Source organism: Eurosta solidaginis, chromosome 1 (assembly GCF_040869045.1).
Source record: "Eurosta solidaginis isolate ZX-2024a chromosome 1, ASM4086904v1, whole genome shotgun sequence".
Classification (NCBI taxonomy): Eukaryota; Metazoa; Arthropoda; class Insecta; order Diptera; family Tephritidae; genus Eurosta; species Eurosta solidaginis.
The window spans coordinates 355,490,925-355,563,013 of NC_090319.1; positions in this window are offsets into that span (position 1 = coordinate 355,490,925).

The following is a 72,089-nucleotide window of genomic DNA, read 5'->3' on the forward strand; positions in this document are numbered from 1 at the left end:
CAGCATATGTATATGTATTGTTGCGCAACCTTTTAACACTATTAAGCACACATAACAAACAACAACAGCATCTCAAGTGTACAGCTGGGTATGTAATGTTCGGTTTCACCCGAACTTAATCTTCCTTACTTGTTATTTATTAATTTGGGTAGGCGGCAGCTACTTCAGTTATAGCTTGTAACTCTCTACAAAGCCTTTTTTCCCAAGAGTGGAATTTGAACTCACACTCTTGCGATGCTTGAAGTACTGTTACAAATATATTCAGACGAGGCTATGCCTTTATTGTTGTGCAACTTTTCCCAATTGCTTACTTTGCATAGTTTTTTCTTTGGACAGTACATACTTTTTTGCTAGCGTGTGTCAAAGCTACGCTTTTTGTACTGAAAGAAAAATACTTGTAAAATCAACCGAAATACGGGGCAATTCAACCGAAGTTGCTGTCAAATTTTATCCATCGCAACAAATCGTTGGTTCGTAATTGACCGTTTTAGTAGTCAAATGAACAAAAAAAGTTGTTGCGACAGTTTTGTACGAAAGTACATATGTTGTGTCATTTGCAAGGCAGATGACTTTTCACTGAGATCTTTTCATGGCAGAAACACACTGGGAGTGCTTGCCGAACAGTGCCGAGGGGCGACCCCGCTTAGGAAAATTTTTTTCTAATTGAAAAACTTTATTTCTAAAATTTTTATGTTGTTTTGCGCGGGGTGTGAACCTAGGGTCTTCGGTATGGTAGGCGGAGCACGCTCCATCACACCACGGCGGCCGCCATATACATACGCAAATATGTGCATACATATAGTGCACAGCATGCATAAGTACAAAGTAGAGAGCGCAGTGAGCGTAAAATTCTCTTTGAAATTTGCTCATGTATTGACTGTTGATCACTGTTGAAATGACCAGTGAGATCAGTTGTGTTAACAAAAAAATCCGTTACATTGAATCTGTCAATTTTACAGAATTATGTTAACTTAAGAGCGGCAATTTCTCTTCTGCTGAAATGACTAAACTAATTTGTTTGCTTGAAAAAGAACTCGGCCAAATTAACCATAATTCGATCAATTTCACCGAATCTGCGTTAAGTCAAGAACAACAGTTGATTTTACTAGCACCATTTCTTTAAGTGTGTTGTTGTCGGTTTAATGATATCTATTTGTTTTATTAAGCGGTTTGGAAATTAAAGGTTCCCGCTTCAATGAAATCCACGTCGCATATGCCACTTTCACCTTATTTACCAGCTACTTCCTTTACACAGCTTGTAACCGATGTAGAAGTTCACTATGCCACGAATTTGGAAAGGATGATAAGTAATTTAGTGCTAGCTTTACACCCTGTTTGACGAAAGCAGCTTGTCGCTTGTCGCCTCCAATGTGCTAAGGGCATTATACTTTAAAATGGAATATGGAGAATAGCTTACAATATCCAACAATTATACCATCGTATGCACATACGCTAGTGCAACGCGTTTGACATTTGGTGTAAATTCTCGAGCATTAATCAAAAAAGCCTATTGATTTGTGTGTCTATGATAGGAGTACCAGTAGGAAATTTGAATCTTTGGGCGATGTAAAAGATGTGATGCAATAATGATACCACTGACCAGCATTTTTCGTACCTTCTTTGTTGACAGCGAAAAAACGGTTGTCCCTTAAACAATATACTTTAAGGACATACAAAACAAAAGGATATTTATATGGTTTTTAAACCAAAGGCACGAAAGCATACACTATACATACATCAAACAAATTATAACAGAAAGTCATATTCCAAACTGGACAAATCAGTACAAGCTCAAAATAAGGTTCAACTCCAATTACCGGTATTAGTTAGTTAAATCGTATCTTTCGCTTTAACGGCCGTTTGGACACCATAAAGCTCTTTCATACTGATTCCGTAATATGGTTGTACCAGATAAGTCTGCTTGCACACGTACTAATTTTGCCAGTACTGACGTACTTCAAAAGGAAATGCTCTGATTTTGAAGTACTGATTTTTAAGAATAGATACACTGAAAGAAAAAGACTGGTAAAATCAACCAAAGTACGGGTCAATTCAACCGAAATTTCTGTCAATTTTTATCCATCGCAACAAGATGTTGAATCAACTGCGCACAAATCGTTGATTCGTAATTGACCGTTTTAGTAGTCAAATGAACAAAAAAAAGTTGTTGCGACAGCTTTGTACGAAAGTACATATGTTGTGTCATTTGCAAGGCAGATGACTTTTCACTGAGATCTTTTCATGGCAGAAACACACTGGGAGTACTTGCCGAACAGTGCCGAGGGGCGACCCCGCTTAGGAAATTTTTTTCTAATTGAAAAACTTTATTTCTAAAATTTTTATGTTGCTTTGCGCGGGGTGTGAACCCAGAGTCTTCGGTATGGTAGGCGGAGCACACTACCATGACACCACGGCGGCCGCCATATACATACGCAAATATGTGCATACATATAGTAAACAGCATACATAAGTACAAAGTAGAGAGCGCAGTGAGCGTAAAATTCTCTTTGAAATTTGCTCATGTATTGACTGTTGATCACTGTTGAAATGACCAGTGAGATCAGTTGTGTTAACAAAAAAATCCGTTACATTGAATCTGTCAATTTTACAGAATTATGTTAACTTAAGAGCGGCAATTTCTCTTCTGCTGAAATGACTAAACTAATTTGTTTGCTTGAAAAAGAACTCGGCCAAATTAACCATAATTCGATCAATTTCACCGAATCTGCGTTAAGTCAAGAACAACAGTTGATTTTACTAGCACCATTTCTTTCAGTGTGTTGTTGTCGGTTTAATGATATCTATTTGTATTATTAAGCGGTTTGGAAATTAAAGGTTCCCGCTTCAATGAAATCCACGTCGCATATGCCACTTTCACCTTATTTACCAGCTACTTCCTTTACACAGCTTGTAACCGATGTAGAAGTTCACTATGCCACGAAATCGGAAAGGATGATAAGTAATTTAGTGCTAGCTTTACACCCTGTTTGACGAAAGCAGCCTGTCGCTTGTCGCCTCCAATGTGCTAAGGGCATTATACTTTAAAATGGAATATGGAGAATAGCTTACAATATCCAACAATTATACCATCGTATGCACATACGCTAGTGCAACGCGTTTGACATTTGGTGTAAATTCTCGAGCATTAGTCAAAAAAGCCTATTGATTTGTGTGTCTATGATAGGAGTACCTGTAGGAAATTTGAATCTTTGGGCGATGTAAAAGATGTGATGCAATAATGATACCACTGACCAATATTTTTCGTACCTTCTTTGTGGACAGCGAAAAAACGGTTGTCCCTTAAACAATATACTTTAAGGACATACAAAACAAAAGGATATTTATATGGTTTTTAAACCAAAGGCACGAAAGCATACACTATACATACATCAAACAAATTATAACAAAAAGTCATATTCCAAACTGAACAAATCAGTACAAGCTCAAAATAAGGTTCAACTCCAATTACCGGTATTATTTAGTTTAATCGTATCTTTCGCTTTAACGGCCGTTTGGACACCATAAAGCTCTTTCATACTGATTCCGTAATATGGTTGTACCAGATAAGTCTGCTTGCACACGTACTAATTTTGCCAGTACTGACGTACTTCAAAAGGAAATGCTCTGATTTTGAAGTACTGATTTTTAAGAATAGATACACTGAAAGAAAAAGACTGGTAAAATCAACCAAAGTACGGGTCAATTCAACCGAAATTTCTGTCAATTTTTATCCATCGCAACAAGATGTTGAATCAACTGCGCACAAATCGTTGATTCGTAATTGACCGTTTTAGTAGTCAAATGAACAAAAAAAGTTGTTGCGACAGCTTTGTACGAAAGTACCTATGTTGCGGCATTTGCAAGGCCGATGAGTTTTCACTGAGACCTTTTCATGGCAGAAATACACACAGGGTGCTTGCCGAACAGTGCTGAGGGGCGACCCCGCTTAGGAAAATTTTCTTCTAATTAAAAAACCGTATTTCTAAAATTTTTGTGTTGCTTTGCCCGGGGTGTGAACCCAGGGTCTTCGGTGTGGTACGCGGAGCACACTACCATGACACCACGGCGGCCGCCATATACATACGCAAATATGTGCATACATATAGTAAACAGCATACATAAGTACAAAGTAGAGAGCGCAGTGAGCGTAAAATTTTCTTTGAAATTTGTTCATGTATTGACTGTTGATCGCTGTTGAAATGACCAGTGCGATCAGTTGTGTTAACAAAAAAAATCAGTGAAATTGGTTAGGAATCTGTCAATTTTACAGAATTTTGTTAACTTATGAGCGACAATTTCCCTTCTGTTGAAATGACTAAACTAATTTGTTCGCTTGGCAAAGAACTCGGTCGAATTAACCATAATTCGATCAATTTCACCGAATCTCCGTTAAGTCAAGAACAACAGAACCGATTTGTTGATTTTACTAGCACCATTTCTTTCAGTGTATGTATATGAAGTTTCTTTAGTCAAGACATTCACTTTTTCTGTAGATAGTATTTAATTTGTGCACGAAGTAGCCCGAGATCAGTTAAAATGTTGTTTTATAAAACGTATACGAATAATAATTTACTTTACTTTGAAAATAAATTAAATAAAAGTTTTGTTTTCTTATTTGGTGTAAGATCCTATAACATGATTAAAGCTAACTCCAGGACTTTTAAAAATGTATTGAATTCATAGCGAGATATGACGTTTTTTGAACCCTTTCGAAAACACCATTTGTAATGTTTTTGAATGATATCACTCTCTGAACATCTGGTAACCCTAGATGAATCCACTATTGAGAGAAAGACAATAAAGGAAGACAACCTAGCTCAAATTTACGGCGGCAGCCGTGATGTATTGGAAGCGTGCTCCGCATACCTTACGGAAGATCCTTGATTCAAGACCCGGGAAAAGTAACATCAAATATTTAGAAACGAATTTTTCAATTATTATTATATTATTATTATTTCTGCCATGAAAAGCTTTTCAGTGAAAACTCATTTGCCTTACAGATACCGTTCGAAGTTGGCATAAAACATGTATGTTGGTCCGTCCCCCCAATGTGTAGGGAAAATTTAAAGCAGCACGACGCCAACTGGAGCAGAAGCTCGGCATAAAATATCTTCGGAGGCTATCGCGCCTTGCATCAAACAAACAAACAAAAAAACCTACAATTAAAGTGTTAATCTATAGAAGTTTTCTTTTATTAATAATCCATTCTTGGCTAAGAATGCTCAACTTAAAAAGAAATTCTGAAAATGACCTTATACCTTTAATATGGCGACCTATTAATACTTAAGTGCTCAAAAAATTACTGAAAATACATTTTTATACTCAGCTGAGCAGAGCTCATCGACTATATTAATTTTGTTCGCATAACGGTAGCCCGTAATTGCATAAACTAATCGAGATAGATATAGACTTCTATATATCATCAAATCGCCAATCAAAATGAACGAAATCGGACTATAACACGCCAACTTTTTCGATATCGGAAATTTTGAAAAACCGAAAAAGACCGATAATTCCAAATACGAATAAAGCGATGAAACTTGGTAGGTGGGTTGGCCTTATGGCGCAGAACGGAAAATTAGTAAAATTTTGGACAATGGGCGTGGCACCACGCACTTTTAAAAGAAGGTAATTTAAAAGTTTTGCAAGCTGTAATTTGGCAGCTGAGTATGTAATCGGTTCCACTCAAACTTAGCCTTCCTTACTTGTTTTTTATTTCTTTTTTTTCTTATTTTAAATTTTACTTACAAATTGAAATAAACTTTTTTATGAACAATTTCAAGTTAACACATTGATTTCCACCAGGGAGTGCTTACTCCTTTACCAATACTTGTCTTCAGGTTTACCTGTTAATGTTACATCGAATTCGTTTGTAATTGTGAAATGACACATTGCGCGAGCTACACAGAAATAATTGTCAATATTATAGGATTTTCAATTTTTTTGTCTGACTACGTCTCAATACATGCCTACACGCTTTTAGTAAATATTTCCCTTTGACTACATTGAACGTGGAAAGGGTTTTATTTAATCTTTGTTGTTGTTGTTATTGTTGTAATGACACGTTTGTTCTGTTAACGCAATTCATTTACTGCCACCTACAAAATTTTAATTAATCCATTCGCTACTGTCAAAGTGATGTCTGTCTGCATAAACACTTTGAGGTGCTCAATATAGACTGTACATTTGATTCTCAGAATATTTTAATATACAACTTATGGTCATTTATGACGATAAATACAATAAAAATCATCACGATTATGACTGCATTAAAATGTTACATATGTATATGTGTCTAAAGTACGGTTTTCAGTGAAAATTCAAACTCCATTCAATGTTGACTAGAGTTTAACCCTGCCAACTCAGCCGCTAAAGCTGCGATGAGCAACAAAATTTTATGTTATCGACAGGGCCGGCTCAAGAGAATTTGGGGCCCTAGGCGAGTTATAATTTGCGGCCTCTTTCTCCCGTATTTATAGAAAGAAATTGGAGATCAGAAATATTAAATTCAAACTTAGTCTCAATAAAACAAAAAAATATTTCTATTGCATATTAAATATATATATATATTTTTTTTTCAACAACAGAACGAAAATATAACCCCCAAAAGAATGATTCAATCACAAGAGGTTTGCTCGACAGACACATTTTTAGACAATTGTAGCCATTTTGCTCCCAAATCGAATTGACATCCGTTAACTGTGTTGTTTCTTTGCGAATTTTCGAAAAATATTGGTAGTAGAAATAGGAAGCAATCAGTTTACAAATACCCGATAAGTACTGAACTGCATAATTCCTTAGAACGTTTATTTAAATTTTATGATGAATTTATTAACTATGCCATAATCGATTAATGTGGCTGAACATAGGTTTTATGAAAAGTTCGGACACCAAGGAATCGTGCACTTTCGTAAACCTATGAACATACGAAACCTAAACCAATTCAAAATTCATCATTCAACGTCAAAACCTCGACTGTTAAATCGATTCCCGTAAAAATGTCATTAGTAAATAATGGAGATGCCATAACGAAATGTACTCATTGGGCATGTTAACTTATTCAGGTAAAAGTCTAGAACAGGAGTCTACTGCTAATAAGCGTCCAAAAATATCGAGAGAGGTGACCTCGACAACATTTATCCGAAGGCGGAAAAGAAAAATTGTATCTCTGTCCGGAGATATTTGCAGTTGAAGTTGGCGATTTTTATGTGGTTGTTGTAATGTTTTTGTGCACTGAAAAGATTTTGTGTACAAAGGGATTTTGCGCGCATTTAATTTTGATCCCACTTCATTGGTCGACCGGCCAGGGTAATTCTTTATAAGCTCGGCTGAAGGCCGCCAACACAATCCGGCGTAATTTTTCGGGTTTTTGTCAATATCTTTTGAACGAGCTAAAATTTTTATTTCCGCCTTCGAATTATTGTTATCGAGGTCAATACGCGTCTTTTGACACTTCTCTCGATATTATTGGACGCGCATTAAAAGTCGACCTTCTGTTCTATTAATTCCGTATGTTCGGAACATTCGTCTCCATTTAAGAAGTTGAAGAATCGGTTTATATTTGGAATATTATGCATACTCGGTCCTCGTGAGGTAGTATCAAATGAACGTATTCCGAATATTCTAAATTAACGGTTTATACGGAATGCTTCCATGAATACTTAACGGAAAAGAGCTTTCTGAAATTTCAGAAAAAATAGGTGAATACTCCCTGTGTAGCAGGACCGCACAAAAGCTTAACTCTTCTGTCAAAGTAGGAATATAAAGTTCTAAGACAATAAGCCATTTTCGCTTATTTTTGTTTTTGTCAGTTCACTGCGGCTGCTGAGTAGCGTATCACCCCATGTTGGCTGCCTGTTCAAAATGCTTCCCAAAATATTTTTCAAAAATTTCCCAATTCAGGATTTGTCACAAAACCGCCCTATATAAGAGTTAGATTGAAGAACGCTTCATCTCAGAATGAGAATTTTCATTAACTCCCTCTTATGACAAAATTCATTGAACTTATGCTTATGTATGGAGTTTTGGAAACCAATTTTGAAATAGTGCATTTTTGAATAAAATTATAACGTACGGCATTGTTCCAACAATTTCTGAAAGAATGACAAAACGATCATAACTTTATCAATATTTAGTAGAAAATGAATTATTCCCCCAAAAAAAAGAATTTACAAATTTATTATCACTACTAAATATACTACCAAAGACAATTTTCTACTACAATTTCACTGAAGGGGATTGAATTATTCCCCGTTTTCCTTACTTCGTAAACGCAACCCGTCCAGATTTTTCAATTTGGGAGTGTCAGAGATCTGTCATCATTGAAGAACAAACCTCTAGTAATTGAATCATGACACAAAAGTATTTTTAATTATCTTAGAGTGTACTAAAACTTCATTTTCCGCGCCGAGAAAGTTGATATAATTTTACTTAAATCTAGTTTTTGCGCAATTTCCTGCTCTATTGATAGCAATGCTAAACCTACAAGCCTTTCTTGAGTCATGGTCGAACGCAAGTACATTTTGATTAATTCCAGTTTCGAAAAGCTACGCTCGCCACTCGCAACCGACATTGGTATCGTCAACAAAATACATATAGCTACAACTAAATTGGGCATGAGACCAGACAAGTTGTGCTGTAAAATATAATTAAGAACATCAAGAGGGTTGAATGACTCTGGGCCTCTTCGAGCGATAGCTTGTAATTCATCACATAAATCTGCAGCACTATATCTTTCGATTCATTGAAGGTTAAAGCTTTTTCTAGATTCTGGCAACTTTTCAAAATTGTTTCTTTACTCTCATTCAACAAATTGTGGACATCGTTCAAAAATCCAAAAACAGAGTTCATATTTTTCAGTTGCAGAAATCGCTCACCGATGGAATTGATAGCAGTATCCAAAATAGAAAAATAAAAATTTATTTTGAATTTTTGCTTTTCATATACAATTTGTTCGTCATCTCCTTCATACGAAAATTGTTTTGTCCTTCTCCGTGGTCTTTTCGATTATTCAAAATTAGTAATCACACCACGATCCTCAGCGATTGTTTTCACATCAACCACGATTTTTTCGAAACCTGAATGTGATCGCATGTCCTCCAAAAATTTCTTAGTTACAGAACGCTGCTCAGTAAACGTTTGTAAATTCATTTCTTCAGACTAAAGAAGTTTACTGCTAATATTTATTTCGAACAAAATATCGTACCATACAATCAATGACACAACAAAATTGTAATTTGAAAATTTGCTGGCGAGAGATGCACTTTCTATTCGCGTTGCATTTCCGGTTGAATCTTTCAAATTACAGTCAACGGCTATATCTATGAGAGCGTTGTATACATTGCCGAGTTGATTCCGAAGAGCTGTTAGGGCGTCAATACGACCTTCTTCCCATTGCGTAGAACTTAGCGGTTTCAAAGTTAAATTAAGTACGTGGCGTAGTAAAACTGACCAACGATGGGTGGACGCAGAAAAAAAATTGTATATAGCTTGTACAAGCATGAAAAATGATTTTTCTTCCAAACAATAATCAGCAGCATCATTGACGACGAGATTTAATGAATGAGAATTGCATGGCACGAAAAATGCTCGAGGGTTGACGTCTAATATTTGACGTTGAACGTTATTATTTTTGCCCTTCATATTACTACCATTATCATAGCATTGTCCTCGTAAATCTTCTATTGGTAATTTCAGTTCATTTAACTTTTCAAGAATAATATTTTTTTTAGTGGCACCAATAGTTCCGCTCAAAGATATGAAGCCCAAAAAATGCTCTTTCACTTGATATTCATCACCTTGCAATGTTACAAATCTTATGACAATAATCATTTGTTCTTCGTGACTTACATCAGGCGTACAGTCAAGAATAATTGAAAAATATTTAGCAGTACGAGCAGATTTAACAATTTCATCTTGTATTGCAGAATTGAACAAATTTATTATTTCATTCTGTATGCATTTTCCCAAATAATGAACATGAAAGTCTTTATTTTGAACCTTTTGAAGATGCTCATGCATAATCGGATTGAACAAAGCTAGAAATTCCAGAAATTTGAGAAAATTACCGTTGCTTGGCGTGAAAAAAGTCTCTGTTGTTCCTCTCAATGCGAGATTTTGAGCTCCAAGTACTTGAACTAAAGCAAAAAGTCTTCTTAAAATTTTACGCCAATACATTGACTCTTTCCGTATCAAATTTAGATTTTCTTGATCAATAGTTGAAGATTTGTGTAATCTTAATTCAAGTTCCTTCCACTTTTTTGCAAAAAGAATTTTTAGTACAGAAGTGTTTATCGAATTTGGTGCCCCCTAGAACTTGATGCCCTAGGCGGGTCGCGTAGTTCGCATTATGGTAGAGCCGGCCCTGGTTAACGAACAAAGTGGCAAGGTTGAACTCTAGTCAACTTTGAATGAAGTTTAAACAAAAGTGTTGGCGCCGAATTCTGGACTTACTAACATTATAGTTATAAGTATTAAGTTATAAGTTTTGGAGAAGCTTTTCGGTGTCAACGTAAAACTGTGAGTCCCTATAGCTTTTGTGTACGACAAGGGTTTGTATGGTCATTGGAATGCCTTACTATCAATACCAAACATAACCTTTAGATTCTAGTCGAATGTAAAACAGTGTGCGATAAATTTGTTTTTCTAAAGCACGTGATGTAGTGGTTCAAGTCATAGCGCTCTTCAAGTTCTCATTTACGATTTGGCGTTTGGACATCTGGAATTGTTTCAGGAAGCAAGAGCATATCCCGCCTCCATTCTATCAATTACTTTCAGTAATGAATAATCGAAATATTGAACTACCATCGTTTTAATTAAAGAAAAAAGTGTATCGATGAAACCCATGCGGTGTAACAAGAAAAAAAAACTTAAGTTTAAGGATGGCTTGTTATGATTTTAAATTTTCTACGAATTCCTTAAATTATGTATATGTGTTGTTGCAGTTTTATGACGGCCTATTGTCAGCGCTCGCTTGCTACTATTGCATACACTGAAAGAAAAAGACTGGTAAAATCAACCGAAATATGGTTCAATTAAACCGAAATTTTTATTTTAGTTTTTATCCACCGCAACAAGATGTTGAATCAACTGCGCACAAATCGTTGATTCGTAATTGACCGTTTTAGGATTCAAATGAACAAGAAAGATTAATGCGACAGCTTTGTACGAAAGTATCTATGTACTCATATACATCAATAAATAAATAAATGTAAGACGCGATAACCTCCGAAGAGATCTAAGGCCGAGCTTCTCTTCCAATTTGCGTCGTGCTCCTCTTGATTTTCCCTACAAACTGGCCGAAAGGGATCTACATGTTTTATGCCGACTACGAACTGCATCCGCAAGGCAGATGAGTTTTCACTGAGAGCTTTTCATGGCAGAAATACTCTCGGAGCGCTTGCCAAACACTGCCGCGAGGCGACTCCGCTTAGAAAAATTGTTTTCTAACTTGAAAAACCTTATTTCTAAAATTTTGATGTTGCTTTGCCCGAGGGTGTGAACCCAGGACATTCGGTGTAATAGGTGGAGCACGCTGCCATCACACCACGGTGGCACTTACTAACCGAACTTCAATTGGGCGCACATCAAATATGCTGGCACACATTAAACATTATACACACTTTATTATTTTGTTTTATTAAACGCACTTTCACAAAATTTTATATTTTATAATTTATGTAATTTATAGTTTTGAACTTCAAATAGAAATGAAAGTAGTAGTCACAAAACTGATTCTCTATTCTTTCAGTTGCAGCTCAGCTCATTCTCAATTTCTTCTCTCGCATGTAGTTGCAACGCTTGATTGTTTCGAACAAAACTTGTATAAATGTTTGACGTAATATATTAAAAAGAGAACTTGTAAGTTATAGAAAAGTAAAGAATCAAATCGCAGGAACGTAATTCACCACTGGAGTAATTTTGCATGTAATTCGGCAAGTTTAATTTTCGTAACACTTTAAGTTGAAACGATTCCAAAACAACTCAAACTTCTATGTTGTCGGAAACATCAACATGAAAAAAGGATGTTTTTTATTATCTTATTAGATTCGTTAGCGTGAGTGAAAATTCGTAAACACTTGAACAAAATGTTACTAACTTTGGAAAAATCCTGTTCGTTCAAACAAAACTTTTGCAACAAGAGGGCGCAATTTTGCATTTCACTTGGATGAGAAGTTGCAAAATGATACCCGATAAATAGGTGTCCCGGTATCTCATAATTTTTGGCACACTAAATTCAAAAAAGGGTTTTTCGTTTTGTACTGATAACTGAAAAACTAGTTTTTGTTGTTTTCCCACTTTGGGTGTTTTTTCGATTTGGTGGTTTTCTTATTTTGGTATTTTTTTTTAACAAGTGGCACCATCGTCATAAGTACAAAGTAGTGAGCGCAGTGAGCGTAAAATTCTCTTTGAAATTTGCTCATGTATTGACTGTTGATCGCTGTTGAAATGACCAGTGAGATCAGTTGTGTTAACAGAAAAGTCAGTTAGATTGACCAGGAATCTGTCAATTTTACAGAATTTTGTTAATTTAAGAGCGACAATTTCTCTCCTGTTGAAATTACTAAACTAATTTGTTCGTTTGACAAAGAACTCGGTTGAATTAACCATAATTCGATCAATCTCACCGAATCTCCGTTAAGTCAAGAACAACAGAACCGATTTGTTGATTTTACTAGCACCATTTCTTTCAGTGTAACGATACGCGAAATAAGCCTAAGAATATTTTAAATGAATTATGCATCCTTAATAAAAATACAAAATAAAACTCGTGCTGTTTATAATTCCATTATGCATTCACACGTCCATTATTGCTTCCCAATTAAAATCTTGTATCTAGTAAGCAGAAACATTCTTTTTTCGTAAACGTAATTTTAAATTATTATTAAAAACGTTGTCTCTTTTTAAAGTAACTTTGAATTTGTCACAATTTTTTTATGATTTCAACGACATTTTTCGACAATTTGATTTACGATGTGCAATTAAAAGTGCATTTGTGCATTGAGAATATGGAATTATTTATGATGAAGTGCTATGAAGTGATGGTGGTTGCGGCTTTAGTTACCACCTCAAAGAGGTGTCACTTAAGTGAGTTGGCAATACAGTGCAATGTCGCCCATTAGATGGTGCTACTATTTTTGGGCGTGGACAATGACAACTTATTCTTGCATAACCAAATTTGTACAAGTTAAAGAACATTTTTTACGAATATTTTTACGTTTTTAATTGTTGATTGGGTTCTAAACTTTTATGGATGTAAAAAGATTGCATATAAATATGTTCGTATATGTTCAATTATAGTTATTTTCATACATATATGCGGGGAGGTTGCAATGAACTTTATTGATGTCACGCGTACCTCAATATAAACATGAAAATGGGTAATAAAAAATTATAAAAAAATATAAATGTGAACAGAAATAATTTTTTTTTAAATTAAATTATTAACGTTGCGTTTGCCATTTGGCTATATTACTCAAACCATTTTCTTGGTAAACAATAAAAATGCATATAAAATATAATATAAATGCACTATTTAAATCGTGAGCCAGTCTCTTTGAGTTTCATACCTTTAGCTTCCTATTCTATCACTCCATAATCATATAGCCCTTTAAGAGTTAGCTTAGTTAATTACTTTGTATATTTTTTTCGAAAAAAAATCCGATCTTTTCGGTAGCCACCGTCGTTTTAATCGGTGGTAGCGCCTAGCGATTTGTTTTATATCCTACTTATATAAGTCAACCGGAAAAATCGGTAGTCTCAGCCATAAAAAGCACGCAGCGACACCTACTAACATTGCTCGAATCTTTTGAAAATCTTTGTATCGACTTCAAAACGGTCGAAGATGTTTTGATATTATTTATTATATTTTATTTAGAAAAGATGGTTTCTTTTCTTTTCAAAATAAAATTGCTGCAGACAAGAAAAATACACAAATAGAACACACATACAAATTCGAGATCTGTATTCACTATTGTTTCTTTCCATGTATTTGGTGATGAAAAAATGTATATTATTCATAAAAATACATTTGCACAGCAATGTTAGATAATAATAAATGGAATAACGACGATCGTCTTCGCTACTTCCCGAAATATTTTCAATATCTAGCCCAAAGTTCAAACATTTAAAGATCCGTAAAGTCTCATAGCTGTCATCCTTATCGAAAAATACGGCACAAAGTGAAAAATTTTAAATATTACCGAACAAATTGAAAATATTTCCGAAAATTCGACCAAAGACGGAAGGTTTCAAACCCGGGTCAAATTTCTGCCAGAACGAAGGGGGTCATCTGAGACCAGGGAGTGCTAAGATTATAGAGGAAAATCGTCTACGTCATCTTAAATGGAGGCAGCGTGTAAGAGGCGCCCAGCGATGTTGATAATGTTTCACCCGCTCTTCACAATAATTGCTGCTGGATCATTCCACGGTTGGTACGGGACAAATCGTACACATGTGTTTCTTTTTAAGGACATAACTAAAGAAAAACTATATATTTTACAGGCAAAGTTTTTAGTGCATTAAGACTGTGCAAATAAAAATGGAAACCTTCTCTTGAAATATTTGTATATGTGTAAGAAAAGATGCAAAAAAGCATCCGTTAATACGGGACACCAATCAGTCAGGCGAAACTATTAATATTAAAAAACAATAAACAAATACATTGGTAGTAACTGAATCAAGGTTTGTTAAAATAATAAACAAAATTTAAATTATTTAAATACGTTCATTAGAAAAAAATACGTTTATTCGAAAATAAATTGCTTTTACGGGTCACATGTGCAACTCACTTTTCACATTTTAATTTCCCCTACTCTCCACCTCCTCAAAAAGTCCAGGGTTCAAGGCCCGGGTAAAGCAACTTGTAAAATTTAGATACAAATAAGTTTTTTCAGTAAGAAAACTTTTTCTCTCGGCAGTGATTTCGAGTGTATTTCTGTCATGGAAAATTTCTCAGTTAAAACTCATCTGCCGACATTTGCAGTTCGGAGTCGGCCTACAACATGAAAATTGGCTCTTCTGGAGATTTCGCATACATATTCCACGTACAGCCTTAATCTACATACACATGTACAGAAATAATTATGAAGGAATAAAAAAATGGTTGCTAAGGAAGTTTTGACAATTATTTAATTTTTCAATTTAATTTTTCTATACCAATTTTTATACTCAGTTGAGCAGAGCTCACAGAGTATATTAAGTTTGATTGGATAACGGTTGGTTGTACATATATAAAGGAATCGAGATAGATATAGACTTCCATATATCAAAATAATCAGGATCGAAAAAAAATTTGATTAAGCCATGTCCGTCCGTCCGTCCGTCTGCCCGTTAACACGATAACTTGCGTAAATTTTGAGGTATCTTGATGAAATTTGGTATGTCGGTTCCTGAGCACTCATATCAGATCGCTATTTAAAATGAACGATATCGGACTATAACCACGCCCACTTTTTCGATATCGAAAATTTCGAAAAACCGAAAAAGTGCGATAATTCATTACAAAAGACAGCTAAAGCGACGAAACTTGGTAGATGAGTTGAACTTATGACGCAGAATAGAAAATTAGTAAAATTATGGACAATGGGCGTGGCACCGCCCACTTTTAAAAAAAATTTTTTTTTGAAAGTCAAATTTTAACAAAAAATTTAATATCTTTACAGTATATAAGTAAATTATGTCAACATTCAACTCCAGTAATGATATGGTGCAACAAAATACAGAAATAAAAGAAAGTTTCAAAATGGGCGTGGATCCGCCCTTTTTCATTTAATTTGTCTAGGATAATTTTAACGCCATAAGTCGAACAAAAATTAACCAATTCTTTTGAAATTTGGTAGGGGCATAGATTTTATGACGTTAACTGTTTTCTGTGAAAATGGGCGAAACCGCTTGATGCCACGCCCAGTTTTTATACACAGTCGTCCGTCTGTCCTTCCGCATGGCCGTTAACACGATAACTTGAGCAAAAATCGACATATCTTTAATGAACTTAGTTCACGTACTTATCTCAACTCACTTTATCTTGGTATAAAATGACCGAAATCCGACTATGACCACGCCCACTTTGTCGATATCGAAAATTACGAAAAATTAGAAAAATGCCATAATTCTATACCAAATACGAAAAAAGGGATGAAATATGGTAAGGTAATTGGATTGTTTTATTGACGCGAAATATAACTTTAGAAAAAACTTTGCAAAATGGTTGTGACACCTACCATATTAAGTAGAAGAAAATGAAAAAGTTCTGCAGGGCGAAATAAAAAAAATCCTTAAAATCTTGGCAGTTATTACATATATAAATAAATTAGCGGTATCCAACAGATGATGTTCTGGGTCAACCTGGTCCACATTTTGGTCGATTTCTGGAAAACGCCTTCACACCACTCCCTTTTAAAACTCTCATTAATAACCTTAATTTGATACCCATATCGTACAAACATATTCTAAAATCACCCCTGGTCCACCTTTATGGCGATATCTCGAAAAGGCGTCCACCTATAGAACGAAGGCCCACTCCCTTTTAAAAATACTTATTAGCACCTTTCACTTGATACCCATATCGTACAAATAAAGTCTAGAGTCACCCCTGGTCCACCTTTATTGCGATACCTCGAAAAGGCGTCCACCTATAGAACTAAGGCCCACTCCCTTTTAAAATACTCATTAACTCCTTTCGTTTGATACCCATATTGCACAAACGAATTCTAGAGTCACCCCTGGCCCACCTTTATGACGATATCTCGAAACGGCGTCCACCTATGGAACTATGGATTACTCCCGTTTAAAATACTCATTAACACCTTTATTTTGATACTCATATTGTACAAACAAATTCTAGGGCCACCCCTGCTCCACCTTTATGGCGATATCTCGAAACGGCGTCCACCTATGGAACTAAGGATTACTCCCTTTTAAAATACTCATTAACACCTTTCATTTGATACACATGTCATACAAACACATTCCAGGGTTTCCCTCGGTTCATTTTCCTACATGGTTATTTTCACTTATGCTGTCACCATAGCTCTCAACTGAGTATGTAATGTTCGGTTGCACCCGAACTTAACCTTCCTTACTTGTTTTAACTTGATTTTACGCAAGCTGATACTAATTTTAAACTCTTCCTCCTTGATACATTGAGGTGTCATATTTTAAAATATTTTAGCACTGAAAATCAATATGGAGAGCAATTTGAAAATCGGCGAAAATTAACGATTTTCCATGGAATGCTCGTACTGGAGACTTTGTCATTTTTTTGGAAACGCGCGAAAGCACGTTTTGGACACGAAAGTTTTGAAAAGTGTCGAGCCGGTTACTTTTATGATGTAAGATACGAATACAAAGAAAAGCCTGTGTTTAATGTCCAAAATCTCTAAATAATACTAAAAATAAAACTTGCTAACGCTAACAAACTTATGAAAAAAGTGCAGTCCCCAATATGAAGTAAACATAGGAAGTGCATTTTAGCTTTCATATTATGTAATATTCTTAGAATACTAAACTCTTCGAGTATTACCAGAATGCTAGTGTAAGTAAAACGCTTTGCGCTAGTTGGTATCAGCGGCGCTCTTAGAACAACACCTACTTCGCCATGGATATATGGCATTCCCAACCTTGGGGAAAGGAATTTATACGGGACAGTGGATTGGTCAAGGTTGGGTTGACGGGACGTTTAGACGTTTGTCACAAGCCCGATGAAAACCGCAAGTTCAAGTTCCTTTGATCACTGCAACATCTTCCAAGCGGAGGTTGCCACATTTAAAGATGCGATGGATAGGATGCTGTCCTATGCTCTTACAGCAAAGCGGCTATACAACGGTAATGTAAATATAATCTGGTCCCAGGACAAAGGATATGCCAGGCAACTGTTACGCCGATCTCCTAGCCTGCTTGAGTACAACTAAAACAGAGAGAGAAAAACTGAAGCGATTTGTTTGGTCGGAAGTGGATATCAAGCGATCTTCTTCTCATTGGGGTTTTGGCGGGCTAATGGGAGTCAAAGCAGTCCGTCTCAGCATGCTAGAAACCCTGTTCGGATCTCCGATAATTATCCAGAACTTATCCAGAGTCGCGATCGATCTTATATGAAGCTACATCGTTGCCACGCAACGGTTCTCTTAATGGCTCTTAAAGCTTACGTCACTGATATCTTATGTAGTATCACAACGGACCTTCATGTTATCCAGGAGAGCTGGGTGGCTACGACTCAACCTAACATAACCTGGTCTTTAGTGGTTTTGATATTGTGCATTTATGTAATTCTAAGTTTTGAACAATACATGTATTATACATAGAATCTATTTCATCTATAAGGATTAATGTTTTGGAGTGCATCTGAAAATACATAAAAAAAATTATTTTATTGCCAGACACAATTTCCAATTTAAAAGCAAAATCAGCAAACTTCATCTCCTTCGACATAGTCGTCTTCTTTCCTTCATAAAAATTCTTTAACCGTCAATAGATCATGTCATAAAATAATGATAGACGATGTGTGATCGTATTAATGCAACAACAATCAGTGCAACACTCATTCGTTTGCAAGAAAAGCTGACACATAAATAAATGAGCATCTTAAAAGGTTGCATTTAGCTATCAGCACTTAACAAGCGTACATGCACATAAATATAAATAAATGAAATACAATTTGTTGCAATCACACGTGTTTGCCACAAATGCCAATGTGCCGCTAAATGCATTCGCACAATTTATAGGCAATTAATAGGCACCGATTATAGGAAATGGTTTCATATTTTTTATTATTTTTGAATTACTGCATAATTCGCACCTAATTCTTTTGTTCGAAAGGATGACTAAATGTATTTATACATATGGACATAATAACGTATGTATGGGGGCAGTGGCGTAGCGGGGGGGGGGGGGGGGGGGGGGGGGGGGGGTGCGGTCTGCACCGGGTGTCACCTTTTTTGGGGTGACACCCACCCGGTCTCTCAACTTTAAGAACAATGTACAAACAAAATAAAATCGCTAGCACAAAAATTTATTTTTCTAGGATTCCCCCACTAGCACTAGCTCAGCTCTATGTATAATTCGGGGATTCCCACAAAAAAATCTGATGTTGTCGTGGGAGATTCCCCGTTCCATACACGCGATCATTGACGTCTCAGTTGCAACATTTCTCATTTGTTTCGTGAAGTGTGTTGTGTTTGGTTTGCGTGAATTGTTAAATGTGTATTATTTTGTAGTGATAGATAATAAAAAGAAAAAGATACATTTTAGAAACCTAAATGCTGTTTTGTGAAGATTAAAAATATTGATTGATTCATTTCGAATATTTTACAGTTAATGCCAATTTCACGCTTAATGAAGTAATTAGTCAAGTCAAGCCCTAATTGAACTCAATTTTCCATACAAAATACAAATTCTTAATTATCTCATTATTGCTTTATTGAATGCCTAATCGAGTGACTAAACCAGTGGGCTTTGCTGGGTGCTTAGAATTTTATTGTCAATGTAACAAATGACAATCAAAAATAAATTATTTTCAATAATTTACGAAAAATAGAAAAACGCGACTAAAATCAAAATTAAATTTTCGCTGCATTTGCTGCAAAAGATAATACGGCTTTTTCGAAAATAGGCACATATTTGGTTAGGTGCAATATCTATGGGTAGATGCGCTTGCATTTTATTTTGATTGTATTTATAGTTAAGAAGGAAACGGCTGCTTTCCATTTTAACTATTTTTTGTAAAAACGAAATATTTTTTTGGGGCTGCTGAAACAAAAGGCACTGTGAAAAGGGAAACTTAATTATTTCATGAAATAAAACTGTGATTCGATTAAGTTTCTGTGTGAAAACGGTATAATACTATGTTCAAACAGAAAAATAAATTGAGGCCATATCGATTTAAATTGAGTGGTGTTCATACAACTCGATTTAGCTTACACAATAGTAATTTGATAGCTGGTTGGCTCATCTCTACAGCAACAACATACCTTTGTTCAGACTGTCAAAATGTGCGTGTTAGTATTAAGTGAATGCAAGTGAATGAAAACATAAAACTTTGAAATTTTTGTGTGTTGTAGAAAATGTGTTCAATGTTTTGGTTTCATTTTGAGTTTGCCGTCTTCTTTTGACAATCTCTACTGCAGTGAAATGAAAAAAATTAAATCAGCTGAGGAGATGAGCCAACCATATAGTTGAGCCATGCGTAACTGACGTTTAAATCTACTCAATAAACACACTTTACAAGGTTGCATTTGCAGTTTGAAACAATTTATTACTTAATTTTTTTTAAATTGGCAATTTATTATTACAATTTATTATATGATAGATTGCGTAATAAATTGCCCAAATGGTATAAATTGCCAATTTGGTGTGTGTTTGTACATAGTATAAGATAATTTTATAATTGAATTTCATATTGCTTAACTAGTTTATGAGAAAATACTCTGACATTATATACCATAACAACTGGTTTTTGTTTTAGTATAAGAAACAAACATCAAGTGAAAAATACCCCGGGGAGTGCATGCATCCAAAATAAAAAGTGGATTTCAGCAAAGGAAAACCAAACAGGCTAGATTGGATGTAGCTCAGAGTATGTCTGGATTGATTTTTACAAATGCAAGAGATGATTTATAATCAGCTCATCTTCAGGAAGCAACATTGACAGTATAGAATTAATTAACACAAACGAAGAAGATGCTGAAAATAATAGTAGAAGTACTGTTATTGTTACCAATGAACCATTTCCTCAATTAAATTATGTGTCAGAATGGAGTATTCCTGTTCCTTACAATGTTCGACCATTTGCTACTGTTTCTAGATACGGAACCAAAGTAAAAGGTGACGCTCGTCATCTCTCAGAAGATTGGTTTTATAAAATTGTGCCTAAAGGTGAAAAAATCCTACGGTTAGTAAGGTTTATTCCAACAGCTCTAATAAACTGTACTGTTTCTGCTGTCGTTTATTTGCTGTGGCCAATAATACCAATGAGGGAACATTTACGACTGGATTTCAAAAGTGGTGAAAATTAAATCCGAGAGTAGCTGACCACGAATGTTCAAATGAACATCTAGAAAATCTTGAGAAATGGAAAACTTTAGAAATGAAACTAAAATTGAATAAAACAGTAGATGATGCAGCTTTGCAATTGATGGATATAGAAGAACAGAAGTGGATGCATCTTTTGCCTAAATTACTGAATATAACTTTATTTCTGGCTAAACAAAACTTGGCGTTTCGTGGACATGATGAAAGACAAGAATCTAAAAATAACGGCAATTTTTTGGAATTAGTAAAACTATTGTCAAAGTATGATGTAGTGTTGAAAGAACACATAATAAAATTGGAGGAAGATAAAACTTCAAAATTATCATATTTGCCAACAGATATACAGAATGAATTCATTAATGTTCTATCAAGAATAAGAGTGGGATTTTACAGAATTTCTTCCTAATTCTATGATTGCACTGAAATTGTTCATGACGGTTTACGTGTCCGTAGCTTCATGTGAGAGAAGTTGCCGTAAATTAAAATTAATAAAACACTACAACAATCTTGGTATATTAGCCATCGAAAACGAGGCAATACAAAATATAAATTTCGATGAAGTAATTGCTGAGTTTGCAGCTACCTTCTAGCTTTTAATTGTATAACATTTCCTTTTCTGTCTTAGTTATTATTGTACTTTCTTTCTTCAATATTATAAATAATAAATGGTCCATGACCTTTATCATATACAATGCTACAATTGATTTTTACTTTCGATGGGGTGACACCACCAACTTCCGCACCGGGTGGCACCCAAGGTAGCTACGCCACTGTATGGGGGGTGTGGGAGTTCACATATATATATGTATATGCACATTGTCGTCGGTGAAACACGTGTCAGTGCTCTCGAATATATTGCAATCATTTGACTAAGTGCAACTTTCAACACTTAACACAATTATAGCTGCCAATTGCATTTCGATGCCATAAAGAATTTGAGAAAGTGGTATTAAAGGGAAAGTGGTAAATAAAGTAAAAAAAAAAAAAACTTGCACAAAAAAAAACATGAAAAATATTAATTGACTTACAAAGTCAAAACATTTAACATGCAACAATGCCACGTACATACCGCACCCGTGCTCTCATTATAACAATGGATTAAGTGGCATGTAAAATATGAGGATTGCAAATGTGTGCATGACTTTGTGCCGGCAAAGTGGGGGTGTTGACAAATGTTTAGTTAGTTTTGTTGTTTGTTGGCTTATGCCTTGCAGTTGCACTACTTTTATGGTAAAAAAAACAACATAAGAAAATTCTTCAAACATATGTGTAGCAGGAATTTTCATATGTTTGACAAATTGAAAAACTAAATACATAGAATTAACACAATGATTAAGCGTAAAAAATTAAAATATGGAAAAGTGATTTTCTTACATGCCACCCGTCTAAGGCTAAGCCATTTTGGCGCCACCAAAATGTATACGTTTGTGGCTGCAGCTGCTTTTAATTCCTCTGCTTGCCTTTTGCCACATAATAGTGAACCATACCATGGCACCCATAACTCCCTTGCTTCATATTAGGTGAATACACTACAATAGGGTGGGTCAAATTGAATTAAAAGGTTCCCTGTCCCATATAACAATATCCGTGAAGTGTTCCACGCTCAACGATTTTTTTTTTTTTTTTTTGTTCAACATTCGTAATTACGTTGGAACAAACATTGAAGGTACATATAAGCTTTTTAAAGATAATAGTAAAAAAAATATACAAAAACAACAAAAAAAAATTTGGCGAATGTTTAGGAAGTATTTGAAAATCACCGAATTTTTTTTAAGTTTACAGTTTACAAAGTCTATACACCCCAGTCCCATACGAAAAACCGAAACAGCTCACCACGCTTAAGTAATTTCCATAGTATAAGGTATATCTAAGGTTGCTCATATATGATACACGAGCGTATCGGACACGGTAAAATATTGCTAACATAAATCATATATAACACATGGGACAGGGAACCTGTTAATATACTTTCTTCAGAAAATCTTACTAGTGCCTGTATGTTTGCAATCCATACTTGAACAACTGCACTTATGTTTATGAAATTTTGTATACTTTTTTTCAGTATCTGGAAATAAGACACAGCCTAACTACATGTCATTTCAATATCGTCGAGATGTGCCAAATAGCTTTAAAATGTATTTGCAGCGGAGGTGAGCAAGCCATTGCAAGCATGTGAAAGTTTTATTGAGCTTTCTCACATATAGCCTCACAAACCGAGGTTAAGTAGTCGATAATAATTATTAATTAGTTATCAGATTGTTACCTACTTGTAATTGGCGTGTTTTCGAAAACATATCGCTTTGCTTACGAAAATGTGCGGTTTAATATCAAATATTTCTGTATATGCTATCCCAAAAGATATCGAATTACTATCGAAAAGTTATAGAAGGCGTGCTACAAATTTCTTATCGAAAAATTATTGTAGACTATTACCTGTTCCTACTCGGTGTGCTATAATTTTTTTATAAATTAACTATCGGAAAGATATAAATTCTTTTTCGGAATGTTGTCGATTTGTCATCGGTATGTTATAAATCTGATATCATAAATGTATAGATTCGCTATCGATGTATTATCGATTTTTTATTGATTTACTATCGGAGTGTTACCAACTTTTTATACATTTGCTATAGAAAAGGTATTTATTTTGTATCGATTTATTACCAAAAAGTGAGGGATATATATGTTTTTTGAAAAGCTATCGATTTGTTATCGGAGTGGTACTAGTTCCTGACTTTCAGGTAATCTGAATTTGACAATCTTATACAGGCGACCTTCAAGTACTTTTTGCCAAACTTCGATAGTGCGAACACGTAACTTGCGATATATATATTTAAATGCTTCATCGATTTTATGTGAAGTCTGAAAGCTCAGCTTACTGTAAACTAGTTCCGAGTAGCTTGTTATTAGCATACTACTTAGTTGGATAGCATAGTTCTTCCTAATGTTTAACATAAGCCGTTCCCAGGTTGCATAGCACGTTGTACACTTTTCAGACTGGGAACTTCACACAATTGTACAGGCAGTGGTCTGGAAAACAGTCCGAGTATATTTCTTCTACGAAAAGCAGTGAAAATTCAATTGTTTTGCAGCTGCTGTTTGAAGTCAGCATTACAAATTCAGATCCCGTTCCACGAATTTGTAGGAAAAATTAAAAAGAAGCACAACGATAATTGGAAGAAAAGCTCGACCTAAATTTCCTGAGAGGTTGTAGGGCTGTGCATTTATTTTTGGAATTGGTATTACCTTCTAAAGGGATGATACTGGACAAACTCGTTTATCTCATTTATTAGGACCATCCTAATATACATATATTATGTATCGAACCTAGAAATATATTGTAAGAATACAAATTTGGGTCTGTCCACACCAAAGGCACGCATTTTGTAGTAAGTGCTGCATTCTATTTTATTTCGTCGAGAAAAATATTTCCAGTCATAATTGTTGGCTGACGATACCAGGCTGATGAGTGAATAAATTAATGAGCAACAATTTGTCTTTTCTCAGTTCCTATCATATACATATATTTTGTAAAAGGGTTGTTCGTTACTTAAATACTTTACAACATTATGGGATATTTTAGGCACACAACATAGTCGGATGCATACCTAGATTTCGCCCGTTTTTCAAGTCTCGACTGTTGTTAAAATAAAACCTTTGTTAAAGGAAAACAAGTAAGGACAGGACTGTCTTCGGCTATGCCGAAGATTTCATACCTTTCATGAATGGCTGAACAATTATCTTATCCCATTCGTAATCTCCAAATAATGCGCTGTATAAGATGAGAAATATATAGTAAACAGATGTACATATGTACTTAAACGATTTTAAGATAAATATAAAAAATGGCAAAAAACCCCCTTATCTGAATGATCGGGTGTATGGGATATATATTTTATATAGCTCCGATCGAAATGATTTTTACAGGAAATCTTCTATGATATGTTAAAATATATATCACCGAGTTTCAAGTTTATAGTTTCTAAATTAAGGGAGAAATGGTCAAAAATCTTTCTATCTGAACGATCGGTTGTATAGTATATATATATATGTATATATATATATATAGCTCCGATCAAAGTAATTTTTTCAAAAAATCTTCTATGATATGTTAAAATATATATCACCGAGTTTCAAGTTTATAGTTTCTAAATTAAGGGAGAAATGGCCAAAAATCTTTCTATCTGAACGATCTGTTGTATGGGATATAACTATATATAGCTCCGATCAAAGTGATTTTTTCAGGATCTCTTCTATGATATATTAGAATATATATCACCGCGTTTCACGTTTATAATTTCTAAATTGCAGCAGGAATGACCAAAATTGTCTTATCTGAACGATCGGCTGTACGGGAGATATATGTTATGGTGTCCAATCCTACCGGATCCGACAAATGTCTAATATAATACAAAAATACATCCTTGTGCCAAATTTCATTGAAATATCTCAAAATTTGAGGGACTAGTTTGCGTTCAAACAGACAGACCGACGGACAGACGGACATGACTATATCAACTCAGTTCGTCGCCCTGATCAATTCGGTGTATTCTCAACGTTACACCCATCGCACCAAAGTTAATATACCATTCCATGTTCATGAAAGGTATAAAAATATGGCGGAACTATACAGGGTGGCAGCACGGGACAGCTGATTTGTACTTTTTTTAATTGATTTGATACATCAACTTCCGACGCAGTAAGATTTTGACATTAGTCCATCGAATTTACAAAAGCAAAGTACATGGAACTTTTATTTATGCTTGTAGGTATGTCAGCTTGTATGGTTCCGCCATGGAAAAAAATAAATTTCATTTGCTTTTTCCCAAAAATTTTAAATTTTGGATTACTGTTGTTTACAATAAAGCGAGCCACATGCCGAATCTATACCAGGTGGTGACAAAGCGAATTCAACCAATTCGCCGTGCAGAAGAATGTCAAGTGAAAAGAATATTTTCATTGATTTCGATTAACTGACATATTGTTTTACAAGGCGTTGTATGGAAAATTATCTAGAAGAAGCAATCAGCTGTTGGGATAACAACACCTGGTACTGAATTCGCCTTGGATATGGGAGAACAGTAGCACTAATATTCTTCATCATCATCATTCAGTAGATAGCAAAGCAGAAATATGTATGTAAGTTCTCATGTCAATATCTTCAATTTATATGGTTTCAGTAAATTGGGTACAAATAATAGAACGTATCTACCAAATATTTTCATGATTCATGAAAATCATAAATTGCATCTCATTTGAAAATATGAATAATAATAACAAACGACCACTATAAATAAATGCAAACATGTAAAGCGGTATATTTAATTTATAAAATGAAAAACAAACATAATTCTCTAAGAAAATTTCAATATGTTACATTTATTGTTAAAAATGTCATTAATTACACTTGAGTCATGTACATTTTTTCCTTCTCCATGGAATTTTCACTTATGAGGTATATAATTTAGATTATTTTTGACTTGCTGTGGGTTATATGTAACATTGTATTGAATATATGAGCTGCTGGTGTGTGGTGTGGAAAGCTTGACGTCAACGAGCTCACCAAATTTGTTTATGCTCACTTAGCAATTTCTAATTAATCACTTGAGTATGAACACAGAACTTTATTGTTATTGTTGGTACATTTAATTTTTCTGGCTTTCAGATTGACTTTACGGCACGACTTTTGTTACTTTTCGTCAAATCAGTGGCGGATCCTGTAAGCGGGAAAAAATCCTTAAAGAACAAAACTACATACAAATACAAATTCTTTAAATTCATAACGCGCATAGCCGCCGTGTTGTGGAGACAGCGTCCTCACCCACAACACTGAAGGTCCTGGGCTCAAAGCGAGGAAAAGCAACAAAAGCGGACTCGGCTTTCGGTAGTGATTTGGAAAAAAAAACACGTGGTTATTTCTGCCATGAAAAGCTTCTTAGCGCAAATTCACCTGCTTGCAGATTCTAAACCGAGTCGGCATAGAATATATTGGTCCCATCCCGCTAGTTCGTAGAAAAAATTAAAAAGTTGCACGACGCAAATTGGAAGAGGAGCTCGGCCTTAATATCTTCGAAAGTAAGACCCTCGTAAATTTGACATAGTCATAAGTCAAAAAGTTCATAAATTCAACAACTCAAATATTTACTCGTATAGGTTATGGATATGGCGAAAAACCAAAAACCAATTGGTTGGCTATCGTATAGCTAGGGCGTTATGGTATGGCGCCATTGACCAATTACATTGATTTTCATAAGGTTGGTTTGATCAATTATTTTATATGGATATGGCTATGGAGAAAGAGCACGACGCAAGCGCCTTACATTTATTTTTTTATTTATGGCTATGGCAAGTTTTCCGGGCCCTGTATATCACACCTTGTAGTTATATGTTTTAAACGGTTTTATTTAGTTTGACTCTGTGTAGCGAACATGATTTTGTAATTGAAACTTAAGTAACTTCCCTATAAGCTACAAGCTTGAAATTTGGAATATAGGTCAGAACCTGATGACAAAGCAATAATAAGAAAAAAACTCTGGTAGGTGGCGCATGGATCGAAATATTAAAAAAATCGTTTTTGTGGTCCAATTTGGCTCATATTTGAATCGAGATAGTCGAAAAATCGTATTTGTGGTTCGATGTGGCTCATATTTGGAACACATATTACATACAGTCCGGTAGAAGTGACATCAAAATACTTTGGAGTTCTAGGAGGGACAAGCATACGTGGCGCTGAGTCTAGTAAATTCTTTGGAAGGATATTGTATTGAGGAGTTAGATTGTAACAAATTTGCAGCAAAGAGTCCTTGTAATAATGACGCACTAAATTAACAGAATGAGAAATAATAGGGAATTAAATAAAATTGAGAATAATAACTACATTAAGTCATAATAATACTAAAAGTTAGAATATAATTAGGTAGGTCCTAGGTACTAGTCCTCACACTTCTCACCAATCTAGGGCGTTGATCAGACAAATAAATAAAAGCGTTGGGCGCGTGAAATTTCTAAAAATGTGAGGCGTAACATAACCTGATTAAGGTTCAGTTGGTCTTACTTACACATAGCTATATGAAAATATTGTGACGAATATTAGCATCACTAAGCTGTTGCTAAATAAATGCACAACAACAATAAAGCAGCCACTCTTATGTAGAAGGAGACGAAGAGATAACTCACACACACAAATATGTAATCATAAGCAGACTTAGTTACTCACACATACACATGCATATGATTATGGGAAACGCATAAATCACAAATATACATTTATATCGCTAGAAACCAAGCAGGAGATTCTAGAAAGTGAAACGTCTAGACCTTTGAAGAAATATGCTGACGAGGTAACATAGATTATAAAAGCAGCGCAAGCTGGGGAATGACTAATCAGTTTGATTTAAACCCGCTGTTGTGAAATACGTGATATTGAAATGTAATTTTACTACTCTCGAGTAGACTAAATAAAGATCATATTGCAATACTGAATATTGGAGTGATTTATTCAACAATTTAGCAATTCGAACGTTAGCAGAAAGTTTGAAATAAGCGGAATTTCTTCAGAATTCGTAACAATATCATTTGTAAAGTTATGTGCGATTGAATATCAATAGAAATTTGACGCGACCCACGCTTTTATTTATCATCGCCCTAGATTGATCGGAAGTGTGATGACTAGTGCCTAGCTTTTAGTACTATTATTACTTAATGTAAGTATTATTTTCAATAAAACCGTTTAACTTAAAATTTTGTTTATTAGCCATTCGCGAAATATTTCCGTTACTGACCTTCATAACTTGATCCTAGGACCTTTTGTATGATTAATCAGCACACCACCGTCGTTGTACAGCTGACACCGGACTTCATCTTAGACTACAGAGAAAAATTTGTTTATGGAACGGCACATTATCCAACTTGTACTATGTACAATATCCACGGCATGGAGTCGGTCTTGCATTCATTATTCATCGCACTGTTCTATTAAACCTAGACAGCGTTTGCTTGCCGAAAGTTTTTAACAAAGATCAAATTAACTAATAGATTGTGTGTTAACAGTGAATTGAGTTTCCCGCTTTCGTTGTAGGAAACTATCACAGCCTTCCAAATATTTCCATCGTACATTATTTCGATTCCTAGGCTCACTCTTGTATTTGATTAGCTCTCCATTATATTATACTCTCAATTGATCGTTTAGACACCTCTTTACTTCAATCTTCTTGGCAAAACATCTAAGCAGGTTAACTTCCATACATTTTCGGAGCGCTTCCTACTTGATTCCCCTATTGTTGAATACCGTTGATGAAAAGATATGAAGGAAGTAGTTTGCCATACAAGAGCTCAGCTTTTAAGTTAGTCCCTCAGCCTTATCCACACAATTTCGGTAAATTTTTATTCCGAGTTACGCTCGGTAAACCCCGTTTAATTAAAGTAGTAGAGGAAAGCACCTTCCCAGGTTATCGCGCGTCACTCTGGCTGTACCTGTGTGATTACAACAGACAAACAACAACAAATAAACACAAAACAATTAACACACCAAAACAACAAACCCACAAAGAAGATCAAACTACTAAAATTACGGATTTTTACTTGCTACAGTCAGCCACACAAATCGATCAGTAAAAACCACCCTCGGTTCTGAATGAACACACAGCACATACACATAACTAAATATACATAAGCATCAATTTTGACAATACCTGCTCATGTACCTACGAACTATAAATACAGGACAAACAACAACAGATCAGAACGAAAATCGACACTGATGATGGCACAACGCCGAAACCGGTTTCTTTCTAACCCTAATTTGACAAGAGATGACGGAAAATCGTTCCAATATACATCATTTATCCATCCTGTCGGAATATCAACAAAACAAAATAAGCCTCTTATGTAAGTAGACCCCATATCGCCCATCCTCTCCCTCCTGAATCAATAAGTAACGCCCTTGGTATATACAAATTCCCCTAATAAAAAATAAAAACGCGTTTTTTCGATTGCTACACAAATTTAATAGAGAAATATTAAAAAGTGCAGCTCACGCACAGCTTGGCACATAATTTTATGGTTTTCAAAATTACATAAATACTTATGTACACTCATATATGTACAATGCATATTTATATCGAATAACCACAATCAGTTTGTAAATTTATTTTCAAATGTATAAAACAGCTAATTTACAACAACTAGCATTTTATTTAAGAAACCAATTGAAGTCATAAAATAAAGCTGCTTAGCGGAGTGTGGGATGGGGTAAATGGGGGCGATGGCGCTGCACTATAACAATAACTTCAGGTAAACAGCATGGCCATTTGTGCATGAAAAACATAGCTAATGATTTGAGAAAAGAAGTTAAAACCAAGATTCATTACAAATTTAATTTGATTTGTTTAATTGGCCACGAAAAGCGTAGTGAACTATGAGTTTGTTAAATGAGTACCGTGCGAACAAATGAAACTTTAGTAGAAAAACCACTTAACATATTTACATTTAATGAGTGGTTGTAGGCGCTACAATTTCGTAACGAGAGAATGTACGTACATACATATATATACATGAGTGTGTAAGCTTTCCAATTTGTTTTTTGACCTAGGCGAAATTATATTTTATACCCAAGCGCCTTAGAATATACCTGCGGCAGCTATGCCTGTCGTGAGACTACTAAAATCTAACTTCTCGAAAAAAAATCCGATTTTTTCGGTAGCGCCTACGATATTTTTTGCTATCCTACTTAAGTCAACCGAAAAAAAGTTTACGTTAGCATTGCTCATCTACTCATCGGTCTATACGTCCGTCAATCTTTGTACAAAATCGGTTGATTACCACGCCTACTTTTTGTATAAAAATTAAAAATACACATATAGGACGATCGACTTCACAATTTCTCCAAATGTTTTCATAGCCAGGTCAAAGTTTAAACGTTAAAAGATCAATAAAGCTGCATGGTTGTCAACCGATCGGAAAATACGGCACATGATATAGGAAAAATTTAAAATGGTACCAAAAATTTGACGAAAGATGGAAGAAATTAAGCCGCAGTCAAATATTTGTCAGAACGATAAGAGCGACCTGGTAACCAACCAGAAAGTGCTCAGGTTCTAGAGGGATGTCTTCTACGTCCTTTTAAAGGGAGGCAGCATTGAAGCACCCGCTCTTTTTTTGTTTAGAAACATTTTATTGATTTTAGAAGAAAATCCTATGGCGAAATATTATTCCTATGTGGAAAAAAAATTACTGGAGTGTAAAATTGATATCTGTGTCATTTACATATACAGAGCTTCGAACCCACAATAGGTCAAATAGCCTAAAAACAAAATATTAAAAAAAAGAGCTTCGACGGCTTTTGGGGGGAACTCTACACCAACACCCCCCCCCCCCCCCCCCCCCCCGTGAATCATAATATTCTTCTGCAAACGCACAGCGTACAGATAATTTTTGCTGAACGTACACTCATAAAAAAACTTACATAAAATGAGGAAAAACATTACTCAAAAAAAAAAAAATGTCTTTAAATTGAAGAAAATTTTGTATAAAACTTTTCATTAATTTGAGAAACAATTTTTCTTCATTTTATTCAATCAAGAATACTTTTTTCTTCGTTTTCAGGAATTTTCAAAATTTTTTTGAGTGTACCACGCAGCCTATCGCACAAGTTACTCATGAATTACGCACTAATTAAAGACAAACGATGATGTGCAGAGCTTGCAAGCTAGTGCTAACCCTTTTTCGAAGGGTTTTGCTACCTTACGAGATGTAGGTTAGGTAGAACTGAACGGGACATCGCTCAAATAGACTGAGCTCAGGACTTAAATACAAAACGTACTTAACATTTTCTTCCTTAATCATGAGTTTCCTACAACTTTTGTCACTAGCTCGACGTGCTTCATACGCTTACGTAAAGGCAGTGGTGTAGGAGAACGCCTATCTATTAAATGGGGCAAATCACTACTACAACAAGAACAACAGCCTTTAGTATTATATCTTTCGGCACAGAATAGACTTGAAAGCAGGAAATCGTTTATCTTTCTTTGGTATTGAAATTCAAATTTACTACAACTGTTGTCATTAGCTTAACGTACTTCATACGCTTACGTAAACGTAGTTTTGTTGGAGAACGCCTACCTGTCTGTATGATTAACATCTACTCCATCTGTAGTCCTTGTTTGACGATGGTTTAAAGAAGGCGAAAAAAGTTCGTAGTATCTGATTATAGCCGCCTATATTTCGGACTAACTCTGTCGGCCCCGTGAACAAGTTAATGGTTTAGATTTCATGTTAGTTTCGATATTAAATACTTAACTTCCTAATGGATACAGCAAAGCATCATACCGAATGCAGCTCTAAAAGAAGAAGCAAGTTAATGCAAGTAGAGGTTTCCAATACCATTTTCGAAGATACTGCTGATTTTACACTTTCAACGAGCTCATAAACTCTCCATTCCATGAATCATCAGAAAAGAAGCTACATGCGAGATCAACAATTCAGATTTGATTCCAAATTTTATATAATGTTGATATAAGTACACGATAGAACTTAGGAATGTACCTTTTGGGTATCGCATTATGCTTGATGTTCATTTGTGTTACAAATCCAATATTTAGGGGTCAGAATTATAAAAATGTTTTCTTTGAAAGGAGAAAGCATCGAGAGCCTCAAACTGTTAATAAGGAACCTTAATTTGCATTGAAACTCCTACCATCTAAATACATATTTTTCCCCCCAGGTATTACCGTCAAGTATTCCACAGGGAGATAGGTTGAACATTAGGCTCTGCGTTTATTGGGGTTAGGTTGCAGTATATTCATAGTCGCACTACTTTGGAAAACCTGGGGCCATACGCATACACCACTTTATGCCCTCCCTTGTAATTGACATTGAAACGTATTTTAAAGAATTTATTTTAACAATTTATTTTAAGAATTTATTTTAAATTCTTTAAACTTTTCTACTCAGCATTACTTTTTTTTTTGTATCTACTAACGCTTGATCATAGATGGGATTTTGTATAATCCCACGGAACTTAGTGTATCGTTAGGACGTGAATTTCGACTGTTTGAAGATATCATGTCTCCAATCCGTGCCCTGCTTCTTAATGTACAGCCTATAAAGTGGGAGCAGCTACTTCTGTTTTTGTTTTATTCTGGATTGTATTTATATATTTTTTGTTTTTCCCAGTACTTTCCGAGTATGTTACCCTTGCATGTCGTTAGATGCGCCGGTTATAGAGGCCTGGTCTCCAATCGCTGCCCATACAACCACTTCATAAGGAGGTATTGCGTATTCCTCGCTCATCATCATTAATTGGCGCTTAACCGCCTAAGCGATTTCCGCCGTTTCATAACAATTCACGCCAGTGTCTTCGCCCCTACGTCTTCATTTTCACGGTTGTAGAGACCTTGTCACCAATTCTTACCAAAACCTTTAATATTTGACTTCTCCTTTGCTTCTTTTGCAGTTGAAAAGAATCATACATAGTTGGATCCCATGCTTTACATCTGCACATCATTCCGCATCTGGGTATATATATATCATCTGAAACCCTTCCCAACTAAACTACATTCCCCTTTGTCTTTATATTTCTTAAAATAACGTCGGGATTTTATTTTAGCGCTCTCTAACCAACCATGGCCAATTGAACGCTTCATTATTTGTACGGCCAAGTCATCAAATCTTTGTCTATAGACGCTTCTAAGGCAAATGTTTATTACTTACAAGTGCCGTCCTTTATTGGTTGCACGGTTGCACGCCTGCTGTTTGCTATTATCGGCACCAGCGCCACTTGCGGTTGTGGTTGCGTTGGTGGCGAGGGTGCTGCGGAGGTGGTTGTATTTGTGTGTGTCTGTTACACGGCTTGGCAATGTGTCGAGTGTCAGTATGTGACGTTCGAATTTAAAATGAGTTATTATGGAGCATTTTACCGTTGAGTTATTCAATTTAATTGTGGGAACAATTATGAGTCGAGTTCATCATCGTTGGGTAAAAATCATTAATTTGAAATATAATGCGGTGAGTAGATATATTTCTCGTTTATTATTAGAATGTGATAATATGCATGAGAAAGCGTTTGTTATGGTTTTGATTTCTTTCTTTGTTGAAATATAAATTTTCAGATAAATTATATTCAAGCATGTATGATTGTGAAAACCATATGACATGATTCTTCGTAAGGAAACCAATTACAGACATCAATTTAAATGTACATTTGTTAACAAAGATCTATGAACTGTGTTCTTCCTTCGAAATGAAATGTATCATCTCACGAGACAAGTAGATACGTAAATAGAATTATATTACACTGAGCCATGCAGTAAATTATTTTTTCTTTGCTCATTTCGTGCAGTTGCAAAGGTATTTATTTTCATTGTTTTTGAGAGTGTCGTAGTCCTTTACGAAATCCATAACACAAAAATGCACAAGCAGTTCTACCTACATATTTGTGTAAGTTCTGTAAAACTATAACGACAACTGTGACAATTGTATTTTTAAAAACAACAACAACCCCCTGAAAATGCGAACTTAGCACTTTTTTGCGAGTCTATTTATTTTGTATTTCAATGCCAATTTGACTTTTGTATGTTTTAAAACAATATATATTTATTTTATACTATCAATAACATTGATGGAGATCTTGTTTTCGTAACAACTTACTCACATACGTAGAAATGTCGTCCTTAGAAAAACAAAATTAAACCAGACGCCAATTCGTTGTTACGTTGTCACAAGGGTAAATTCAGATGTCTAGATGTTGTTATATATGGACTGATATTTAAGTATGTTTTTCAAATCGTTTACAAGAAAAACAAGTAACTCTATTACCAATGGTATTGGTATGCATAAAGAATAAATATTTTAAGATTTTGCAATATGTCACTGTAACAGCTGACAATACAACGGAGGCACTGCATGGCTGGTGGGGTATGTAAATTGTAGGAATTTTTTATAGAGCGGCCGCCGTGGTGTGAAGGTAATGCGCTTGTCTACCAAATAGAAGATTCTAGGGTAAAGAAAAGGAAAACCAAAGTAATCAAGCAAAGTTTCATTAACAGGATCGACACTTAAGACTTGGTTTCCTCGAAAGCGGTGCCGCTATATAGCGGCTGTTACATAGCGGTAGAGTACGTTGTCAAAAATGCTGCCATGTAAATGTAATTATGTGGAAACTAGCAAGACGGTGAATTTAGCCGTAACGTTATACAGCGGTAGGGCATAAAATATTACGGCCGTCATGACGGTAGAAACTCGTTCATCAACTTTTTTTGCCACCGCCATTTTCAAAGTGGTGAACATTTTGTCCAATAATTGAAATTAGGTTAGGTTAGGTTAGAGTCGCCACCGGTGTGAGCACCAGTGCACTTAGGCTCAAAAGGTCCCATTTTGATACCAGGTGGATCTCTCCCCTAGTCAAGACAACAGCTCGATTCAGCAAATGACAGGAAGTTCTTAAGTTCCAACTTAGCCAGATCACAAAGATCGTCAAAGAAGGGAGATCCCAGAGATTCCTTCCTCTTGCGTCAAAGCACAGAACAGTCGCACAAAAAATGCTTAATTATTTCTATCTTCTCTTCGTCTTTGCAGCTCCTGCAGTAATCATTATAAGGAGCACCCAGCCGCTGTGCATGCTTCCCGATTGTTATGTGGCCGGTTATAAGTCCAACCAGCAGAGATATGTCCCCCTTCGAAGAAGAAGGAGACTTCTTGTAAGTCTCGCGTCCCATTCAGGCCACACGAGCTTAGAGCGGTAGCGGGATACGAGATTGCTCCATCTCACACCCGCTTCCCTAAGGAAAATTTCTTTCAAAGTGAGCTTACAGGTAGCGAGCGACATGCTCAATCCCTTCCAGGACGACGAAATCGGAACGGATGTGCCCCCTCTTGCAAGTTCATCAGCCATCTCATTGCCCAGTATTTCCGAGTGTCCAGGAACCCATACCAGACTGAGGGAAGTTTGCTCAGCGATCTCGTTCAGAGATTTGCGGCACTTTTCCACTGTCCTGGACTTACATGTGAACGATCCAAGCGCTTTTAGTGCAGCCTGGCTGTCAGAGTAAATATAATAGCCGTGAACAGCATTCCTCAGGTGATCAACGGCCTCATTTATAGCAGCCACCTCCGCCTGGAAGACACTGCAATGATCGGGTAGGCTAAAGGATAGATTCCACCCTAGTTGAGGTGCAAAGACCCCGCTGCCCACCTTTTTATCCAGTTTGGAGCCGTCAGCTTATGCTCAAGTTCGGCGGCTCCTTCGACCAATAATCCCTATCCGGGATAACAACCTCATACTTCATATCGAAAAATGCAGTCGGAGCGCAATAGTCCGACGAAGGCGAATCCAGATTCTTAAGAATGGCTGCATGGCCAACCACATTAACTCTCCAGCCGCATAACTCCCGCAGCCGTAGAGCAGAATGGCTGCACATTGCTTGGCCATTCAATCTATTGGCAACACATTAAAAAGAGCATCCAGCGCCTCCGCAGGGTTGGTGCGTAGAGCGGTCGCCACGCAGACTAGAGCACTTATTTGTACCTTCTGGAATACTCGTAGGTTCGATTTTGTATCGAAGGTCGTCCACCAGACCAAAGCCCCATATAGAAGGATTGGTCTAACCATAGCAGTGTTGAACAACAGGGTAATATCCTGCGATAGTCCCCATCTTCGTGCAACAGTTCTCCTACAGCTGTACAGTAAGCGTTTTTCCTCCAGGATAGTTTCCTATCCAAAATTACTCCTAGGTATTGGGCAGAGTCCCTCAGCGTCAGGATCGTACTCGCTAGCACCGGCAGCTGCAACACAGGAATCTTATATTTCCTAGTGAACAAAACCATTTCAGTTTTGGCTTAATTGACCGATAGACCTTTACTCCTGGTCCAGTCCTCCACCAGTGTCAGCTTAGTTTGCATTAGATCGCACAGTGTCTGTCATCTGCATATGCGATTACCTTGCTGCATCCGTCCTTCTCAAGAAGAACCAAGAGCTCATTAAGTGAGGCAACCTTTAGAAGTGGAGAAAGTGCCCCCCCCCCCTGCGGGGTGCCTCTCCGTATGTGTTTGAGTTCCGCTGAACCAGCTAGGTCGGCATGAATCTTTCTTCGCAGCAGTAACTGTTGTACAAGTTTCACTAGCCCCGAATCGGCCCCAAGCCGGTTAGTGCATCAGTTATCGCAGAGGGCGGCACGTTGTTAAAAGCCCCCTCAATGTCGAGGAAAGCTATGAGTGTGAATTCCTTGAACGCCAAGGATTTCTCGATCTGGGAGACAACTGCATGCAAGGCGGTCCCGTGGACTTGCATTTCATATACGCATGCTGGGATGTAGATAACTTTCCCTCCAAGGACTCCCTTAATGTGGAGTCCATTAACCTCTCGAGTGTCTTCAGCTGGAAGGATGTCAGACATATCAGTCTGAAGTCTTTAGGAGTCGCATGATCAGTCCTTCCAGCTTTTGGTATAAAGGTGACCCTTGAATCGTTCCAACCCCGTGGAATATGGTTAAGAGCACAAACTCCTTTGAAGATGTTATACAGCCACAAAGAGCTCAGCTAGATTGTTTTCTGGAGTTGTACCGGGGCCAATCCATCCGGCCCTGGTGCTTTGAAGGGCTTGAACGACATTATAGCCGATTTAACTTAACTTTACCCATAGTAATGAACATCCCCACAAACGATTCGCCAGTATGAGTTTCCCTACAATTCATTTCTTCATCACTAGCGCCCGGAAAGTGCATACTCAGGAGCAGGCGTAGGGCAGGCCTTATTAAGAGCCTCCCCACAAGCCTTCGTATACAAGTGAACCATATTATCCAGCTCTGCGGAGTTCTGGGAATATGAACACTAGATCCTGAGAGCCTCTTTTGAAGCTCCTCACTATAGATAAGCCAATTGGCGTTGGTTAGGTTTCTATGCCAACAAGTTCTTAGAGCTACCCCGCCAAGGTCGAAACGAACACATCTATGATCCGAAAAGGAGTGTTCTTCAAGCACCATCCAGTTTTTTATCAAGGATTCCCCGCTGCCCTAGATCAGGCGTCCAGAACCTCCGGTCTGCTCCTAGTAACAAACGTGGGTACCGAACCCCTATTGCAAATCTTAAAGTTATGATAAATAACAAAATCAAAAAGTGCCTCACCCATCTCGTTCGTGTCTCGGCTGCCCCACGCTTCGTGGTGCGCATTGGCATATCCCACTAGTAATAGTGGATCCTGCGCCTCCCGAGCTTGCAGACTACCTTCGTCGGAGCCGACACCTAATGGGGGAAGTAGAAAGATGTCAATGTAACATCCGTACCACCGACCGTCAACATCAAAGTTGCAGCATCCTCGTCGCTAAACTGGTGGAGAAAAATAAAATTTATATTTAGATCTTACCAAGATCCAAGCTCTCGGTTTCCCACGTGTGGCACCACTTACCAACGTCAATCCTGCTGCCTTCAGCCCGCACATCTTGTGCCCCACTACCCAAAGCTCCTGGATAAGGGCTATGTCAGCCGCCTCACTTGAAAACTGGAGCAGCAGCGCAGCAGATACTGCTTTGCAGTGGTGGAGGTTTATTTGTAGGTCTCGCACTAAGCCGAGCACCGACCACCTCCACCACTGTCGAATAGCCGTCTTCATCAGACATTGGCTCTTCTCTAGTGTAAGCACTGAGTCTGTCCAGCGTTTACGGAGAGAGCGTCCCCGCCCAGCGTGTCATCCGTCGGACTAACCCTGTTAGGTTTTGCGTCCTCTTCCTCCTCGCTCTCCGTTTTTTCAGGCTCTATCTCCAGCTCCGGATCATAGGCCGCCTTTAAATCATTGGAATACACCTTGAACTTCGCCGTGTCATAATTGAAATTAATTATACAAAAAAAAAACAACATTTTCGAATTAGCATTTTTTTTCATGTACGTTTATTTAAAGGAAAATGTAAAATTTAATTTTGCGAATCGTCTGCCGTAACTGCTCGTAGTTTCCATCAAAGCGGTGCCGTTGAAAACGGCGAGTATACCGGCCTCTCTTTATCGGTCGTAACATAGCGGCACCGCTTTTGGAGGAAATTAAGCCTTTAGCAGTTTTCAAAAGTTTTTGTGTTAAATACAATGTGGATGACCATGCAGCCATTCTTAAGAATCTGGACTCGCCTTCGTCGGACTAGAATCTATCCTTTAGCATACTCGATCATTTCAGTGTTTTTCAGGCCGAGGGTGCTGCAATTAACGAGGCCGTTGATTACCTGAGAAACGCTGTTCACGGCTATAACAAAATAAGTATTTACTCTGACAGTCAGGCTTCACTAAAGGTGCTTGGATCGGTCTACTGTAGGTCCAGGACAGTAGAGATGTGCTGCAAATCTCTTTGGGAGATTGCAGTCCAAACTACACTTAGTCTGCTATGGATACGTGAACACTCGGATATATCGGGTAAGTAGATGGCCGACGAACTTACTAGAGGGTGCATATCCGTTTCGCTTTCGTCGTCTTGGAAGGGATTGAGCATGTCGCGTGCTATCTGTAAGCTAATTATGAAAGGGATTTTCCTTAGAGAGATGGTTTTGAGATGGAGAACTTTGGATTCCGCTATCACACTAAGCTCGTGGAATATAAAACTCACGAGAATTCTGCTTATTCTTGGAAGGGGGGACATATCTCTGATGGTCGGACTTATAACCGGCCGCATAGCAATTGGGAGGCATGCACAATGGCTGGGTGTTCCCTATAATGACTGCTGCAGGAGCTGTAGAGATGAGGAGGGTTAAAACCAACTTCGCCCTGGGACAAGAGGAAGAAATTTCTGAGATCTCCCTTCTTTGATGATAATTTTGATATGGCTAATTTGGAACCTAATAAATTCCTCAGGTTTGCTGAACTGACCTGTTGGTTTGAGTAGAGGAGAGATCCAAGTGGTATCACAACGGGACCTTTACCTAAGGGCTCTGGTGCTCACACCGGAGGCCATTCCAACCCAACCTCACCTAACTATAATTTTTATTGTAATGAAAATTTTAATTATTCAATATTTTAGGACGAACAAGGCGACATGTGCCTGTTTCGATTATACATATGTATGTATATCTCTTTAAAACCTTTCGGGTCCGGGAGTGAGCCGCACTCTATCGATGATGGATCAGTTGATAAATATACTTTATTAACGTCTTGTTGTTGAACAACTATTCCCCAATTGCCTTCTCAAAACAAGAAAAATTCCGTCTGACTTGCAAAAATTTCAATTTTAAGTTCAATACTTAATCCGGTTTATTAAATAATAATTATTTAAACCAAACCACGCCGCTAAACAAGGATCGAGGGTGGGGAGCGATCTTACGGGCAGTTATCACAACTACATCTCCATTCACCATAAAAACCCTGGTAAATGGCAGACAGAAGTTATGCCCTACCTAATGGATGGAAAGCAATTAGTAAAACGCCATTTTGATGAGCTTCACGAAGATAAGCGTCTCCAAGATCCGGAAAGTTTGTTCAAAGCGAAATTGTTTTATCGAGTATGGGACATCATTATAAGCCAACTGAAAACGCATTTCATTGCAATGAATTAAATTGTTTCAAATTTCAGTTTTTGCAGCCTTCTACTTTTCTACTTAAATAACACTGATCTATTAAAAAAAAAAACTATCTAGAATTTGATGATACATATAAAAAAAGACATATCTGAACCATTTGCCAGAAAAATTCTGAGTTTTCGACCCACTTTCAGAGACGAAAAAGAAAACTCGTCGTGTATTAGAGACCTCGCTGATTTATTAATAATAAAAAAAAATCATTTTATATCTTGAAACTTTCCTGAAGTATGCACTGCATTACTGTCATTTCTTACAATTCCAGTGCTGAACGATCATTTTCAAAACTAAAATTGATAAAAACCTTCTAAAGGAACTGTAGGAAACAATACAGGTTATGTAAACTTTTATGATGTTATAGACACTTTTGTGGAACAGTAATTTCGAAAAAAGTGTCTTAATAAATATCTTATTAAAACTTAATTATAATTCTTATTTCATTGTAAATGCGTTCAGGTTTCCGCATTGGGCCAGCATGAACTACAGACCATTCTCACTTGCCTAAGAGAGGAGGCCTATCGCCATTAGTGTGACATATACAAATTGTAATTGAGTAAGCTGATAATCTCCAAGTTTATAAAAATTAAACTGAGTACAACGTGACAATTTTTATTTAGGGTCCAATCAAAAGAATTTGCCGCCGGCCCCAGGCGGAGTTTCTCCTCCAATTTGCGTTGTGCTACTTTTTTAACTTTTCCTGTTTTATGCGGGCTCCGAACGGCACCTGCAAGGAGACGAACTTTTACTGAGGAGCTAGTAATGACAGTGTTTGCCAAAAACACTGCCACTGCCGAAGGCCGAGCCTGTTTGGAACATTTTAATTTCTCTAATTGGAAATACGTTGTTCTTAAGAATTTAACTTTGCTTTTCCAGAGCCTTAAGCTCAGAACTATCAATGGGGAACACGCTACTACAACACCAAGCTTTAAAACTTTTACATTCACTAAAAAATTTAAATTATCACCTGTGAATTTGTGAAATATAGCTTTCAATTTTTCACTGTCCTATTAAAATGAGTACTAAATTTTAATTGTGTGATCATCATCATAAATTTGTTTAAACAACTGTCAACATTTTTCCACTATCAACATTATTATCCATAATTAAGCCAAGTTAATTGGAAAAACTGGATTGTAGGCAATTAACTTGATGATCCTGTACATATTTTTATGTATTTATCACAAGGTTAAAAATGTCAAACTCATTTACGCAAAGTTGCATAAATTCAGTTGTTAAACATTTGTAAAATAAAGAACAGCTTTAATTGCAAATTTGCTTAATTAAGTCGCACAAAATGCTAAACGCTTCCTGTCAACTATAAACGAACTGCATACAATGTATTTGAAAAATAAACCTACAAATATATTACACTGTGCAACAAATACAGTTAATTATCTACGGCCTATGCTTATAAGTCTGAGACCGATATAATTTGCATTCTCGGCGCTATTTTTAGCCCGATTAATTTAAGAACAAGTAGAAAATGGGAAGTATTATATTTAAAGTTTTGTGGTTAAATTGAGTAGAAAAGATGCGGGACCCGCCCCTTAGCTCTATCATATCACTACATATGTAAAATATCAGAATACTAAAAAAGTTGCAAATTTTGTTAGAGTTAAACCTTCGATTTTTTTTTCTTTTGATGGGAGACAATCGCTTATCTCATTGACGTTCAGACTTAATATAACAGCAAAAATACAGCAGCTCTGCCAAATTTGGATATGAAAATTTTTTTAAATTTCCTCCTGTTAATTATGGGTGACACCCCGTCCATTTTCAAAAGGTGCACAATATTTGTATCTTATATCATAAAATCCATTCAATAGTCAAATTTCACTACCTTATCGACATGTGATAATAAATTTTACCATGCCATTTTTCTAACCTGATAAAATTAAATATAGAAGTCTGCATCTAGTTTTTTTCCTCTATACCATTGCAAGCCTCACTTATCCGATTAATGTTATAATACCCTGTGTTAAACTACAGCTGGGTATCAAAAGAGTACTCGTGGAGATTGATTTGCTGAAGTGAAACCATAACAGAGGCAACTTCACCACAAATATATAATTTCAGGCTATTTGAGGAGTACTTCGCCGGGCTCTGATCAATAACAACCGATACCAACACGTTATTGTTTTATTATCGGCTCATCGTCGGCTTCGTATAGGGTTCTTACTGGCTTGTTATCGGCGGTTTGCAGATGTGCCATCGATTTTATATTGAAGTTTTATAGATATTTGTTTTATAATAAAAAAAAAAAAAAAAATACTCCAATACAAATAGATAACTTTTCGATAGCAAATCAATAACTTTTTTTGATCGAATCGATAGGTTTTCGATAATAAATCGATAGAAGTCCGATAAAAATTTGATAACTTTTCCATAACAAATAGATACATTTTTTATAACATATCGATAACTTCTCATTTCATCTTCTTTTCTTTAGTCTTTTTACTTTCTCCTTTATATATGTACCCTTGATTTCTTTCCGTCTTCTTTAATTTCCTTTTTCCTGGCGTGGCTTGTTACGAAACGGCCAAAATCCCTTAAGCGGTTAAGAAATGATGTAGTAAAGCATGCTAGTCTTAATGCTAAAACTCAACCAGCATATTTTGAGACATCAGCAGACATGACTTTTATCTTGTTTGTTACCTGTGTAGTTAGATAAAAAACTTAATGAAAGTCTGCTATTCAAGGATGCTAATTATTGAGTCATCCCTATACTTCTAAGCGATACCTGAAGCCAATTACTAGAGTACCAAGAGAGATCAAGCCTTACTCCATTTGCTCCTCCATAGGTTATCATATCTTCATTCCACCTAGTTCTATATTCCGCAGGTTTTGAATGATATATGAAATACTGGATTATACCAGTTTTTTCAGTAAAAAATACATGTACAGTGCCCCATTCAGAATAATACGATATGCCTATTCGGTTGTCAAGGACATATATTTCTAATATGTCTCATGGCATGAGGGAAGTTCAGAATGTAAGCGAAAGGTAAGAGTAGTGTTTGGAAGTGGTATTCTGTATGGTGGAATATAAATTGTAAGTGTAGTAAGTGGTATTGGTATGCTGCATCGAAGAATACAGAATGTAAGCTTAAGTGTACTGTTCGTGGTAGATTTGAAATGAGCGAAATCAGACAGCAAATCAGTTAAAGGGAATTAAATAAGACGAATCAGTTATCCCTGATTCCCGATGATTGACGCCAATCGGGAAGAACCAAGGGAGGTCAAGTATTCCTACACCTGCCTCTCCCCCTGGAGGTCTACCCTTCCTTTGCTTCTAATCTGGGTTTCGATTCGTTCAAAAAAAAAATTTTTTTTCAGTTAAACAAATAAAAAAAATGTTGTCTTTAGCTTTAACATTAAAGTAAGTGTATTTAGAATATGATATGAAAAAGGTTACATTGAAAACTCAAGTGCATGCGTCGGCTCTTCTTTGCCATTTCATCAAAAACTTCATCAACGGTAACAATTTGATTACGGTGGATGCTTTGTGATGCACAGCCATTCAATCGATTTTCACTCATCGTGTTTCTCAAATAGTTTTTAATCAGCCTAAGAGTTGAAAAAGATCTCTCGTTCGTTGCCGTTGTCACTGGAAGCGTACACAACATGTGAATATTAGGAAAAGTCACAGAATAGCATTCCTGTAATATTAATCATAGATAAATTGATAAAAAAAACCGAAGTACCTCCTTCAGGAATAAGTAGAATTCATGCTTTTTGAGCCTATGCATGAGATCTAACGTATGCGTATATAAAATTCAAAAGAGAGAAACTGATCGAATAGAAAAAAATTTAATTTAAAAAAGTCATATCTACACGGAAAAAACACTAAAGTGTTTTTTACATTTTAAAATGTGAAAAACACATTCCCTGCAAAAATTGTTGGATTACGTGTTCCATTTTCTTCATGTTGGAGTACTCTAACAATACTCCTTTGCAATGCGTTTGCAGACCACCATCAGCCGATCATTGCTCGTTTTTTATCGACCGTGATCACGACACGATGACGATCGAACAGAGTTGCCAAAAGTAAAACATTGCATACAAATAACTGATAATAAAATTTTACTATGACAACTCTGATAAAATGCAACCGCGCACTTGTTTTATGTATACATACTATAGTATAGGGGAATATTAGTTTCTTTATTCACGCAAATGCTAAATAACATAGGAATATTCGTAGTATAAAATATAAAAGTTGGGCAATACATACTCTTCATTTACCTTCATTTTAAATTAAATTCACTTCGATAATTCTTTCCGACACAATTCCTCTTTAGTACTTTGACATATGATCCTCTGTGGGTGCTCCATGGAGTCCTACAGTGAAAGTACTTTGGATAGTACTCTCACGTATGTACTCTATGAAATACTCACAAACAAAGCGAGAGTGGGATCACCTACTCCTCTCCTAGGACATCGCAATGCTAATTGGAGCACATTTTTTGTATGAATACAGATTAGTTTTGGAACACTGCTATACTCCTAAAGGAGTATTCCTTACACTATTTATGGAGTACTCGCGTTTTTTGAAGAGATATTTTTTCATTTATCAAATAATTTGAATTTTACATTTTTGAAATGTGTTTTTGATATGAAAAAAATGTAGATATTACATTATAATAATGTGTTTTCCATATGGAAAATAATGTCAAATTTGCTTTATATTCCAAAACAGGAAATGTGTACTTCGAAAAAATGCTGTAAATTTAACATTATTTAAATGTGGAGAATAAAATGAAAGCACGAGAATTTGTATCGTTTAGTTCGGCAAACAAACAAAATCGCAAGCAATGTTTATATGTATGTTTATATGTAGCTTGTCGCCGTGACGTAAGGGCAGAAGAGTCATGCAAATATTCAGATGCATGGAGTTTTCATATTTGCCTTTTCATTCCGATGAATGTAATCGCGGTTGAGGCAAACGAGCAAACGCCTGAATTGATTATATTCACGCATGCAATAAGTTCTCTGATTTTAAATCAATATCGATTATGTTCGTTTAAGCAAGTTGGATCATTGAACACGATCATGTTGCCGAATGTAATCGAACGTTGTTGTGCTCGATTTTTGCTATTCTCTGATATGTATGTACATGGTCGTTAAGCAAATTTACAAGGAAATTTCTTTATGAAATTATAGTAAAAGTTAACATGTACATTTGCATATTTAATAATTTGCAGAATTATTATGAAAGAGAATATGATTAAAATATAAGTAAGTGTTAACTTCGTAAATACATATGCTTGCATATTAAAAATATAGTATCACCAACAAAGTAAATACTGTTACGAATATTAGCAAAACTAAGGGGTGCTGCTATCTCTAGGCCGATGCTAAGCAGTGACGTGAATTCAAATCAATAATTCAATCATTATGTATATACATAAAGAAACAATAATTGCGTCTACACATACATATGTACCATGTACGTATACGAGCAGCGGAGAGTCAATGCACAAACACATGCATATATCTGAGATACTCCTGAAAGTATGCAATGAGAGAAGCTATAAAATCGTGCAATTGTAGTTACAGCTGAGAAGTTTGAGAGCTAATGGCAACTAGTAGATTCTGGAAGCGCATAGAAGATGCGAACGTTGAAATCAGAGAGTATAAAAGGCAGCAAATGTAGAGGCGCTGAAATTCAGTTTGATTTGAGCTATCAAGCAGTTTCGATTAAGACGCTATCTAGCGAGCCATAGCAGTATTATTTTGAAAGTCAGTTTCATTTAAGCTATCAGTCTGGTTATTAAGCCAGCTAGTTGCAAAGTATAAGTGTTATTGTGAAGTACTTTAATAAAGGTCATTTTCCATTATTCAATATTGGAGTTATTTATTCAACAGTTTAGTGATACGAACTTAGCAGAAGGTTGCAAATAATAGGATTTGCAAGTAAATTCGTTACAATACGTAGCAGAATTATAAAGAAATTTATTAACATAGACATAAAAACATCAAATATTTTAATTGTAACGAGCTAAAAAATCAAATGATCCTGTGGCAAGGGGGGGAGGAAGGGGTTAAACCCCCAAAACCCCCCGTCGCTACGCCCCTGCCTTCGTTCATCGCTGTCGCAAAATCCTGTCGCACGGTGTTATTAAAAAAAAGGTTGCGACAAAAAATCATCGGGGAAGTATGTAAGTGTATGTTTAATTGACAGCGTTGATCTCGTTAAGTAAACAAGTAATATGGCAACATGGCTACTGTTACGGCTACATGATTAAAATGACCTAAATAACAATTGCAAATGTTTCCTACTTCAAACCGACACTCTCATTCTGCACAACTGCTACTTGTAGCAAACTGTCACATTTTACAAAACGCTTACCCGCAGTAGCTGCAACGGAAGCCATTCCTCAGCAGCCGCATTCTGCATCTGACACCTAAAATCTTAAGTGCAGCGCATTCTTGGGAATTGTCACCGTGCAGACATGACACAAAACAGTGAGAAATAAAGGAAATTAGGTTTACAAACAAAAAATTTGCAGATTCATTTTTTCGTGCGAATGAAAAAGCTTTCCAATTTTGTTGTGAAAATAAGCAATGAAATATAATTTTTAGTGCCCTACCTCTTGCTAATTAATTACTTGTAAACAACGTTAACGATTTCTGTGACTTTTTGTAGTTGTTTTTGTTTTCTTATTTGTCAAAACTATCGCATTTCGGCTGTCACAAGCATTTAGAACACATCTTCCCAAACTAATTTGCCATATGTTACGACGAGTATTTATTTCCATGCAGCGACGTATTAACGCTTGTCATGTTGCAATCTACGTTGACATATCAACACACGCATTGTTGTTAATGTTGCGTTCTCTTAATGTTGATGTTTGTTGTTGTTGGTGTGCCATTTATCACCAACATATTTCATCGTTTTGATAAAAATCAAGCGGAGTGTCACTACCTACGTAGAGCATCTAGCAAGTCCACTGATGGGTCAACAGCTTAAATGGTTTCAACTGCTTGGCATCACCATTTTCTCTTGAATTAACGAATAAAGTGGGATTAAGGAGTGTTTTGTGCGGTTTTATGTGTAAATGGTTTGCCTGCGCACGTTGCCGTCACGTTAATTAATTGCAAGAATTCACTGAATTCTTGTATGTAAAATCGACTTAATTTCACACCTTTTTGAGCTTTGTTGCATATGAAATAACCAAATTTGTATTGAAGAAAAAGGGTCCCAACGGATGTAAAGCTACATAGGTGTTGCGGCATGTTTTTTTTTTTTTTGCTCTGCATTTTTGGCAAAGTCTGCTTTAGCTACCATGTATTATTTTACCAGAGATTTCAGTTTACCTTTGCAAGCTCAAGATTTTGAAGCGGCGTTGTTGTTGTTGCTGCCTTACCGAAGTAACATTCCTTTGACAGATATGAAGCAGGCATGATCGAGTTTCAGCAGCTTGATTTGTCTGTATATTGTTGTTTTTGTAACTGCAAAATCACTCCCCACAGATTTAGGCGAGGAGGCAGTATTTTGCCGCATATAAATCCAGTACGATCCGGAACAATATAAACTATATGTATCATACGCTTAAGGATACCTTTAATAAAAAAATTATCTCTGAAGCCTGAAAATTTGAACTAAATATTCAGAAAGTCCTTTCTGCTTCATATAAAGTTAATATTGGACACTGTAAAAAAATAACGGTTAAAACTGAAAAAATGTATGCAAAAACTGGGTTAACATGATCTTAATAGATCAGGTAAATTACCCAGGTTTTAAGGCCCATTACTGATACTTAGCATAGACTTGACTTGACTTGAGAACTGTCACTTACAGTTCTGTTAAATGAACATTGTATGTTACTGATTACTCATAACTTGCCAACACTTAACTTGATTTAGAAGTATGTTGAATTTTGATTTTCTATGTAAGTTCTAAATGACGTTTACATTTTGAGATGCCATTTGTTTGTTTCCATTTCATTTTGACATTTTGTCATAAAAATTGACATTTATTGATTATGATGCCAGATTGTATGCGCTAAGTGGAGTATAATCGTGGCTAAGTTGCCAAGTTTACGCCAGGTCAAGTCAAGTCTATGCTAAGTATCAGTAATGGGCCCTTTAAGCCGATTAAGTTTTGGCATATCGAAGTTGGTCATAGAACTTTATCGAAAGGACAACTTTTAAGACTGCGGAAACAATGTTGTTGTTCTTGTGTAACAATTCGTAACATGTTACAATATCCAGTTCTAAGGTGGCCATGGATCCATGGGGGGACCAATGACGTGAAGTATTCGTAATTTGGGTTCTGAAAGAAGTCGCAAAATTTGCATGGTTCTAAATTAACGTGCAAATTACGAATGAAAGGCCAAGCAAAACAAATAATGACAATCGTTTCTTAAATTGCCAGAAATGCAAATACATTGCGTTGTGAAGATGAGCCAGGATACAGTACGAATGAAAAACAACGTATCATTTTACAGTATTGTTAAAGAGTGCTGACTATTTTTAGTTAGGTTATGAACATCATTTCATACATATATAGTTTTGCTAAAAGAAAACCCCTTTTTTCACATGGAAGACAAACAAATGTCCCTTTTCATAAATTTAATAGTGAAAAATCCCTCAAAAAGTGAAATTTTCCAAAATCTGGCGTCACTTAGCTCATTAACACATTATTTACATAAGCCTTATAAAAATTGTCTAGGCTTGATTGCGGCATATTTCGTATATTTCGTCTAGAGTGACCGATCGGAGAACTGATTTCAATATTTGTTGAGACCAGTGAATCTCAGTAGAATGTTTTCCGGGGTGTCGAATATCGTAGGAAACCTGGCCAAAATGGCATCCTAAAAGATCCCATCACGTGTACAACCAACAATTTCCACACTTGTGGGGGTACTAACTGGTCATTGCCTTATAAGCAGGCATGCAGAAAGGTTAGGAGCGCCTTATCGTCGATGCTGCAGGAGTTGTAAAGAGGATGAGGAGGCAGAAACGGTGGTTGACCTCATCTGCAACTGCCCGGCATTAAGCTGAGCACGGCAGCGCTTTCTGGGTTCTCCATTTCTAAATAATCTGAGCCAGGTTGTGGAGTATGACGTCAAGGACCTGGTAGCTTTCATGAGGCCCTCAAAATTGTTCGAAGAGGAAAGTTAATGGTGCATTTTCATGGTATCACAACGGGCCTAATAATACTGGCCTAAGTGCGCCCTCAGGTAGCCACTTCAACCTAACCTAATACACTGAAAAAAATGGTGCTAGTAAAATCAACAAATCGGTTCTGTTGTTCTTGGCTTAACGGAGATTCGGTGAAATTGATCGAATTACGGTTAATTCGACCGAGGTCTTTGTCAAACGAATAAATTAGTTTAGTCATTTCAACAGAAGAGAAATTGTCGCTCCTAAGTTAAAAAATTCTGTAAAATTTACACATTCCTGGTCAATTTAACTGATTTTTCTGTTAACACAACTGATCTCACTGGTCATTTCAACAGCGATCAACAGTCAACATGAGCAAATTTCAAAGAGAATTTTACGCTCACTGCGCTCCCTACCTTGTACTTATGACGATGATGCCACTTGTTTAAAAAAAATACCAAAATAAAAAAATCACCAAATCGAAAAAACACACAAAATGGGAAAACAACAAAAACTAGTTTTCCAGTTATCTATACAAAACGAAAAACCTTTTTTTGAATTTACTGTGCAAAAAATTATGAGATACCGGGACACCTATTTATCGGGTACAATTTTGCAACTTCTTCTCCAAGCCAAATGCAAAATTGCGCCCTCTTGGTGCAAAAGTTTTGTTGAAACGAACAGGATTTTTCCAAAGTTAGTAACATTTTGTTCAAGTTTTTACGAATTTTCACTCACGCGAACGAATTTAATAAGATAATAAAAAACATCCTTTTTTAATGTTGATGTTTCCGGCAACATAAAAGTTTGAGTTGTTTTAGAATCGTTGCAACTTAAAGTGTTACGAAAATTAAACTTGCCGAATTACATGTAAAGTTGTTCCAGTGGTTAATTCCCTTCTACTGATTTTTTACTTTCCTATAACTTACAAGTTCTCTATTTAAAATGTTATGTCAAACATTTATACAAGTTTTGTTCGAAACAATCAAGCGTTGCAACTACATGCGAGAGAAGAAATTGAGAATGAGCTGAGCTGCAACTGAAAGGATAGAGAATCAGTTTTGTGACTACTATTTTCATTTCTATTTGCAAAAGGAAGTTCAAAACTATAAATAAAATTATAAAATATAAAGTTTGGTGAAAGTGCGTTTAATAAAACAAAATAATAAAGTGTGTATAATGTTTAATGTGTGCCAGCATATTTGATGTGCGCCCAATTGAAGTTCGGTTAGTAAGTGCCACCGTGGTGTGATGGTAGCGTGCTCCGCCTCCCACGCCGTATGCCCTGGGTTCGCACCTCGGGCAAAGCAACATCAAAATTTTAGAAATAAGGTTTTTCAATTAGAAGAAAATTTTTCTAAGCGGGGTCGCCCCTCGACAGTGTTTGGCAAGCGCTCCGAGTGCACTTCTGCCATGAAAAGCTTTCAGTGAAAACTCATCTGCCTTGCAGATGCCGTTCGGAGTCGGCATAAAACATGTAGGTCCCGTCGGGCCAATTTGTAGGGAAAATCAAGACGAGCACAACGTAAATTGGAAGAGAAGCTCATTATTTACTTATTTATGTATATGGCAACATAGGTACTTTAGTACAAACCTGTCGCAACAACTTTTTTTATTCATTTGACTACTAATGCGGTTAATTACGAATCAGCGATTTGTGCGCAGTTGATTCAACATCTTGTTGCGATGGATAAAAAATAACAGAAATTTCGGTTGAATTGACCCGCATTTCGGTTGATTTTACCAGTCGTTTTCTTTCAGTGATATTACTTCCTTATGTTTTGATAATTGTAAAGCTCTTGCAAAACATGAAAATTCATCCACCTAAGAATTAAGAATTTAAGCCGCAATTATAACAAATTCTTAAGAGGATTAGCTCAAAAATGTCCAGACCATTCGTGCTAGTTTTACATATTTTAATTCTTTCTATGTTTTCCGTTTTAGCAGAAATGAGTTTTAAAATATTTATACACAGCTGTATTTGACAACATTAGCATATGTATTTGCTGCGATATGCTAAGCATTAGTTCCTAGAATTGTACAAAGCAACAAAGATTCTTGTAAAGGGTTAAATTATTCGACATTGTCAAGCGTTAATGCCTACTTACGAACGTATGTATGTATGTTTATAAGAAAATGCGTCGAATTACTGCAAAGTTAAATCCAATTATTTACGGTACTTACGTAGGCAATTGTCGTCCATTTTCAGGTAAATGCTCGCTTTAAATGCAACCAGCATACCGTTATCCTCCTGTTACGTCTAAAGGGCTAAGCAAAGCAAAGACAATCACACGTAGATTCAATGTGTTAGTGGCTTGATGTGGGCGTTTTAGCGGCTTAGCAGTTGAATGTTTTAAATTGTTCAAAAATAACGGCAAAATATTTGCAGATAAATAAAATTGCAAAGGCGCTTCCTTAGCCTAACTTACAACAAATAAAAATGTTTAATTTAGTGCCATAGACAAAATTTTCGCAAACGCATAATAAGATACGTGCGTACATAGATAAACAGTAGTAAGTGGATGTATGTCAAAGTTCCAAGAAAATGCTGCTGTTCGGACTAAAATAAAGTCTTACTAATATTTCAAAAGTGAAAATCCGAAGAGTGTGCTTAAGTTGTGAAGGGAACACTTCTTCTTATTGCTAGCTGGCGTTGGAGAAGACGAATCGAAAACCCCAATCGCATATATTGGAAAACACGTTCCGACACCCGACTATGATGAATGAAGTGAGAATGGCAATGTCTCGGCTAAAAATCAAAAGACACCAGGTAATGACGGAATACCCGCCGAGCTGTTATACTCCTATGCAAAATATGCTCGGCTGAGCGCATGCCTCTGGATTGGAACTGAAGTGTATTCTGTCCAATCTACAAGAAATGCGATCCCGCAAAGCGCACCTGTTACACTGGATGCAGCCTGCTTAATATCGCGTTTAAGTTTCTATCTAGAAAGACTGAAGCCAATAGTCAACAAACTGATTGGACTCTGCCAGTGCGGCTTCAGATCTGGTAAATCTACTTTCGACCAGATCTTTACGATGCGCCAGATCCTGTAGAAAACTCACGATAAGAGAATTAACACTCACCATCTTTTCGCGGACCTCAAAGCAACATTTCACAGCGGGAAAAGAAGCTGCTTGTATGCTGCTATGTCTGAATTTTAGCTCCCTGAAAGATTAGTAAAGCTCTGCCAAATAACGTTTAGCAACACTACCAGCTCTGTAAGGATTGGAAAGAACCTCTCCGAGTCATTCCAAATCAAACGAGACTTCTTACTTACTTACTTAATTGGCGCTTAACCGTCTAAGCCGTTATGGCCGTCCAACAAAGGCAGGCCAATCGCTCCTTCGTTTCGCCAACCTCCTCCAATTGGTCACACAAAGGGAGTTTAAATCGTTTTCCACCTGGCCCTTCCAACGGAGTAGGGGCCGCGCTCTAACTCTGCTTCCATAGGCGTGTTCCGATATAAACACTTTCTTGGCCAGAGCATCATCTTTCATTCGCATAGCATGGTCTAGCCAGCGCAGCCGCTGCGTTTTTATTCGCTGGACTATGTGGATGTCTGCGTATAGCTCGTACAGCTCATCATTAAATCTTCTTCGGTACTCGCCATCGCCAACGCGTAGAGGTCCATAAATCTTTCGAAGAACTTTTCTCTCGAACACTCCCATCTGCTGTTATCATGGTCCATGCTTCTGCCCCCATATAGCAGTACGGGTACGATAAGTGACTTGTAGAGTATGATTTTCGTTCGCCGAGAGAGGACTTTACTTTTCAATTGCCTACCTAGTCCAAAGTAGCATTTATTGGCAAGATTGATAACTCTAGCGGCAAAGCTAAGTCTTGATGGTACAATCTATTATAAGGGGTTATGTTGGACTGAACAAACGCGCTGTGAGTTCTGTCTTCTCTGAATTAGATAAAGAAGCAAAAGAAGTGGGTTTGGTGGTGAATGAGGACAAAACGAAGTACTTACTGTCATCCAAGAAAGAAGCGGCGCATAAGCTTTACGCAGAAATTCCGATAGTGCAGCGAAAAAAGTCCAAAGGCTTCGCTGACTTAGTCATATTATGCGAAAAAGTATTTCAGTCTACACCGCAGTTAAGAAGCAGATGAAGGAAGAGACCTCCACTGTGTTGGAAAAGGCAGGTGGAGGAAGACTTCACCTAAATTGGTGCTCCCTTTTGGCGTCAGTTAACGCGAAACCGGGATAACTAGCGTAACTTGTTACGAAACGGGCAAAAATGCTTAGGCGGTTAGATCCAATTAATGATGGTGATGGTGAAAATCTGTGAGTTTCTATATTTGCTATTCAATCAAGGGAGAGGTCTACACCGACTCGAAAGGAATTTTCCAGATATGATGCTTATGACTTTACTTAAATAGGCTATATATTAAATAGGAATAGCCGGCACCACGCCCAGAGGAAAAATATGTTAAATGGGCATGGAAATTTAGTCATGAGATTATGGTATACGTGTCACATAATAGTGAGCGTTTCGTAAAAGGGGCGTTGCGCTGCCTTATATTATAAGGATGACAGTACAGTTTTAGTTAAAGCTCCAACTTAGGCTCTCATGCATTACAATTTGCAAACTTCAAGAACCCTTATTCTGTTATTAGGAGTGCTAGCTTAATAAAAATCGAAGTGCGAAATCACTTTAGAAAATGCTAAAATATTTTGGTGAACAAAATTGTGACGCGCAGTGTATTTTTTCTTAAACTCTTTTCGCAGTCACAAAGTAATATCCTCGAAAAAGAACTTTCAAATTAGTTACAGCGATTAATAGCGAGCACTGACCTTCAAAAGGATAACAAAATTTATTTGAAAATGTGAAGGCAATACCATTTTGAAAACCGAGAAACCGCATTGAAACATTTCAAGCTGTCACGCCTGCGCAGTGGTGAATGATAATTGCGGTGAAGACAATTATGGAAAAACTATTGTAACTGCTTAACCTTTTGAACCATTTTATGTGTACATACAATAATTCTTATGTATATAAATATATCTATTACTGCGTGGAGAGAGCGCGCTGAAACGTACGCCTTTCAACGCGTGCAAGCCTTCAGAAGGCAAACCTTTCAGTAGCAGCATTTGGTCGCTAAATAAAAACAAATCCATACGCACGCCCACTTGGTTATCCTTTATGAGAATACCAGTTCTATTTACATCTACATAGGTATGTACATACATATTAAAATACAGATGCAGGCATAAACATGGTTTTTGTATTTCAAAATATTTTGTAGTCGTAAGCAAAAGGATTGAAATATGTTTAGGGGAGTCTTAATGCTATCTAAGCGGCGTGAAAGATTGGATTATTTGGCAAAACCTCGAACAGTTCATTTGAGTCGGCTTCATTTAAAATAAATGTCTACACGGAAGAAATAAGTCAGTATGTTCTCGTCATTAATCTCCACCCTTCCCTGTCCGTTTAATATAAAATCTAAAGTTTCTTCCAATTCTGGCGTTTTTGGTGTTTCAGTGTGTCATAAATATGTAAATATACCAATTTTGGTATATTTTTATACTCAGCTGAGCAGAGTGCAAAGAGTATATTAATTTTGTTCGCATAACGGCACCCTGTAACGGCATAAACTAATCGAGATAGACTTCTATATATCAAAATAATCTGGACGAAAGAAGAAATTCATTTAGCCATGTCCGTCCATCCGTCTGTCCGTAAACATGATAACTTCAGCAAATTTTGAGATATCTTAATGAAATTTGGTATGTAAGTTCCTGGGTACTCATCTCAGATCGCTATTCAAAGTGAACGAAATCGTATTATAACCACACCCACTTTTTCGATATCGCAAACCGAAAAAGTGCGACAATTCATTACCAAAGACGGATAAAGCGATGAAACTTGGTAGGTGGGTTGACCTTATGACGCGGAATAGAAAATTAGTAATATTTTGTACAATGGGCATGGCACCGCCCACTTTTAAAAGAAGGTAATTTAAAAGTTTTGCAAGCTGTAATTTGGCAGCTGAGTATGTAGCGTTCTGTTACAACCAAACTTAGCCTTCCTTACTTGTTGAAGTTATATTTCTTTAGGCGCGTTATAAAAAATGATGCGAGTAAAATTTTTAAAATGTAATACAAAAGTAACAGGTTGATAGTACTGTTCGTGTGTATGTTCCCTGTGAGTTGTACGAGCAAACTTGCTTTGAGTGGGACTTTCACCACATCACATTATGCATACATGTTGAATTAGATCGATTGGTGAAAAAATCAGCATTCGCTAGCGTTAACTTCGGCAGTGCATTTATAGTATTTGTAAAGATTTTATATTTCAATTTTATTTTTTATATTATTATATATTTCATTAGAGCTGCTCAACCCCTATATACTCATAGTACTTTTGTTTTTGTTTTGCACTGAAGAATAGGCACACATACAAATTCACAGTTTGAATATAAACAAATTTTTCATAACACTCCCATATGCCCTCCTATGAAAGTGCCTGAATTTCATATGAAAGTGCAGAGGAAAAGCCCTTCCATTTGAAGCCAATGCACTTTGGTATGATAAATATTCAAATTTAAACTACCCAGCAAACACAGTTTCTAACGTTAGAGAAATATTGTAATTTTACATTAGAATTCAAATATAGTTCTCTAATACATTTCGAATCGAAAACTAGGTTAGAATTCGACTGTAAGTAGATTCGAATAACACTAGAAATACTGAGCTCAATATTTAAGTACGGTTTTAATTATATTTTATTATAATAGAAAAAGCCTTTGAAATATGTTCCTTCTTAATACATAAGCTTATAACCAAATAAAAGTATTTGATATAACGAAACAATGAAAATTTCGCTGATTTTAAATAATTGAACTTAATTGCGCATCCCTTCAAAATTCTCATTAGAAACCCATTAGAATTTGACGTTAGAATTCGATTAGAATTCTAACCTTTTCCTCGATATCGAGAACGAAGTCCCCTTTTTGTCGAGAATGCTATAATTCGCGACAGTTTCGCAAATCGTCCTCTAACCTACTACCTTAGAGAAACACATTAGAATTCGATTCGTCTTCTAATCGTTTTCTAACCTAAATGTTTGTTGGGTAGCAAATTGAAGAATAAAATATGCAAAGCAGGCAATTGCGATGAGTTTACAACAACTAAGGCATGACGTGGTTAAATGTGTTAATAACATTTCAACCATCGTAGGAGTGCGGGTTTATATCCCCCTCCCAGGAGAAAATGATTTGAAGGGATTTGCAAGGTATAATCGAAACAGCTTTGGAACAATATTCTATAAAAGCGTGCAATTACTGGCATATGCTGATGACATTGATATCATCGGCCTAAACATCCGCGCCGTTACTTCTGCTTACTCCAAACAGGAAAAAGAAGCGATAAAGATGGGTTTGATGCTGAATGAGGACAAAACGAAGTACCTGCTGTCAGTGAGCAAACAGTCAGCGCTTATGCACCTATAGTAAAACTAATAGTAAAAGACTTCGTTTATTTGGAGACCAACATCAACACTAACAACAACATTAGCTCTGAAATCAAGCGAATAGTCACTCTTTCCAAAAAATACTACTTTGGACTAGGTAAGCAATTGAAAAGTAAAGTCCTCTCTCGGCAAACGAAAATCATACTCTACAAGTCACTTATCGTACCCGTCCTGCTATATGGGGCAGAAGCATGGACCATAACAACATCAGATGAGGCGGCTCTGGAAGTGTTCGAGAGAAAAGTTCTTCGAAATTAAGTAGGCAGGAATACTTCTTGAAAGTGGTAACTCTATAAATTAATAACGAATCGCGATTGAACAAATTTACTTTTATATTCAGATTTTGAAGCAAATGTAAAAAAGATTTGACTTCGAAATAAGTGTTTTGTGTTTTATTCTCGTAGGTGCAGATTTCTATAAATTTCAATAACAACGCTGTTAACTAATTTCTAGTACCTACTTAAATGTAATCAGGTTCCGTTGTTGCACAATTGAAACTTTTAAGACGTTTGATTTTTAATCTGAAGCCTGTGGCTAGATTCTGTAAATGTGAGTTTTTCAAAAATCACACTTACTAAATCTAGGCTTTGGAATGAAATTTCAACGTTAAGGGAAAAACTAAGCATCATTTATGATTTACTGAGTTTGCTCATAGTTCGGCTACACCAAAACGCAAATTGTTGAGCGTTTCCTTACTAAAACCTAACTGCGCTATACATTTTATTTCTTTCCAATTAACAACATAATGCTGGAACTAAGAGCTTTGTCAGCAAAACTACATTCAAAACGTATAGTTAGTGAAGGCATAGACTTATCCTAGAAATTTGAAATTATGATACCTATAAGTAGTGTTTTTTGTTTGTGCAGTTTGTATTAAGTGTCCTATTCGCTCAGTTTATTAAAATTTTGTATAGGAAACCATAGAAACATCCTGAAATTTTATATTTAACAACGCCTACGACACTTTTGTGAGTTGCTTGTATCACAATCAAATAAAACAAAAATTTGGTCCTTTTTTCTGAGATTTGGTCCTTTTTTTTCGATGAATTTTGGTCCCAAATGAAAACATGGTGTGGCAACCGTGATCTTGTTAATAGTTAAGAATGCATACATCTCTTGAAAATACTAGTTCTTTAAAAATTTTAAGTTAAAATTCTAAAACAAAAGTTCTATTTTTTGGTGTGTTTGTATTTATGTATATACGTATGTGTACCTATGCTAATGTTTGTGCACTTAAGAGATTTAACCTCTCTATATGTATGTATATGTAAAGAAGGATGTTTGTATGCAGTTTATGGACTTCGAAACCCCTCCGCCGAATTTAGAACGCATTTTATTCATTCATTTCAGTTACATAACATTCGTGTCCTACCACGGCAAACTTTTGAAGACCGCCTGCCCTAATAATTTCTTGGAAAAAACGCGTTATCTTAATTTCGATTTCAAAAACTACCTGTCTCACATTTTTGTTTTTAAAGAACGCAACTCCCAGAGTTCGGTTGTTTGAAAAATGACTTAACATAAGTTCAGAAAATTTTCAGCGTAGACTTATTTGAAAAAAGGACGCTCTTTCGAATTCGGCTGAAGTAGACCGTCTCTAACCCCCAGTTGAGAAAAGGTTATTTTCATCCCGATCGCCAATATCCTGCACTCTGTGGGTAACACTATTAGAGGTCATGATTAAATTAACTCCATTACTTCATCCCCATCATTAAAAATATGAAATACTAATTTCAGCTCAATTAAATTGTTGGACTTTATAGTGAACAAACCCACTGTGCAACAAAGCTATTAGTGCTAACACCATTAAACTTTGCACCAAAATGAAAAAAAAATACTGCATTTGCTTTAATTGTCCATAATCACTTGCACTTCGCCATCGGCAATATTATACAATATTTCCCATCTCTACGCTGGTCGTTGTGCAAACAACAGCAAAGTTCTTTTGTAGCTCGAGCGCTCGACGAGCCATCGCTCCACATCATAGACAAGGGTAAACAATTTTAATTAAATCAACGCTCCAAAATGCTCAATTTAATAAAAGCAAATAATACCAATTAGTTGAGTTAACAAAATGAATGAGCTTTATAGGGTGGGTGGGAATGTTTTGCTGACGTGGTGGCGCAATAGCCATTGCTGATAAATGGGGTGAATATATAGTACCCGACACTCAGTTATCCTTTTTTCACACACTCTCTCTCTCTCTCCTTGTATTAAGTGTGTGTTTTTTTTTTTTTTTTTTTTTTTAATATTATCTGTTTTTTCTGTTTTTTTTTTATCTGTTGTCTCGTGTCAATTATTTTCTTCAACGTGGAACTCGTTGTCTTATCATGACGCCAGTTATATAGATACATAGATATGTATGTAACATTGGCTTCGACTAGGGGTGGGCAGAAGTTTGCATACCTAAGCATATGCATGAATTCAAAATATTTTTGTTTTAAGTAATCAAATTCAATTTTATAGATTATGTGAAATATTGTTTCGCACTTTCTTATGAAGAAACTGCGAGGCCCACTTAAAAAAACCAATGGTCACGCTCCTAATAAATTGAGTTATTTCAACAGCAAGCTAAGATGTCGACCGCGGGGTGGAATATGAACGGCTGCTCTATCTCAGTAAAGTATTAAGAAACACCTCTCCCTCTTAATTTTTTATTTTTTTTTAATATTCCCTCTCTCAGCTTCGCGAACTTCAAATTAATCGAGTTAAAGATAGTTTTCGAAACCCATCAAAAATTTTTCATAAAATAATGATTCATTTGCGCAAGAAAATCGTAAACTACATTTTTTTTGTTTTTACCATGAGCCATTGAGAAGGAATACATAAACCAAATTGAACGTAAGTGCCATTTTTATATATTTTTCACAACTTTTTTATAATAAAAGCTCGTATACTTTCAAATATTCGTCTCATATACACTCTTTTTTATTTGCAATCTATCTTTACGACAATAAGCAAATTGTATAATTTTGTAATTTTAACCTAGGCCTTAACAGAAATGGTTTAGTATCCACTGAAACTAACCATTATACGCCATTTTTACGTTAGGATCTGTTATACTAGTCATTTGATAAATCTAATACATGGACTCGTTTTAGTCTTCGTGTACTTTGACTATTATCTAGGAGATTTATGGCTAAATTATTACAATGGTTGTCGAGTCGATTAACACACTTTTTGCTATATTTTAATATTTCTTCTTTAACATAAGGTATATTGAGGTCTTTATATATTTCCTCATTTTTCACAAACCAAGGAGAACTTGTTATGAGTCTTAAAGTTTTCGACTGATAACGTTGAACTATTTCCACGTTTGAGTGACTTGCCGTTCCCCAGAGTTGTAATGCATAAGTCCAAACCGGTTGAAGAATTGCTTTGTAGATTCTTACTTTATTTTCCAGGCTTAGCTGTAATTTTTTTCCAAGAAGCCAATACATCTTTTCTGTTTTTTGGTTCAGTTGCTTCAATTTGGCATTTATATGCGGTCTCCAGGTCAACCTCCTGTCAAGATGTAGGCCAAGATATTTCACTGTCGTATTTTATGGTATTTGAGCCCCACAAAGATTAACAGGAGGTCAGTCTCCTCTTCTAAGAGTGAAATTTACATGCGTAGATTTTTGGGGATTAACTCTAATTTTCCATTTGTGCAGCCATTTCTCTACTTCATTAAGCTCTTTCTGTATACTTAGTGACGCGTCTTCTGGTGTCAGGGATGTTGCAATTATAGCTGTATCGTCAGCATACGTGGCAATGTTTATATCTGCCAACACGTGCAAATCGGCAGTGAATATTGTATACAATACCAGACCCAGCACGCTGCCCTGCGGCATAACTGCATTTATGGAGTATATATTAGATGTTACGCCTTGATTTACAACATAGAATTTCCGGTTGGTTAAATATGATTTTAGTAACAAATAGTACGGAGCCGGTAGTATTTTCTTTATTTTGTATAAAATTCCCTTATGCCAGATGCGATCAAAATCCTGTGTCAAGGAAAACTGCTGTACAGTACTTTTTGCTTTCCATTCCCTCTGTAATATCGTTAATAACTCGGTGGCATTGCTCTACTGTTCCATGACCCCTTCTAAACCCAAACTGGTGTTCCGGTATTATATTATTCTTGTCCAGTACTGGTAACATTCTTCTCAAAAGTATTCTTTCAAATACTTTGGAGAATGTTACCAGCAAACTTATCGTTCGGTATGAAGACGTGATGTTTTCAGGTTTATTGGGTTCCTGTATCATGATAACTTCTGCACATTTCCACTGTGTTGGATAGTGGTCAAGTCTTAGCAATGCGTTGTATATACGCGTTAATAGTTGAATACACTTTTGGGGCAGGGTTTTTATAGTTTTTTCATCTATTTTGTCATATCCTGGTTATTTTTTGCTATTAATGTTTTTAATATCTATATCTACTTCTATTGTGCTAATACGGCTTATTGGAAGACTCATTTGGCATGGCGCATCTAAGAAATTTGAAATTTCTTTGTCTATTCTATCACCATCGGGATTGGGTTGGAACACTGTATAGAGGTGTTGTGCAAATGCCTCCACTTTGTTTTCATTTGACCGGCACCAAACTCCATTGTTGTCCGCCATAAAAGCGCTTTCCTTAATCTGTAGAAGTTATTTTCTCAAAACTTAAGATTTTTTTTCTCCTTGGTTATAGGAATAATTTTATTAAAAACGGAGAAAATTATATAAAAATAATTTTAAAAATTCAAAGGTGTAACTGTCCCGGCCGTGGATTTCTAGGCAAAGTACGCAACTTTAAAATTTTTTCTCTATTTAATGAAAAGTTGTATGCAAAAATAAGAAGTTCTTACTCATTACATTGAAGTTTTCATCAATTTAACGGAGACTATTTTAGGAAATGGTTTTGCTTATTTTAGGTCAGCGTGTTTTCATGTTTTTTGTGTTATGAATTTTCAGGCGATTGAACATGGAAAGTTCTTCCACAGGAAAAACTAAGGCTGAGAAATGCATAACTTAGAGCTCTTTTCAAAAAAACTTTTCTCAAGGTTCACAATTTTAAAGCTGGTAGTTGAAGCCAAGATGTACGCATTGTCGGTCTTTTTGGTACGAAATGGGAAGTATCGAGAGCATTACAGTATCAGTTGCATGTAATACCACGTACTGGAGTTCTATTAAAATGTGGGCTTTAACCTTTTTATTGTCAGTTAATTAATTTGCAATTGAAGTGCAGAAAACTGCGAGTGAAGTTCAAGATTTTCAATTTTAGTTCAAGAATGACAGTTGAATGTAGGTTAGAAAGCTTCTGTTAAGTTCAGTAAATTTCATTGAAAAGTTACTTCGTTACTGAACTCCTATTGCAACTTTTAGAACTACAATAGGAAAAGTTGTAAAATTATACGTTTCTAGCATTTAAAATTGAGATCACTTTTGGAGTAAGTCAGCGGACCCACATGCGCACCCCTAATCTGCCGCGTATATACATATGTATTAGCGCGGGTCGATTTAAAAATCGCTCATTTCTCTGTGAAAATCGTATTCTAGCGATCAAAATAAGAAACTTTGCCGAAGGAATCGTACCTCTAAAACGAATTCTCATGTCCCTCCCCCCCCTTTGGGTCGAACTTTTGGGTAGGGGCAATTTCAATTCTACCTGCTGTGTCTTGTTGTGGCTTAAAAAAAACACCACAAGCAATTTTACGATCTGCAATTGTGTCGCAGTGATACCTTCATTTTTTAAAACGGTTGAATAAAAAACCCACACAACTATGTTTACGACATGCAAATGCATCACAGTGATGCCTTGATTTTAAAAGGGTGTTGTAAAAACGCTAATTTCTAATAATTTGTTTTAATTTCTTTTCTATTATTAAGTTAAATTCATTTTTTTATTTACATATGTTCTGACTAAATAAATTTTGAAAGAGAAAAATAAACTCCAAAAAGAAAAAACATAGGCATTTCAAAGTGGGATTTTTCAAAATTTGCCCCTACGACCCAAAGGGGGCGGAGGGACATCAGAATTCGTTTTAGAGGTATGGTTCCTTCGGCAAAGTTTCTTATTTTGATCCCTAGAATATGATTTTCACAGAGCAATGGGCGATTTTTTTTGCCTCCCCACAAATCGACCCGGCCTAATATGTATACATATACATACAAACATATCGTTGTATATACCTGTAATGCGGCACGACGCCTCTGGACGCAAAGTCTAGCCAGTGATGTGTTATAGACAAAAAAAATCGCGCTTAATTGACGCTCACCAACGCCAACCACAATCAGCCAGACCAATGAAAGGTGCTGTCGTTGCTGTCATCATCATCATTCTCGCTGCCAATATCAGACGCTATCAACATCAACAACTACCAGCGAAATCACCATCAAAGCTCATTGATATTATCATTATGTGATTATAACGCTTGTACATACATACATACGCACATATATCATAACATATAACTTGGAACTGTAAACATATTTCCCAACATTGGTATCCACTCATCGCCACCACCAACATCACGGTGTGTCACATTGTCTCTGGCGGCATACATCAACACCACCAATCAAAGTAATTCACTTGTTGTTTTTTGTCGCTTTTGCTATTGTTGTTGTAGATATTCAATTTTAAATCGACGCCAGAAAGTGTTGGCGGTAAGCAAACAACATACATACATACATACTTACCTCATTAAATTTAAACTCTAATAAAAACAACAAGAAAAACATTTTATAACAAAAAACTTGTGCGCAGGAAACGACAGACGCGCAAACCACTGACAAGCGAATATGACAGCAACTTTGCTAACGATGGTGGGAGCAATACACAAACAAACTTGCTAAAGATGGAATCCCTGGATCCCAGATCCCGCGTTACTCTAAGTCTCGTACATTCATGGACTAAGAGCAATAATCCCCAAATCTTCGGCGTGGATCGCTATTGATGGTGAGCCCATGGTCTCCAACACGCTATATGTGGGAATATCGCCCCTTGGTTCAGCTGATTAATTGCCTAATATTAACTGCAGTGCGCCGATTGCGGTTTGTCAAGAAAATCTCGGGGCTTGATATAAATTTTCAACTCCATATTTTTTAAAAGAATTATTTTAAAATTGTGAATATTTAGGGTGTTTTAAATCATACATCGAGTATTCATCTGAAAATAACTGAGAGTGTAATCCTAATCAATCTTTTTACAACTTCGTTACTTACTTAATTGGCGACTAACTCTTTAAACGGTTATGGCCGTCCAACAAGGCCAACCACCAACACCACGACAATTTAAAGCTGTTTCCATTGGGCCTTCCAGCGGAATGGATGCGCCTTCTTTCTCGGCTTCCGTAGGCGGGTTCCCATAAAAATACTTTCCTAGCTGTAGCATCATCTTTCGTTCGCATATAAAGGCCTCCTAGTCAGCGTAGACACTGTGTTTTAATTCGCTGAACTATGTTGACGTCAATGTACAGCTCTCAGAACAACACCTACCTTGGCACTGAACGTCATGCTGAACATATATCCAGTAGATATTGCGGAAAAGGCGGCCGCGGCAAGGTCCTTGGTCAGGCTTCGTTATATGGGCTATGGGCTTTCTGACTTCGGACACTCTAGCCTTCTTACCAGTTTCGGCTTTATCCCGGACAGAACGGACAATTGTATGCAGATAACTGCTCCCTATACAACCTTCAACCCAGTCATTCCACCGAGAGAGGAGTGGGGAAGAGGAATTATTTGGGACATGGGACCGCTTAACTTGTTCACCGATGGGTCGAGGTTGGACGGAAAGGTTGGGGGGGTCTTTTGTCAAGAGCTAAAAGTAAGCCGTTTAAGTTGGCCGATCACTGCAGTGTATTCCAAGCGGAAGTTACTGCGATTAAGGATGCGGTGGATGAAATGCTATCCAGTGCTACTCTGATAGACAAGCAGCTATCAAGGCCTTGAGTTCAACTACAGTGCGATGGAGGGTGGTCTGGGAGTGCCTGACCTCGCTTGCGTTTGCATCGAATTATTTTACAATTAAGATTATCTGGGTCCCGGACCATAGTGATATGCCGGGTAACTGTCAAACGGATCTCTTAACACGCATCGGTACAACTGAACCGGATGAAGATGCCGGTAGGGATTTCGGGATTCCGCTGGTCACCTGTGGATTGCTCCTCCATAGCTGGGCCTCGAGTCAGCTCAGCACACGTTGGCGGACACCACGTCTTGCAGGGTAGCAAGATCTTTCTGGCCGAAAGTGGATGGCAGGAGGTCTGCTGAAATAATTGGGTTCACTAAGGCTCACCTATCAATGGTCATTGGGGTTTTGACAGGGCACTGTCCCATGGGTATCTATGCGGTACGTCTCAATATACGGGTAACTCCATCCTGCTGCAGCTGTATGGAGGGTGATGAGGTGGAATCACCAAATTACTTTACGCTTGATTGCCCAGCTTTTGGCGAAAGTATTTCGGTCGCGACTCACTTGGATCTCCCGAGGATTTATCCAAAGTTGAGATCGGTATCATTCGGAGCTTTATCGTTGCTAGCCAACAATTCTCTAAGTAGCTAAATCTAAATCACCGTTATTTTTGGTGTATGTGGTATCACAACGGACCTTCGTGTTGGCCAAGTGAGCTATCCTTATCAAGGCAGCTACCACCTAACCTAACCTAACGTATGTACAGCTCATCATTAAAGCTTATTCGGCACTCGCTAACTTTTCTCTCGATCACTTCCAGCGCCGCCTCATCTAATGTTGTCATGCTCCCTGCTTCTGCACCATATAGCAGGGCAGGTACGATAAGTGACTTGCAGAGCATCATCTTCGTTTGCCGAAAGAAGACTTAACTTTTCAATTGTCTAATCAGTCCAATCTAGCATTTGTTGGCAAGGGTGATTCTTGGCTGGATTTCTAGATTGACGTTGTTATTTGTGTTAATTCTGGTTTCGCAACTAAAAGAAGTCCTTTACTCTTTCAAAACTATGGCGGCCGACAGTGGCGTGATTTGCCGAGTGGAAATTGCGCTGACTCTTTGCCTGATTACGGCAGGTACTTTGTTTTGTTCTCCTCCAGTTTCGAATAAACAGAACTTTCGGCGCCGGCATTCAGGCTGATCATATCAATCAGCATACGCCAGTAATTGCACGTTTTTTGTAATATTGGCCCTGAGCGGTTAAGTTCTGCAGCTGTTATAATTTTCTCAAGCATCACTTCTTCAAACTCGTTTAACTTAGATTTGTTCAGAGAGCTATTTTCAAATTCGGCAACAAGGCTTAAGGCCTCGGGGCAGCTTGAGTGCAAGACCTATCGCCACAGCTGTACAGCGCCATGTAATATCGGGCAAACGGAATATATGGTCACGTGCCAGAGCTTCGAAAGAGATATTGGGGGCACAATTGAGCCGACGGGTTGGTGCCGGGGTGCAGAAATAGCAGAACATGATATACACGTGTGTACGGATCGTTCCGAATTAATGGAAGGGGTTGTGTCTGCTGTTTACTGTGTCGACCCACAAATAAGTAGAACCTACAGGCTGCCAGATTACTGTAGCTTTTTTCAATCGGAAATTATAGCGGTGAAGAAAGCAGCAGAAATTCTGGAGGAAGCGTGCTTAAGCTGCAGTCGCGTCAATTTATATATTGATAGTCAGGCTGCGATTAAGGCAATAATCTCACACAGTACTTCATCAAGAAGTATTCTGGAATGCAAAGAAGCATTGGAAAAATTTCGCTCAGGCCGTACCATACATCTTTACTGGGTTCCCGGTCATAAAGAGAAAGGCGGTAACGAAAAGGCCGATGAGTTGGCAAAGGAGGGTGCAACACTCGCGATAGACGTCCCAATCCGTTTCGGAGAAATCAAAAGGAGACAGGAGTGGCATATGATACATCAAGCAGGAAAGGCGTGGAGAAAAGGCAGGGCTGCAAAATTTCTAAGATCATGTGCAAAGCCTACAATATTAGACTCACAAAGTGGCTCATATCTCTGAAGAGAGAAGACTTAAGGCTCACGATTGGCATACGGACTGGGCACTGCCTTCTGGCGTCACATGCTTATAAGTTACGGCTCGTCAGTAACAGCAAGTGTAGGAAGTGTGAGCTGCAGGAAGAAACGGTTAAGCACGTTCTGTGTTCATGTCCAGCGCTTGCCAAGTCAAGGCTCCAGCTGTTAAGGGCTGCAGAGTTGGCAGATCTTGAGGCAGCAATTAAGCTGGGTGCTAGAAAACTGCTAGTATTTGCCAAGAGGACGGACTTATTCTATAACATATGTCCTGGCACCTGATTGAGGTTCTTCCGTTTGGTCGGCAAACAAATTCTGGTAACACTATGGACACATTCAGTCTATGTGAGGTCCTTATTGATCGGCCAGTTCAACCTAACCTATTTTCAAATTCTGCATGAGTTCATGGTGTTGATCAACGTATATAACCGCGTAAGTTTGGCGGCGAAAGCAAAGCGGAATAGCGAGCATCTCCTTGGCGTACTGTTGAAGGCGGCTTTGAAATCGACAAAAAAGTGATGTCCAATTCTTTTCTTTTCTTTTCGCGGGTTTTTCTAAAATTTGTCACAAAGTGAAAATCTGGTCGATAGTAGATTTGCCAGCCAATTAACCAATTCACGGCGAGCTTCAATCTTCCTAGCAATATGCTTGAGAGGGCATTATCTGCGATACCAATAAGGTTAAGGGCTTGAGATCGTCATCCTCCCCAGCTGTTTCATCGTCCTCTCTATTTTGGAGCAAAGAGAAGTCTTCCCTACAGGAGTTTGTCCGGGGAGTTATTACTACTTGTATAAAATTCTTAGGCACATAAATTATAGAATGTTCTAAAATATCTTTTAATTTTCATTTCAGCGTTTCCTCGTTACTCTAATTTTGAGTCTGTCTAGGCTTTTACGTTCATTTGCATAAGTAAAGAATTTTCAAGATATATTTCTTATTCAAGATATATTTCTTGTGAAGGAATGTGAATTTGTATTAATATTTCAAATTATCGTGAGTGGCAGACGATGGATATGTGTTAAAATGGGCGTACTGAATTTATTAGCAATCTCATAATTTAATATATGATCAAATCAGTAAAATAAGGACTGCTATTAATATATTCTGAAATTTTGAATCAAATCTAAATCAATCAATCTACACTTGCACTTTGAAATTACATTTAAGTGTATAAATTAATGCAGAAAAAAAGTATTAACAGTGAAAATTTCTCTAGACTAATACACATACATCAGGCCGGGTCGATTTGTCGGGAGGCAACAAAATTGCCCATTGCTCAGTGAAAATCATATTCTAGCGATCAAAATAAGAAACTTTGCCGAAGGAACCATACCTCTAAAACGAATTCTGTTCGACCCAAGGGGGGGTCATCAGAATTCGTTTTAGAGGTATAGTTCCTTGGGCAAAGTTTCTTATTTTGATCCCTAGAATACGATTTTCATAGAGCAATGAGCGATTTTTAAATCGACCTTCCCTAACATACATATATACATAAACTTTACTACATCCGGCAGCTTGTTCTTTTTCTCCCATCAATATTGTGAAATGTAGTTTATTTCAAAACATATCAAACAAAATTTTTACGAAAAAAAGATGATTAAAAAATTTTAAGGACTACCTTTATATAAATTGACCAAAAAATAGAAGGCAATGTTTACTTTAATACAGACATAATCTTGTTGAATTTTGATTAAAAAACTTTAACAATAGCTCTTCTAAAAGAATTTTGGGATTTAAAACTTTAAAGGTGGAGCGCAATCTTTCAATTTAAGGCAAACCATGTAATTGGGATTAACTAATTGATTATTTAAAATTTAAGCACGTGCTTTACCTTCGTAATTTTAAATCCCAAAATTCTTTTACAAGAGCTATTGTTAAAGTTTTTTAGTCAAAATTCAACAAGACTATGTCTGTATTAAAGGAAAAATTGCCTTCTATTTTTTGGTCCATTTATATAAAGGTAGTCCTTAAAATTTTTGTATCATCTTTTTATTTTCACTTTATTAGGGCTGCCTATATCTCCAGCTCACCGGGAAGTTACTGAAAAATCGATGCAAGATTCCCCTCGTTTTTCAGGGATTTGTAGTTATCTCAATTAGCACGCCACCTAGCGAAACTTTGTTTTCTATAAATTGTATTTTCACCAAGCCTCGAACTGTGTGCCAAGTTTCAAGTCTCCAGGTCAACGAGAAGTTAATTATAAATGCATTGAAAGATTCCCAAACCAAAATTAAATTTCTTAATATCTCGATTCATGCGCCACCTAACGAAATTTTTTTGATCAAATATTGCATTGTCACTGGGTTCTGACTCGCTGCCCAAGTTTCAGGTCTCTAGCTCACCGGGAAGTTACTTAAAAATCGATCGCAAGATTCCCTGCAATTTTTGAGGGATTTTCGTTTATCTCGATTCGTCTGCCACTTGGCGGCATTTTGTTTTCCACGAATTGTAGTGCCATCGACTCGCAAACTATGTGCTAAGTTTCAAGTCTCTGGATCACCGAGAAGTTAGTAAAAAGTCGATCGCAAAATTTCCATTTTAAAATTAATTTTCTATATATCTCGTTCCGTGCGCCACCTAGCGGATTTTTTTCACTTGCATTGTAATGTCTCCCAGATCTGAACTATGTTCTAAGTATCAAATGTCTAGTTCAACGGGAACTTACCGAAAAAGGCTTTTCCGTGGGTCAAAAATTCGTATGGAAATGAGCGGAAAAACATGAAAGCGCCTTAATATAAAGGTAAAAAAAATTTAATAGCAACTTGAACTGAAATTTCAAAATACCCTTTTACAAAAAGTCGCTTTGCATGATTAAGCATTCAAGCCCTTTTTAGTAAAATTCAATTTTTTTTTTTGTATAGATCTATCTTTTTTTCTTTCAATATTTGTCGTTTTGTAAAAAGTCCCGCCAGTTATCGCTCTTTCGTGATAACTAACGCCAATTGAGAGCACCTAGGGAGTCCCACCTGCCTCCGTAAATACAGTGTAGATCTCTCCCTTCCTCCGCTGCCAAATATCAAATCGTTAGAAATCGGGGTTTGCCGTAGCGTTTTCTTTCTTTCGAATTACATGACCTAGCCGGCGAAGTATTTGGTGTTCATATTCGTTGCACCATGTTAATATCTGTGAAAAGCTCATGATTAAACCTCCTTTTTGACACTTGCCGTCGGCATCACGGCCTTAAGCTATACATTTTCAAGAGATATTTTCTTTCGAGAACTCCTAAGACCATTCCCTTATTTTTTCTCCAGAATATAACCATGATCTCGAGCCTTGGGTATGTACATACATATATATACATAAATACTGTGACGAATATTAGCAACACTAAGGCATATTATCATATCTAAGCCGAAACTAAGTAGTCACTTGTATCTACATAAATAAATCAATCATTATGTCTACACATATGTACATACAAGCAGTGGAGAGAAACGCACAAACACATTCATATATCTGAGATCCACACAAAAGTATACAATCATCGGTGGAAATATCGCTCACATATACAGGCGCATATTGCTATGCGAGAGGCTATAGACGTGCACCTGTAGTTTATAGCTGGTAAGTTTAAAGCTGGTAAATAAGTAGTAACGACGAAGAAACGCCTAGAAGTATGCAAACGACACAGCAGAGAGTATAAAAGGAGCAAAAGCTGAGTAAGCAGAGTCAGTTTGATTTAAGCACGTATTGGTTGCGAAGTATCTTCAAAGTAGTCTAATAAAGACCATTTTGAATTATTGAATATTGGAGTTATTTTATTCAACAGTTTAGCGATATGAACGTTAGCAGAAGGTTGCAAATAAGAGGAATTTCACTAAATTCGTTACAATACTTATTAGGACATATAAAATAAGCGACTTGTAGATTGTGATTATTGTTCGCCGGGGGAGAACTTAACTTTTCAATTGCCTACTCAGTTCAAAGTAGCGCTTGTTGAAAAGAGTTGTTCTTCTCTGATTTCTAAGCTGACATTGTTTTCGCTGTTAATGCTGGTTTTCAGATAAACAAAGTTCTCGAACAGTCTCGAATTTATATTTGTCAACAGCAATGTGGCTTTCAGAACGCAAATACACAAGAACTTCGTTTTGTCCTCCTCTACCACAAAGCACACTTATTTGCCACTTTATCCAGCCCAAAGAAGGCAGAACTTACGGCGGGTTTTATATGACCTATATAATACCAATATAATCAGTATACCTACGCCAGCAATTGTGGTACGCTCTTATAATAGATTGCGCCATCGCACATTTGGAACTAACTTCGCCTTGTTTGAAGCCTTCTTTCATATTGAATGGTTTGGACGGGTCTTTTCAAATCCTTACGGAGCTGATGGTGTTGCTTAATATCATTTGGCATAAGTTTGTAGGGAACTCAAATCCAGACAAAGCAGCATACAAGGAAATCCTTTTCGCACTGCTAGGGACTGTTCTGAAGTAGACTAAGCACAGGGACCTATACATACATACAAGTGCATATTATTATTATTATTATTATTAGTATTATTATTTGTCATTGGATAAAAATCCTTATAGACTATAGAATCTAAGAAAGTATTACATACAGCTTAAAAAGCGGAATTCAAAATTATCGAAAAATCGGCTTCTAGAAGCGAAAAATCAAGAGAGACTTTTTTACTTAGTACATTGAACTCACAAGTAGCGCGATTAACAGGAGCATAACTAGCATAATTTTTTCTGAAGTTATCTCCATAGAACGGAAAGAAATTCCGAAGAAGTCGTTGAGGAAGATTAAAGCGAATCCTTTCCAACAGATCAGGACAGTCAATAACCCCCTTAATCACATTGTATACAAAATTAAAAAGAGCATAGATCGCCGACTCTCAAGTCACTTGAGCCCTAAGAGCATAAGCCGAGAAGAATAGGAGGGCATGGGTTCTGAAAAGTTTAATGGACCAAGAGCATACTTTAGAAAAATTTTCTGTATCCTCTCTATTCGATTTATGGCTAACTACG